Source organism: Somniosus microcephalus, chromosome 4 (assembly GCF_052327205.1).
Source record: "Somniosus microcephalus isolate GS21.2 chromosome 4, FLI_Smic_1.0, whole genome shotgun sequence".
In the NCBI taxonomy this organism is placed as follows: Eukaryota; Metazoa; Chordata; class Chondrichthyes; order Squaliformes; family Somniosidae; genus Somniosus; species Somniosus microcephalus.
Genome location: NC_140990.1, coordinates 118,698,780 through 118,770,868, shown reverse-complemented (window position 1 = coordinate 118,770,868; position 72,089 = coordinate 118,698,780). Strand labels below are relative to the sequence as shown.

Here is a 72,089-nt window from a genome sequence, read left to right as displayed (position 1 = left end):
CATAGACTGGATCTAGTGAAATATAAACAAAGCCAGGTCCCAGTGTAAGATAAACAGAGACAGGGTCTAGTGTAATATAAACAGAGAGAGCGTCCAGTGTAATATGGACAGAGACTGGGTCTAGTTTAATATAAACAGGGACAGGGCCTAGTGTAGTATAAACAGAGACAGGGTCTAGTGTAATATAAACTGAGACAGTGTCTAGTGTAATATAAACAGAGACTGTGTCTAGTGAAATATAAAAAGTGAAATGGTCTAGTGTAATATAAACAGAGACAGAGTCTAGTGTAATATAAACAGAGACGTGGCCTAGTGTAATATAAAAAGAGAAATGGTCCAGTGTAATATAAACAGAGACAGGGTCTAGTGTAATATAAACAGAGATCTGGTTTAGAGTAATATAAACAGAGACTGTGTCTAGTGTAACATAAACAGAGAAATGGTCTAGTGTAATATAAACAGAGGCAGGATCTAGTGTAATATAAACAGTGACATGGTACAGTGTAATATATACTTAGACAGGGTCTACAGTAATATAGACAAAGACAGGGTCTCGTGTAATATGAACAGAGACAGGACCTTGTGTAATATAATGTGAGACAGATTCTTGTGTAATATAAACAGAGAAAGGGTGTAGTGTAATATAAACAGAGAAGGGGTCGAGTGTAATATAATCATAGACAGGGTCTAGTGTAACATGAACAGAGACATGGTCTAGTGTAATATAAAGAGAGACAGAGTCTAGTGTAATATAAAGAGAGAATAGCGCCTTGAGTAATATAAACAGAGACAGGGCATCGTGTAATATAAAGTGAGAAAGAGTCTTGTGTAACATAAATATAGACTGGATCTAGTGTAATATACACAGAGACAGGTTCCTGTGTAAGAGAAACAGGGACAGGGTCTAGCATAATATAAACAGAGAGAGGGTCTAATGTAACATAGACAGAGAGAGGGACTAGTGTAAAATAAACAGAGACAGGGTCTAGTGTAAAATAAGCAGTGACAGTGTCTAGTATAATATAAACAGAGACAGGGTCGTGTGTAATATAAACGGAGACAGGACCTAGTGTAATATAAAGAGAGACAGGACCACGTGTAATATAAAGTGAGACAGAGTCTTGTGTAATATAAACATAGACTGGATCTAGTGAAATATAAACAAAGACAGATCCCAGTGTAAGATAAACAGAGACAGGGTCTAGTGTAATATAAACAGAGAGAGCGTCCAGTGTAACATGGACAGAGAGAGGGTCTAGTTAAATATAAACAGGGACAGGGCCTAGTGTAATATAAACAGAGACAGTGTCTTGTGTAACATATACTGAGACAGTGTCTAATGTAATATAAACTGAAACAGGGTCTAGTGTAATATAAACAGAGACAGGATCTAGTGTAATATAAAAAATGACTGGGTCTAGTGTAATATAAACAGAGACAGGGATTAGTGTAACATAAACAGAGAAAGGGTCTAGTGTAGACTAAACAGATACAGGGTCTAGTGTAGTATATACAGAGACAGGGTCTAGTGTAATATATACTGAAACAGGGTCCAGTGTAACATAAACTGAGACAGGGTCGAGCGTAATATAAACAGAGACAGGATCTAGTGTAATATAAAGAGAGACAGATCTAGTGTAAAATAAACAGAGACTGTGTCTAGAGTAATATAAAAAGAGAAATGGTCTAGTGTAACATAAACAGAGATGGTGTCTAGCCTAATATAAACTGAGACAAGATCCAGTGTAATATACACAGAGACAAGGGTCTAGTGTAATATAAACAGAGATTTTGTCCAGTATAATATTAACAGAGACTGGGGCAAGTGTATTATAAATATTGAAAGGATCTAGTGTAATATAACGAGAGACAGGATCTAGTGTAATATTAAAAGAGACAGGGTCCAATGTAATATAAACAATAACACGGTCTGCTGGAACATAAACAGAGACGGGGTCTAGCGTAATATATACTGAAACAGGGTCTGGTTTAATTTAAACAGAGATAATGTCTAATGTAATAAAACAGAGACAGGGCCCAACTAATATAAACAGAGACAGGGTCAAGTGTAATAGAAACAGAGACAGGGTCCAGTGTAAATTATACAGAGACAGGGTCTAGTGTAATATAAAAAGAGAAAGGGTCTAATGTATTATAAACAGAGACAGGGTCTAGTGTAATACAAACAGAGACAGGGTCTAGTGTAATATAAACAGAAACTGTGTCTAGTGTAATATAAAAAGAGAAAGGGTCTAATGTATTCTAAACAGAGACAGGGTCTAGTGTAATATAAGCAGTGACAGGGTCTCATGTAATATAAACAGAGACAGGGCCTAGTGTAATAAAAACAGTGACTGGGTCTAGTGTAATATAAACAGAGAAAGGGTCTAGTTTAGTATAAACAGAGACAGGGTCTAGTGTATTATAAACTGAGACAGTGTCTAGTGTAACATAAACTGAGTCTGGGTCTAGTGTAATATAAACAGAGACGTGGCCTAGTGTAATATAGGCAGAGGCAGGTTCTAGTGTAATATAAAGAGGGACAGGGTAAGTATAATATAAACATAGACAGGGTACAATGTAATATAAACAGAGACAGGTTCCAGTGTAAGATAAACAGAGACAGCGTGTAGTGTAATATAAACAGAGACATGGTACAGTGTAATATAAACAGAGACAGGTTCTAGAGTAATATAGACAGAGAAAGGGTCTAGTGTAATATAAACAGAGACATGGCCTCGTGCAATATAAAGTGACACAGAGTCTTGAGTAATATAAACAGAGACAGGATCTAGTGTAATATAATCAGTGACAGGGCCTAGTGTTATAAAATGAGTGACAGCGTCTAGTATAATATAAACAGAGATGGGATATGGTGAAATATAAACAGAGACAGTGTCTAGTGTAATATAAACAGAGATGTGATCTAGTGAAATATAATCAGTGACCGGGTCTAGTGTAATATAAACAGAGACTGGGTCTAGTGTAATATAAAAAGAGAAAGGGTGTAGTGTAATATAAACAGAGACAAGGTACAGTAAAATATAAACAGAGACTGGATCTAGTGTAATATTAACAGGCCCCAGTGTAATATAAACAGGGACAGGGTCTAGTTTAATATAAACAGGGTCTAGTATATTATAAACTGGGACTTGGTCTAGTGTAATTTTAGCAGAGACAGGCCTAGAAATTCAGTTGGGCGCGCCAGCCGTTAGCGCCTTAGGAGGAGTAGATCTCGAGCGCTAGGCGCTTAGCGCCCGGGCGCAGCGCGAACTTCGCCTTGCCCCAACTTCAGTACACATTTAGCGCCGGCGCAAAGTCTTAGCGCGCGCCCTGCTGCGCGCGCAGATCATGACGTCATTTACTAGTGCAACGCCCTTTGTGCGCCCCGAACCGGAACTTCACTCGCGCCGGGCCATTGTGCGCCGGGCGGCCCTAACGACTGTGAACTGGAATGGTACACAGCCGAGGCGGGCCGCGGGGAGCACTAATTAAAGGGCACTTACCCTGCACTATAAAGGGCAGCCATTTTGCAGCATTCACTCTTGTGCAACGGTTTTTTGGAGAGAGACCAAGGAGGAGAGCTTACTGGATTGGACCAACACTAGGACAGGTATTTTTGGCTCAGGCCAGAGCTTAGCAATTATCTTTGCCTTCATTGAGAGCTCAGTGTTTGCCAGCATATAATGGGGGCTGCATTGGGTGCCAATGCTGGCTTTCAGCCTTATGCCAGAAGGGCTTACAGACGCCGTGAGAGAGTGGCAGCCCTGGCTAGACGCAGAGGGGGCAACAGGCGTCGCCAACTGAGGCCTTACCCACCCAGGGTGTACCGCCAGCAGTCCTCCTATCTGACCATGTCTGCCGCGATGTGTGTAAGGAGGCTGCGATTCAGAAGGGAGGTGGTTGCAGACATCTGCCAGCTGCTTCAGAGAGATCTGCAGCCACAGCTGATGCGCAGGACGTCTCTGTCAGTGGCAGTGAAGGTGACGGTGGCTCTCAACTTCTATGCCACCGGCTCCTTCCAATCCGCTGCTGGGGACATTGCTAACATCTCCCAGTTCGCCGTGCATTGCTGCATCTGCCAGGTGACCGAAGCCCTTTTCAGAAGGAGACATCAATTCATCTCCTTCCCCATGACCCTGGACAAGCAACAGCAGCGTGCAGTGGGATTTGCAAGAATAGTGGGCTTCCCCATGGTGCAGGGCGCCATTGACTGCACGCATGTGGCTTTGCGGGCACCTCTGGAGCATGCCGAGGATTACCGCAACTGGAAGGGCTACCATTCCCTCAACGTACAGCTGGTGTGTGACCACAGGCAGCGCATCCTAGCTGTCAATGCCCGCTTTCCAGGCAGCAGCCACGATGCCTTTATCCTGCGACAGACAACTGTGGCTGACATGTTCCAGGCACAGCCTCCCCCAAGAGGATGGCTTATCGGGGACAAAGGCCACCCTTTGTGTACGTGGCTCATGACCCCACTCCGCGCGCCCACGACCCCTGCTGAAGAGGCATACAACGAGAGCCATCAAGTGACTAGGAACATCATAGAACAAACAATCGGCGTCCTCAAGCAATGGTTCCGCTGTCTCGATCGCCCCGGGGGAGCCCTCCAGTATTCGCAGGAGCGAGTCTCCCAATTCGTCATCGTTTGCTGCATGCTGCACAACCTGGCTATCCGCAGGACTCAGACACTGCCACCTCACGTTGGACCACCACCTCAGGAGGAGGAGCAGGAGGAGCATGAGGAGCATGAGGACGAGGAGTACCAGCCCAGGAGGGAGGCACAAGGTCCAAGGGCCGCCTGTCGGCGGCTTATTGAACTTCACTTCTAGGCCCCCTGTCAGGGAATGGCTTGTGCCAATGAAAGAACATGATTGCAGCCGCTCCGCAAGCCCTCAGCCGGTTAAGGCAACAAACACTTCAAAGATCAAACATGGACAATGTTAATAAATAAAATGCTTTATTGTACAAACTCAGGGCCCTTCCCACATGAAAACCAAAAACAGACGAAACCCCCAAAAAACACTCAAACACAGTACTCGCTCCCACAACATGGAGAGGATTAACAAAACAGTGCAACTAAAATGGCCGTCATCCTCGGCCTTCGTAAAAAGCAAACATCACATCCTCGGCCTCAAAAAACAAACATCACATCCTCGGCCTCAAAAAACAAACATCCAATTCTCGGCCTCAAAAAACAAACACAACTGACCACACATTCGACTTTTTGGCCGCTAGGGCGATGCCTTGGCCATCTTTGTGTGGCCCCTGCCCGCCCTGCTGCTCCTCCTCAAAGTAAGGCCATTGGCTGCTGCAAGGCTGGGGGCAGGCTCCAGAGGGGCACATGTCGTGAAGGCAGATGCCCTTGGGGGTCGGACTAGTCGAGATCTGGCCGTCGAGCAGGCGGCTGTTGAATGCTGCAGCTGTGGCTGGCCAGCATCAGTCGCTGCAGCAGCTCCTGGCAGCTCCACTGGGGGACTGGCAGTGGCGGCTGGAGAAATGGGGGCAAGCTGGCGGATGGCAGGCGCTCGCTGGTCACCTGAGACACTGGCACTCGCCCGGGCCAGCACTGCAGCATGCGCACCAATCTGCCGAGGGACAGACCGCTGTGCTGCTGCAGTGCGACGGGTGCCCTGGCGATGCCTGGCTGACACAGTGAGTATGGCAGCATTGAGTGCCCGTGTTGACCTGTTCAGTGACCTCATCAGAGCACCCAGTGACTGCACGGCACCACTGATCAGCTGCCCACTCGCTGCCTGAGCTGCCCCGAATGCCGCCCGAATCGCTGCCTGATCTGCCCCAAATGCCGCCCGACTCGCTGCCTGCTCTGCCCCGAATTCCGCCAAACTGATGGCCTGTGAGGCCCCGACATTGGTGACACTCCGAGAGAGGGACTCGATGGCCTCAGGCAACCATGCCACTACCCCCATGAGCTCCGTGTGCTAGCGCTCCGAGTCCGTGGACAAGTCCTCGAGGCATTCCATCTCCTCGGCGAAGACCATCTCCGGACTGGAGGCCGGACTCTCCCTCTGGGGAGAAGGCCGCCGAGCTGGCCGACCCTTCCTGCGTTGCTGGAGGCCGCTGGGCCCAGCAATTGGACTCCCCTCCGACCCTTCACCCCTCTGGGGAGAAGGCCGCCTAGCTGGCACCCCCCTCCCGCGTTTCTGCAGGCCGCAGGTCCCATGAGCTCCCCTCCCCTCTGACACTTCCACCATGCTCCCCTCCAGGGAAGACGTGTCCCCTACATTGGCATGGGTTGCCACGGCTGAGGGTTCCCCTGATGGGCCGCCTTCCTCTTGCTCTTCCTCCTCCTCCTCTTCTGAGGGGCTGTCACTGGCAAGTTCAGGGGCCTCCTCCTCACCATCTGAAAGCAGGAAGGCACAAGAGTAGCTTTAGAGTGAGGAGAGGGCGTCAGTGAGGGATGCATGAGTGGTGACATTCAGCGCATTGGTCGGACAGTGGCAAAGGATGTTGATCTGATGCGCAAGTGGGACGAGAGAGGTCCAAACGTTGATGTCCTTACCATTGGTGCCCGGAACAGGGTCGGCATCTCCACATGCAACGGGGCCAATCACCCGGCCACCCATGATGCGCTCCATGCGATGTTGCAGCTCGGTGAGCGGCTGGATCTGGGGTCGGCCTCCCCCGGTCGCAGTCCGGCTCTTCCTATTATTGGCCAGCTTGGCCTGCAAGAGAAAGGACGGCCTCTAAGTACAGTGTGTAGCCCTGATGTTGTGTGCACTGCCTCCCATGGTGGAATAGCCTGGCCAGTGTGTCGCCCTGATCTTGTGTGCACTGCTTCCCATGGTGGAATAGCCTGGCCAGTGTGTCGCCCTGATCTTGTGTGCACTGCCTCCCATGGTGGAATAGCCTGGCCAGTGTGTCGCCCTGATCTTGTGTGCACTGCCTCCCATGGTGGAATAGCTTGGCCAGTGTGTTAAGTGCAGAATGTGCAATTCATGTTCATGCCTGTCCCATAGCTGCTGGATGAGGGCTGGCCATTAGGGCTTTCAGGTCCCTTTGCCCATAATGTGAGGTGCACATGCAAGGATGAGGAGGTCACTGGAAAGGGTACTCACCCTGACAATCCGCGTGAGGTCATTAAACTTTTTGTGGCATTGGACACTGGTCCTGGGGACCTCACTGTTGGCTGACACCTTGCTGGCGACATGCCTCCAGGCTCTCCGGTAGGCGCGGACCGGCGCCTTCCTGCCATTGTCCGGGTACAAAATATGGCGCCTCTTCTCCACACCACCAACCAGCACACTCAGATCACACTCGGAGAAGCGCTGCGCTTGTTCACGGGCCTTCTGCATGGCTTCAGGCGCTATTGGGTCCAGCAGCAGTGTTCAGGCCTAGCTGGAGGGCTCCACTATCCAGGGCGTGGCAGCAGACAAAGTCGACCCTTCCCCCTTAAGAGCTGGCCGGCGCCAGGGTGTCTGCTGTCAATCACGAGATGGCCACACCTGTGCTGCGCCCGGCCTCGGCGCTCTCGCTCAGCACCTCCGGCTTAGCGCCTAAAGAGAGGCGTCCAGCGCCAGTTTTAGCGCTCGAGCAAACTCTTAGGGCGAAGCTAATGAATATCGGAGAAGTGGCCTCGATTTGGCGGCGGGTGCAAACTTTAGCGGCCGCCCGACTTTACCGCCCCAAAAGTGGCTACAATTAATTTCTAGGCCACAGTGTCTTGTGTAATGTAAACAGAGACAGGGTCTAGTGTAAGATAAACAGAGACACGTCCCAGTGTAAGATAAACAGAGATAGGGTCCAGCGCAATAAAAACAGAGTGAGGGTCAAGTGTCATATAATGATAGACAGGGTCTAGTGTAATATAAACGCAGACAAGTCCCAGTGTAAGATAAACAGTGACAGCGTCTAGGGTAACATAATGAGAGAGAGGGTCTAGTGTAATATAGACAGAGAGAGGGTCTAGTGTAATATAAACAGAGACAGGGTCTAGTGAAGTATAAACAGAGACAGGGCCTAGTGTAATATAAACTGAGACAGTGTCTAGTGAAGCCTAATCTAAGACAGGGTCTAGTGTAATATAAACAGAGACAGGATCTACTGTAATATAAAGAGACTGGCTCATGTGTAAAATAAACTGAGACAGGATCTAGTATAATATAAACAGAGACAGGGGGTAGTGTAATATAAACAGAGAAAGGATCTAGTGTAATATAAACAGAGACGGGGTCTAGAGAACTATGAACAGAGACAGGGTCTAGTGTAATATAAACAGAGACAGAGTTAGTGTAATATATGCAGAGACAGGGTCTAGTTTAAAATAAACAGAGATAATGTCTAGTGTAATATAAACAGAGACAGGGTCTAGTGTAATATAAACAGAGACAGAGTTTAATTTAATATAAACAGAGGCAGGGTCTCGTGTAATATAAACAGAGTCTGGGTCTAGTGTAATATAAACAGAGACAGGGTCTAGTGTAATATAAATGGAGACAGGGTCTAGTGTAATATAAAAAGAGACAGGGCCACATGAAATATAAAGTGCGACAGAGTCTTCTGTATTATAAACAAAAGAAAGCTTATCATTAGCGGACTCTCGTAGGCATATTTACTTTTTCGTCAGAGAAAAATTGTTACGACAGTATACAAAAAAGTTTCAAAAATCCTCAAAAATCCACTCATTAGCGGTTCACCAATCCTACCTGTCATTAGCGTTGACTGACGTGCTGCTTCACCAATCCTACAGTTCACTCACCTGATGGTTGACCAATCAGTGCATCAGGGGCGGGTCCTAATCCTTCAGTCTCCCTAAACTTCACCGCCATTTGTTTCATCCCCACAGGGTCACCACCAACCAAACAGACCCCCACATTGTGGCTCCGGGAGCTGCAGGTCAGTTTCCACACAGCGGGCGGGTCATCGGCAGCGGACAACCGTCAACCGTGCTATCCGCAGGGGAGCTCAGCTCAGGTCCGTCTGGCCCTGAGAGCACGGCCGGACCTCAAGCGCTCAGTGGTCAAATGGCTCTCAGTGTGCAGCTCAGCAACTCTTTGTAGCTCTCGAGGAAGTTTTGCACCAACAATGGCTGCCGCTTTTAAACCACACTAGTCCCCTTTAATTAACGCTCCTCCAGCCCGAGAGAGACTTGGAAAGGTCCAGATAAGGTGTCGCTATTAGTGCCAGGCGCTACGGAGGGGGGCGTCACAGAATTTCTAGTCTGGGGCGCCCAAAATTCGTTGCACACTCAAATGACATCATAATCAGCCTGCGCCCATGAGCGGTCACTAAGATTTAGCGCCGGTGCTAAATGCATGCTCAATATGGGGAGAGGGGCTAGGTGCATTGCGCTCACCTGTAAATTGGCTAATGCCCCACTCTCGGCCTCTTTAGGCATTAATCGGTTGCGCAACCAACCGAATTTCTCCGTGTCTAGTTTAGTATATACAGAGACAGGGCCCAGTATAATATGAACAGTGACTGTGTCTAGTGTAATATAAACAGAGACAGGGCCTAGTGTAATATAAAGAGTGACAGGGCCTAGTGTAATATTAGCAGAGAGAGGGCCTAGTATAACATAAAGTGGGACAGACTCTTGTGTAACATAAACAGAGAATGGGTCTCGTTTAATATAAACAGAGACGTGGCCTAGTGTAATATAGACAGAGATAAGGCTTAGAGTAAAGAATCAGAGACAGGGTCTAGTGTAATAGAGGGTGGAGGTAAGGAATAATAAGGGGAAAAAAACACTAGTGGGTGTAGTCTATAGGCCTCCGAACAGTTGCAACTCTGTTGGACGGAGTATTAATCAGGAAATAGTTGAGGCTTGTAATAAGGGAACAGCTATAATTATGGGGGATTTTAATTATCATATTAACTGGACAAATCAAATTGGGCAGAGCAGCCTTGAGGAAGAGTTCATTGAGTGTATTAGGGATGGGTTTCTTGAGCAGTATGTAACTGAACCGACCAGGGGGCAAGCAACCTTAGATTTGGTCCTGTGTAATGAGACAGGATTAATTAAAAATGTCCTAGTAAAGGATCCCCTTGGAATGAGTGACCATAACATGGTTGAGTTCCATATTCAATTAGAGGGTGAGAAGGTTGGATCTCAAACAAGCGTGCTGAGCTTGAATAAAGGAGACTATGAAGGTATGAGAGCGGAATTAATGAGAGTGGACTGGGAAAATAGATTAAAGGGTAAGACGGTACATGACCAGTGGTGTACATTTAAGGAGTTATTTTACAACTTCCAAAAAAAATATATTCCACTGAGGAAAAAAGGGTGTAAAAGAAAAGATAGCCATCCGTGGCTAAGTAAAGTAATTAAGGATAGTATCCGACTAAAAACAAGGGCATATAAGGTAGCCAAATCTAGTGGGAGGATGGAAGATTGGGAAGTCTTTAAAAGACAGCAAAAAATAACAAAAAGATTGATTAAGAAAGGGAAGATAGATTATGAAAGTAAATTAGCAAAAAATATAAAAACAGACAGTAAAAGTTTCTATAGTTATATAAAAAGAAAAAGGGTGGCTAAAGTAAATGTTGGTCCCTTAGAGGATGAGACCGGGAAATTAATGGTGGGAAACATGGAGATGGCAAAAACACTGAACAATTATTTTGTATCAGTCTTTACAGTAGAGGACACTAAGAATATCCCAACACTGGACAAACAGGGGGCTCTAGGGGGGGAGGAACTAAATACAATTAAAATCACTAAGGAAGTGGTACTTGGTAAAATAATGGGACTCAAGGCGGATAAATCCCCTGGACCTGATGGCTTGCATCCCAGGGTCTTGAGGGAAGTAGCGGTAGGGATTGTGGATGCATTGGTAATAATTTTCCAAAACTCCCTGGACTCGGCAAAGGTCCCGGCAGATTGGAAAACTGCTAATGTAACACCATTATTTAAAAAGGGTAGTAGGCAGAAGGCTGGAAACTATAGACCTGTTAGCCTAACATCTGTGGTTGGTAAAATGTTAGAGTCCATTATTAAGGAGACAGTAACGGGACATTTGGATAAACACAATTTAATAGGGCAAACTCAGCATGGTTTCATGAAGGGGAAGTCATGTTTAACAAATTTGCTTGAGTTTTTTGAGGAAGTAACATACAGGGTGGATAAAGGGGAACCAGTGGACGTAGTGTATTTAGACTTCCAAAAGGCATTTGACAAGGTGCCACACAAAAGATTATTGCTCAAGATAAAAAATCACGGGATTGGGGGTAATATTCTGGCATGGGTGGAGGATTGGCTCTCTAACAGAAAGCAGAGAGTTGGGATAAATGGTTCGTTCTCAGATTGGCAACCAGTAACTAGTGGTGTTCCGCAGGGGTCAGTGCTGGGTCCCCAACTCTTTACAATCTATATTAACGATTTGGAGGAGGGGACCGAGTGTAACATATCAAAGTTTGCAGATGATACAAAGATGGGACGGAAAGTAGTGAGTGAGGAGGACATAAAAAACCTGCAAAGGGACATAGACAGGCTAAGTAAGTGGGCAGAGATTTGGCAGATGGAATACAATACTGGAAAGTGTGAAGTTATGCACTTTGGCAGGAAAAATCATAGAGCAAGTTATTATCTTAATGGCAAGAAACTGGAAAGTACTGTAGTACAAAGGGATCTGGGGGTCCTGGTGCACGAAACTCAAAAAGTTAGTATGCAGGTGCAGCAAGTGATCAAGAAGGCCAATGGAATGTTGGCTTTTATTGCTAGGGGGTTGGAATATAAAAACAGGGAGGTATTGCTGCAGTTGTACAAGGTATTGGTGAGGCCGCACCTGGAATACTGCATACAGTTTTGGTGTCCATACTTAAGAAAAGACATACTTGCTCTCGAGTCAGTACAAAGAAGGTTCACTCGGTTAATCCCGGGGATGAGGGGGTGGTCATTTGAGGAGAGGTTGAGTAGATTGGGACTCTACTCATTGGAGTTCAGAAGAATGAGAGGCGATCTTATTGAAACATATAAGATTGTGAAGGGGCTTGATCGGGTGGATACGGTGAGGATGTTCCCAATGATGGGTGAAACTAGAACTAGGGGGCATAATCTTAAAATAAGGGGCTGCTCATTCAAAACTGAGATGAGGAGAAACTTCTTCACTCAGAGGGTGGTAGGTTTGTGGAATTTGCTGCCCCAGAAAGCTGTGGAAGCTACATCATTAAATAAATTTAAAACAGAAATAGATAGTTTCCTAGAAGTAAAGGGAATAAAGGGTTACGGGGAGCGGGCAGGAAATTGGACATGAGTCTGGGTTCGGAATGGTCATGGCCCTGAGCGTAGTGGAGCGGACCCAGGGGCCGTGTAGCCTTGTTCTGCTCCTACTGTGTTCTAATTCTGTTAGATTTCAGGAGATGGTTTTATTCCTGTTCCTGGCTGGGGTGGAGATCGCCTTTACAGAAGGTAAGTACTGTAGAAAATATAGGGACAGAGTGATCTCCTGGAAGAATTTCGATCGCCTAGATGGGTCGGAGAGGAATTTCCCAGATTTTTTTCTCCCAAATTGGCCATTGGGTCTTTATCTGGTTTTTCGCCTCTCCCGGGAGATCACATGGGTTCGGGTGGATGCAGTGTGATAGAAGATTTGAGGTTAGGATCAGATCAGCCATGATCTTATTGAATGGTGGAGCAGGCTCGAGGGGCCGATTGGCCTACTCCTGCTCCTATTTCTTATGTTCTTATGTTCTTATAAACAGAGGCAGGGTCTAGTGTAAAATAAAGAGGGACAGGGTAAGTATAATATAAATATAGACAGGGTAGAGTGTAATATAAACAGCGACTGGATCTAGTGTAATATAAACAGAGACAGATTCCAGTGCAAGATAAACAGAGACAGGGTCTAGTGTAATATAAACAGAGACATGGTCTAGTTTAAAATAAACAGAGATAATGTCTAGAGTAATATAAACAGAGACAGGGTCTAGTGTAATATAAACAGAGACAGGATTTGATTTAATATAAACAGAGACAGAGTCGAGTGTAATATAAACAGAGACAGGGTCTAGAGTAATATAAACAGAGACATGGTCTAGTGTAATATAAACAGAGACAGGGTGTACTGTAATATAAATAGTGACAGCGTCTAGTGTAATATTAACAGGGAATTGGCCTAGTGTAATATAAACAGAGACAGGGTCCAATGTAAAATATACAGTGACAGGGTCTAGTTTAATATAACAGAGACAGGACCTAGTGTAATATTAAGTGAGACAGGGTCTAGTGTATTATAACAGAGACTGGGTCTAGTGCAATATAAACAGTGATGGGGCGTAGTGTAATATAGACAGAGATAATGTCTAGTGTCTAGAGACAGGATCTAGTGTAATATAAACAGAGATACGTCCCAGTGTAAGATAAACAGAGATAGGGTCCAGCGCAATAAAAACAGAGCGAGGGTCAAGTGTCATATAATGATAGACAGGGTCTAGTGTAATATAAACAGCGACTGGATCTAGTGTATGATACGCTTATCAATTACTTCATAAAAGGTGATGAGTCGAAGAAGAGATGATGAGTCGAAAGAAGAGATGAATAAGGCTTTTATTAGCTAAGAAGAGACCATGCTTCTTCGTGAGTGACTGAACAAGTCTGAACGAAACCCACACAGTGGTGGGTGGAGTCAGCTGAGGCATGCCTCCATACACAGCGCCACCCAGAGGTGGCAATATACAATACAGTGGTTTACCACATTCACCCCTTGTTTAATGTGAAGTCCGGCGGGGTGAAGGGTACTACAAGTTAAGTCTATCAGGAGGCCTTGTCTGATGTCCTGATCATCGTGGTGGCGGCGGTGGTGTTGCAGCATCCGACGTCGGGTCTGGTGTCTGGGTGGTTGGCGAAGATTCCTGGGGCTTTGGCATGCCGTCTGCAGGGGTTGGGTTGGGAGGGGTGGTGGGGGATAACAGTGGTAAGGGGGATAACGGTGGTAAGGGGGATAACGGTGGTAATTCAGGGGTACCCGAGGGTGCGAGATCTCGTATGGAGACCGTGTCCTCCCGCCCGTCTGGGTATGTCACCCAGGCATACTGGGGGTTGGCGTGTAGGAGGTGCACCCGCTCGACCAGGGGGTCCGTTTTATGCGTCCTCACGTGCCTCCGCAGTAGGACGGGCCCAGGAGAAGTCAACCATGCCGGTAGCGAGGTTCCCGATGTAGACTTCCGGGGGAAAACGAACATTTTCTCATGAGGGGTCGCATTAGTGGCAGTACAAAGCAGTGACCGAATGGAGTGAAGCGCTGCAGGGAGGACCTCCTGCCAGCGGGAGGTCGAAAGGCCCTTAGATTTTAGTGCTAAGAGGACTGCCTTCCAAACCGTCGCGTTCCCCCTTTCCACCTGGCCGTTCCCCCGGGGGTTGTAACTGGTGGTCCTGCTCGTGGCGATACCTCTTGTTAGCAGGTACTGCCGAAGTTCGTCGCTCATGAACGATGAGCCCCTGTCGCTATGTATATAGCTGGGGAACCTGAACAGAGCGAAGATGTCATTCAGACACTTGATGACCGTGGTACTGGTCATGTCTGGGCAAGGGATGGCAAAGGGGAAACGGGAGTACTCATCAACTATGTTGAGGAAGTACACATTGCGGTCAGCGGAGGGGAGGGGCCCTTTAAAATCGACGCTCAGGCGTTCGAAGGGGCGGGTGGCCTTGATCAGGCTTGCTCTGTCCGGCCTATAGAAGTGCGGTTTGCACTCGGCGCAGATTTGGCAGCTCTTGGTCATGGTCCTGACCTCCTCGATGGAGTAGGGCAGGTTACGGGATTTGATAAAATGGAAAAACCTGGTGACCCCCGGGTGGCAGAGGTCATTGTGGAGGGACTGCAGCCTATCACTCTGCGCGTTGGCGCATGTACCACGTGATAGGGCATCTGGGGGCTCATTGAGTTTCCCTGGCCGATACAAGATATCATAATTGTAGGTGGAGAGTTCGATTCTCCACCTCAAGATCTTGTCGTTCTTGATTTTACCCCTCTGCTTATTATTAAACATAAAAGCTACTGAACGCTGGTCAGTGAGCAGGGTAAATCGTTTCCCGGCCAGGTAATGCCTCCAGTGACGCACCGCTTCTACAATAGCCTGGGCCTCCTTTTCGACGGAGGAGTGTCTCGTCTCGGGGCCCTGGAGGGTCCTTGAGAAAAAGGCCACGGGTCTGCCCGCCTGGTTAAGGGTCGCGGCTAGGGCGAAGTCGGAGGCATCGCTCTCCACTTGGAAGGGGATGGACTCATCCACCGCGTGCATTGCGGCCTTCGCGATATCGTTCTTGATAAGAGTGAAGGCTGCACACGCCTCTGGTGTCAGGGGGAAGGAGGTGGCTTTGATGAGGGGCCTGGCTTTGTCTGCATAGAGGGGCACCCACTGGGCGTAGTAGGAGAAAAACCCCAGGCATCTCTTCAGTGCTTTTTGGCAGTGGGGAAGGGGTAGCTCCATTAGGGGGCGCATTCTGTCGGGGTCGGGCCCGATGACTCCGTTCTCCACCACGCAGCCGAGGATGGCCAGGCGCTTGGTGTGAAACATACATTTTTCCTTATTGTACGTTAGGTTCAGCCGTTGGGCCGTACGGAGGAAATTTGCTAGATTAACGTCGTGGTCCTGCTGGTCGTGGCCGCAGATGGTGACGTTATCCAAATAGGGGAAGGTTGCCCGCAGCGCGTTCTGGTCAACCATTCGGTCCATCTCCCTTTGGAAGACCGAAACCCCGTTGGTGACGCCGAAGGGGACCCTAAGGAAGTGGTAGAGGCGGCCGTTTGCCTCGAAGGCAGTATACTGGCGGTCCTCATGGCGGATGGGCAGCTGGTGGTACGCTGACTTAAGGTCGATGGTGGAGAATACTTTGTATTGCGCAATCTGATTGACCATATCAGATATGCGAGGGAGGGGGTACGCGTCCAGCTGGGTGTACCGGTTTATGGTTTGGCTGTAGTCGATTACCATGCGGCGTTTTGCAGTGGTTTTAACGACTACAACCTGGGCTCGCCAGGGGCTAGTGCTACCTTCGATAATGCCCTCCTTCAAGAGCCGCTCCACCTCAGAGCTGATAAAAGCTCTGTCCCCGGCACTGTACCGCCTGCTTTTGGTAGCGATGGGTTTACAGTCGCGGGTGAGGTTAGCGAACAGGGGAGGGGGGGGACTTTTAATGTGGAAAGGCTGCAGGTGGTTTGCAGCGGGCGATTTAAAAGTTGTTGGTTGCAGACTGTGAGTGGGGGGAGGGGTCCACCGTATGCTAGTGTGACACTCTTAAGGTGGCACTGAAAATCCAACCCTAGCAGGACGGCAGCGCAAAGACGGGGCAGGACTAGCAGTTTAAATTTTTGATATTCAGTGCCCCCTACTGACAGGGTCACCACACAGTAGCCGCTGATGTCCATTGACTGGGACTTGGACGCCATAGAAATGCGATGGTGCGTTGGCAGAATCGTGAGGGAGTGGCTACGTACCGTGTCGGGGTGGACGAAACTCTCTGTGCTCCCGCTGTCGATCAGGCAACTGGTGGCGCGGCCGTTTACCGCGATATCCATCATGGAGCTGGATAGATGGTGAGGGTGGCCTTGATCCAGCGTCACGGAGGCCAGTATGTGGCTTAGTGAGTCACTATAGTCATCCGCCAAGACGGTGGTCGGTTCCGGTGACGAAATGGCGGTTGAGTGCATTGGATACGATGGCGGCGGATGCCATGCGGCCGGGGGTACACAAAATGGCGGATAAGATGGCTGCTCCCACGGCCCACACGCTGCGCTGCTGGCTGGCTTCCCCTTGCAGGCGTTAGCGTAATGGCCTTTCTTCCCGCAGCCCGAGCAGGTAGCTGTCTTAGCTGGGCAGTGCGCTCTGGGATGTTTTAACTGGCCACAGAAATAGCATTTTTGGGCCTGGTTACTGGGCATCGAAGCAGTTCTTACCGGAGGCTGCTGTCTCGGTTGGGTCGCTGCAGCGGTTGGTGCCGGGGGCGGCGGTCCCGTGTCCCACGGTTTCGATTGCCATGTCTCGGCGCCGTTACGGGGGTATGCCTCGAGGTTTCGGTGGGCCTCCTCTAACGAGAGCGCAAGGGCAATGGCCGTCTTCAGGTCGGGTTCCTTGCTTTCTAGCAGTCTCTGCCGGGTGTGGTCTGACTGGAGGCCCCTGACGAAGGCATCACAGGTGAGTCCCTGCGCGTGCTCCACAGCCGTTACCGCTTTACAATCGCAGTCTCTGCAGAGTGCCAGTAGCGCCCGTGCAAATGCCCCTACCGATTCTCCCGGTTGCTGCCTGCGGGATCCCAAGAGGTGTCGGGCGTAAATTGTGTTCACTGGGCGCGTATATTGCCCTTTTAGTAGCTCGAGGGCCGCCACGTACGTATTAGAGTCCCGGATTAGCATATATACTTGATGGCTCACCTGGGCGGTCAAAATTTTCAGTTTGTGATCCTCCTCTGTAACCTGTGAGATTGCGAGGAAGGATTCAAAGCAGCTCAGCCAGTGTTCAAACTTGGCTGATGCACCCACATCTTGAGGGTCGAGGTCCAGGCGTGGTGGTCTGAGGGCTCTCAGCAATGTCTGCTGTATCCGTTGCTGTTGTTGCTCCTCAGGTGTCACCATTTAACTTTTAGCTAATAAAATTGATACGCTTATCAATTACTTCATAAAAGGTGATGAGTCGAAGAAGAGATGATGAGTCGAAAGAAGAGATGAATAAGGCTTTTATTAGCTAAGAAGAGACCATGCTTCTTCGTGAGTGACTGAACAAGTCTGAACGAAACCCACACAGTGGTGGGTGGAGTCAGCTGAGGCATGCCTCCATACACAGCGCCACCCAGAGGTGGCAATATACAATACAGTGGTTTACCACAGTGTAATATAATTGGAGACAGGTCCCAGTATAAGATAAACAGAGACAGTGCCTAGGGTAACATAAAGAGAGAGAGGGTCTAGTGTAATATAGACAGAGAGAGGGTCTAGTGTAATATAAACAGAGACAGGGTCTAGTGAAGTATAAACAGAGACAGGGCCTAGTGTAATATAAACTGAGACAGTGTCTAGTGAAGCCTAATCTGAGACAGGGTCTAGTGTAATATAAACAGAGACTGGCTCATGTGTAATATAAACTGAGACAGGATCTAGTATAATATACCAGAGACAGGGGCTAGTGTAATATAAACAGAGACAGGGTCTAGTGTAATATAAACAGAGACAGAGTTAGTGTAATATATGCAGAGACATGGTCTAGTTTAAAATAAACAGAGATAATGTCTAGTGTAATATAAACAGAGACAGGGTCTAGTGTAATATAAACAGAGACAGAGTTTAATTTAATATAAACAGAGACAGGGCCTAGTGTAATATAAACAGAGACAGGGCCTAGTGTAATATAAACAGAGACAGGGTCTAGTGTAATATAAACGGAGACAGGGTCTAGTGTAATATAAAAAGAGACAGGGCCACATGAAATATAAAGTGCGACAGAGTCTTGTGTATTATAAACAAAAGAAAGCTTATCATTAGCGGACTCTCGTAGGCATATTTACTTTTTCGTCAGAGAAAAATTGTTAGGACAGAATACAAAAATAGTTTCAAAAATCCTGAAAAATCCACTCATTAGCGGTTCACCAATCCTACCTGTCATTAGCGTTGACTGACGGGCTGCTTCACCAATCCTACAGTTCACTCACCTGATGGTTGATCAATCAGTGCATCACGGGTGGGCCCTAATCCTCCAGTCTCCCTAAACTTCGCTGCCATTTTTTTCATCCCCACAGGGACACCACCAACCAAACAGACCCCCACATTGCGACTCCGGGAGCTGCAGGTCAGTTTCCACACAGCGGGTGGGTCATCTGCAGCGGCCGACCATCAACCGCGCGATCCGCAGGGGAGATCAGCTCGGGTCCGTCTTGCCCTGAGAGCCCGGCCGGGCCTCAAGTGCTCAGTGGTCAAATGGCTCTCAGTGTGCAGCTCAGCAACTCTTTGTAGCTCTCGAGGAAGTTTTGCACCAACAATGGCTGCCGCTTTTAAAACACACCAGTCCCCTTTAATTAACGCTCCTCCAGCCCGAGAGTGACTTGGAAAGGTGCAGATAAGGTGTCACTATTAGTGCCAGGCACTACGGAGGGGGGCGTCACAGAATTTCTAGTCTGGGGCGCCCACAATTCGCTGCACACTCAAATGACATCATAATCAGCCTGCGCCCATGAGCAGTCGCTAAGATTTAGTGCCGGCGGTAAATGCATGCTCAATATGGGGAGAGGCGCTAGGCGCATTGCGCCCACCTGGAAATTGGCTAATGCCCCACTCTCGGCCTCTTTAGGCATTAATCGGTTGCGCAACCAACCGAAATTCTCTGTGTCTAGTTTAGTATATACAGAGACAGGGCCCAGTGTAATATGAACAGTGACAAGTTCTAGTGTAATATAAACAGAGACAGAGCCAAGTGTAATATAAACAGTGACAGGGCCTAGTATAATATTAGCAGAGATAGGGCCTAGTATAATATAAAGTGGGACAGACTCTTGTGTAATATAAACAGAGAATGGGTCTAGTTTAATATAAACAGAGACGTGGCCTAGTGTAATATAGACAGAGATAAGGCTTAGAGTAAAGAATCAGAGACAGGGTCTAGTGTAATATAAACAGAGGCAGGGTTTCGTGTAAAATAAAGAGGGACAGGGTCTAGTGTAATATAAACAGCGACTGGATCTAGTGTAATATAAACACAGACAGAGTCTAGTTTAATGTAAACAGATATTGGGTCGAGTGTAAAATAAACAGAGACAGGATCTACTGTAATATAAACAGAGACAGGGGTTAGTGTAAAATAAATAGAGACAGGGCCTAGTGTAATATAAACAGAGCTGGGTTCTAGTGCAATATAAACAGAGACAGGGTTAGTGTAATATATGCAGAGACATTGTCTAGTCTAAAATAAAGAGAGATAATGTCTAGTGTAATATAAACAGAGACAGGGTCTAGTGTCATATAAACAGAGACAGGGTTTAATTTAATATAAACAGAGGCAGGGCCTAGTGTAATATAAACAGAGAAAGGTTCTAGTGTAATATAAACAGAGACAGGCTCTAGTGTAAAATAAACAGAGACGGGGTCTAGTGTAATATAAATAGAGACAGGCTCTAGTGTAATGTAAACAGAGACAGGGTCTATTGTAATAAAAACAGAGACAGGGTCTAGTGTAATATAAACAGAGACAGGGTCTAGTGCAATATACATAGTGACTGCGTCTAGTATATTAACAGAGACTGGGGCCTAGAAATTCAGTCACGCCACTTTTGGGGCGCTAAAGTCGGGCGGCCGCTAAAGTTAGCGCCCGCCGGAAAGTGTAGGCCACTTCGCCGAAATTCAGTAGATTTGGCCAAGGAGTTTGGGTGAGCGCTGAAACTGGCGTTGCACTCCTATCTTTAGGCGCTAAGCCGGCGGTGCGGACTGATAACGCCGAGGCCGGGCGCAGCGCAGGTGCGGTCATGTTTTGATTGACAGCAGACACCCTGACGCCGGCCAGCTCTTAAAGGGGGAAGGGTCGACTTTGTCTGCTGCCACGCCCTGGATAGTGGAGCCCTGCAGCTAGGCCTCAACACTGCTGGTGGACCCAAATAGCACCTGAAGCCATGCAGAAGGCCCGTGAACGAGCGCAGCACTTCGCAGAGCCTACTTTGTGGGTGCTGCTTAAGGGTTTGGAAAAGAGAAGAGCGATCTTGTGCCCGGACAGTGGCAAGAAGGCTCCCAGGAGGCAGTTCAGGAGAGCCTGGAGGGAAATCGCCCACAGGGTGTCAGCCACCAGCGATGTCCCCAGGACTGGTGACCAATGCCGCAAGAAGTACAATGACCTCACTCGGTTGGTCAAGGTGAGTAGCCTTTCCAGTGTCCTCCTCATCCTTGCATGTGCACCTCACATTACGGGCAAAGGGACCTCAAAGGCCTAATGGCCATCCCTCCTCCCGCAGCTATGGCACTGGCATGATCATCAATAGCACTTTCTGCACTTTACACACTGGCCAAGCTATTCGACCATGGGAGGCAGTGCACACAACAACAGGGCACCACACTGTACTTAGAGGCCGTCCTTTCGCTTGCAGGCCAAGCTGGCCCAGAATATGAAGAGCCGGAATGTCACCGGGGGAGGCCGTGCCCAGTTCCAGGAGCTCAGTGAGCTGGAGGAGCGCGTGGCTCGACTCATGCATGGCTGGGTGGTTGGCCCCATTGCTATTGGTGATGCGGACCCTGTGCTGGGCCCCAATGGTAAGGACATGATCGTTTGGACCTCTCTCATTCCCCTTGCGCTTCAGATCTACATCCTTTGCCACTGTCCGACCAATGCGCATAATGCCACCACTCATGCCTCCCTCGCTGATGCCCTGTCCTCACTCTAAAGCTACTCTTGTGCCTTCCTGCTTTCAGCTGGTGAGGAGGAGGTCCATGAAGCTGAGAGTGCCAGTCCCTCGGAAGAGGAGGACGACGAGGACCATGAGGAAGGCGGCACATCGGGGGAACCCTCATCCGCGCCAGGGGATAGCAATGGAGGGGAGACGTCTTGCCTGGAGGAGAGCCAGGGGGAAGTGTTGCAGGGGGGTGTAGCTCCTGGGCCCAGTGGCATCCAGGCACGCGGGAAGGGTCGGGCAGCACGGCTGCCTTCTCCCCAGAGGGGGGAAGTGTTGCAGGGGAGGGCAGTTGCTGGGCCCAGTGGCGTCCAGGCACGCAGGAAGGGTCGGGCAGCTCGGCGGCCTTCTCCCCAGAGGGAGAGTCCGCCCTCCAGTCCGGAGACGGTCCTCGCCCAGGAGGTGCGCCTCCTTGATGAAATGTCCGTGGCCTCGGAGCGGCGCCACAACGAGTTCATGGGGGTTGTGGGACAGATGCCTCAGGCCATTTAGTCCCTGGCTCATAGTGTGGCCGCTTTCGGGGACTCACAGGCCAGGGGTGTCGACCAACTCGCGGCAGCACAGGCCAGGGGTGTTGACCAACTCGCGGCAGCACAGGACGCGAGTCGCGAGTTCATGAGTGGTGCCGTCCAGACACTGGCTGATCTGATGCGGGCACAGACCAGGGCAGTTTGGGCACTCACTTCTGCCACACTCGCGGTGTCACGGAAGCATCGCCAGGGCACCCGCCACCCTGCTGCAGCACAGCGGTCTGGCCTCCACCAGATTGCTGCGCTTGCTGCAGTGCCAGCCCGGCCGAGTGCCAGTGCCTCTGGCGACCAGCGAGCGCCTGGCATCAGCCAGCTTGCCCCCATTGCTGCAGCTGCCACTGCCACTCCCCCAGCCAAGGTGCGACGAGCTGATGCAGAGACTGATGCTGCCCAGCCACAGCTGCAGCAGTCAGCAGCCGGCCCCTCCAGGGCCGGACCTCGTCTAGGCCGACCCCCAAGGGCATCTGCCGTCACGCAGTGTGCCCCTCAGGAGCCTTCCCCCAGCCTTGCCACACCCACAGGGCCCAGGTTGAGGCGGAGCAACAGGTCGGGCAGGGGCCGGAGAAGCCTGCACAAGGACTCGCCCTCTCGGCACACCAAGTAGAGTGTGTTGCCAACTGTTTTTTTTATATGGGGGTGTTTGTTTTCTGGCGGGGGGGCTTATTTTGGGAAGGCCGAAGATGAAGGCAAATGTTTTTTTTATATGGGGGTGTTTGTGTTCTGGTGGGGGGGGGCTTATTTTGGGAAGGCCGAAGAAGAAGGCAAATGTTTTTTTATATGGGGGTGGTTGTGTTCTGGAGGGGGGGGGCTTATTTTGGGAAGGCCGAGGATGAAGGCAAATGTTATTGACAAGTTTTGTTATTCCTCCCCAGGTTGTGGGAGTGAGAGATGTTTTTGACTGTTTTTTGGGGGTCTTGTCTGTTTCTCTGTTTCATGTGGGAAGGGCCCAGAGTTTGTTAAATAAAGCTTTTTATTTATTCAGCTTGTCCAGGTGTCATGTTTCAAGTGGTTGTTGCGTTAACCGGCTGAGGGCTTGCGGAGCGGCTGCATTCAGGTGCATTCATTGCCACAAGCCATTCCCTGACAGGGGGCCTAGAAGTGCCGTTCAATAAGCCACCGGCGGACGGCCCTTGGACCTTGTGGCTCCCTCCTGGGCTGGTACTCCTCCTCCTCCTCCTCATGGTCCTCCTGAGGTGGTGGTCCAACGTGAGGTGGCAGTGCCTGAGTCCTGCGGATAGCCAGGTTGTGCAGCATGCAGCAAACGACGACGAACTGGGAGACTCTATCCAGCGAATACTGTAGAGATCCGCCGGAACGATCCAGGCAGCGGAACCGTTGCTTGAGGACGCCAATCGTTTGCTCTATGATGTTCCTTGTGGCTTGATGGCTTTCGTTGTATGCCTCCTGCGCAGGGGTCCTGGGCGCGCGGAGCGGGGTCATGAGCCATGTACACAAAGGGTAGCCCTTGTCCCCAATAAGCCATCCCCTTGGTGGAGACTGTGCCTCGAACATGTCAGCCACAGTAGTCTGGCGCAGGATAAATGCATCGTGGCTGCTTCCTGGAAAGCGGGCATTGACAGCTAGGATGCGCTGCCTGTGGTCATATACCAGCTGTACATTGAGGGAATGGTAGCCCTTCCGGTTGCGGTAATCCTCGGCATTGTCGATAAGTGCCCGCATAGCCACATGCGTGCAGTCAATGGCGCCCTGCACCATGGGGAAGTCGGCGATCCTGGCAAATCTGACTGCATGCTGCTCCTGCCTCTCTAGGGTCATGGGGAAGGAGATGAATTGGTGTCTCCTTGCAAAAAGGGCATCGGTGACCTGCCGGATGCAGCGATGCACGGCGAACTGGGAGATGTTCGCTATGTCCCCAGCAGCGGCTTGGAAGGAGCCGCTTGCATAGAAGTTCAGAGCCACCGTGACCTTCACTTCCACCGACAGAGAGGTCCTGCACATCAGCTGTGGACGCAGATCTCTGTGAAGCAGCTGGCAGATCTCTGCAACCACCTCCCTTCTGAAGCGCAGCCTCTTAACACAATGTGCGGCAGTCATGGTGAGATAGGACGCCTGCTGCCGGTATTCCCTGAGTGGGTAAGGCCTACATTGCCGATGCCTGATGGCCCCTCTGCGTCTAGGCATGGCTGCCCCTCTCACACAGCGTCTGCGAGCCCTTCGCACATAATGCTGGAACTGAGGGTTGGAACCCCATGCAGCCCCCATAATAAACTTGCAAACAGTGAAATCACAAGAGTCAAATTTCCAAGCTCTGGCCAGAAGGCAAAAATACCTCTCCTATGTTGTCCCAAATCAGGAAGGTCTGTTCCTTGGTCTCTGTACAGAAATCCAAAGCACTGAAGTCATTGCAGCAAAATGGCTGGCCTTTATAGTTCAGTGTAAGTGCCCTTTAATTAGCGCTCTGCGAGGCCCACAGGGCCTCTGCTGCGTTCCACTTCACAGTTCTTAACAGCACCACGCCCACATTGGGCGGGCGCCACTGAATTTCCAGTTTGGGGCGCACAAACAGCGTTGCACGACAAAATGACGTCATAAGCTGCGCGCGCAGCTGAGCGGGTGCAAACACTTTGCGCCGGCGCTAAATGTCAACTGAAGTTGGGCGTAGGCGCAGATCGGCCTGCACCCGGGCGCTAAGTGCCTAGCGCTGGAAATCTACCCCTCTTATGGCGTGAACGGCTGGCGAACGCAACTGAATTTCTAGGCCTGGGTCTAGTGTAATATAAACAGAGACAGTGTCCAGTGTAAAATATACAGTGAAAGGGTCTAGTATAATATAACAGAGACAGGACCCAGTTTAATATTAAGTGAGTCAGGGTCTAGTGTATTATAAACAGAGACTGGGTCCAGTGCAATATAAACAGTGATGGGGCCTAGTGTAATATAGACAGAGATAATGTCTAGTGTCGAGAGAGAGGATCTAGTGTAATATATAGAGATGCAGGATCTAGTGTAATATAAACAGAGACAGGGTCTAGTGTAACATAAACAGAGACCGGGTCTAGTGTAATATAAACAGAGACAGGGTCTAGTGTAATATAAACAGAGACAGGGTCTAGTGTAATATAAACAGAGACAAGGTCTAGTGTAACATAAACAGAGACCGGGTCTAGTGTAATATAAACAGAGACAGGGTCTAGTGTAATATAAACAGAGACAGGGTCTAGTGTAATATAAACAGAGACAGGGTCTAGTGTAATATAAACAGAGACAGCATCTAGTGTAATATAAACAGAGACAGGGTCTAGTGTAATATAAACAGAGACAGGGTCTAGTGTAATATAAGCAGAGACAGCATCTAGAGTAATATAAACAGAGACAGGGTCTAGTGTAATATAAACAGAGACAGGGTCTAGTGTAATATAAACAGAGACAGCATCTAGAGTAATATAAACAGAGACAGGGTCTAGTGTAATATAAACAGAGACAGGGTCTAGTGTAATATAAACAGAGACAGCATCTAGTGTAATATAAACAGAGACAGGGTCTAGTGTAATATAAACAGAGACAGGGTCTAATGTAATATAAACAGAGACAGGGTCTAGTGTAATATAAACAGAGACAGGGTCTAATGTAATATAAACAGAGACAGAATCTAGTGCAATATAAACAGAGACAGGGTCTAGTGTAATATAAACAGAGACAGAATCTAGTGCAATATAAACAGAGACAGTGTTGTTGTAAAATATGCAGAGACAGGGTCTAGTTTAAAATAAACAGAGATAATGTCTAGTGTAATATAAAAAGAGACTGTGTCTAGTGCAATAAAAAGGAGAAATGATCTATTGTAATATAAACAGTGACAGGGCCTAGTGAAAAATTACCAGAGACAGGGTCCAGTGTAATATAAAGAGTGATAGGGTCTAGTGTAATATAAACAGTGGCAGGGTCTAGAGTAATATAAACAGAGAAAGGATCTAGTGTAATATAAATGGAGTCATTGTCTAGTGTGAGGAATGGAACTAGGTGAACCCAACTGCAGGAAGGCAAACTGAGGCAGAGGTTAGGTTGCAAAAACAAAAATAGACTTTACTTGAAATAAACAAAATAACAACAGCCCAGATACTGGCTAGCAGGCCGGCAAGAGGAATCACAAGGCAGTGAAACTCAAGACTGAGCAATGAACATAAACTAAGCACCACTTTAAAAGTAGGCATATAACCATGCTCAGGTGAGTACAATTAGTGTAAATAAGGAAGGAATCAATTAAGAGTTCATGGTGCCCTCTGGTGGCGAGGCGAGGCAGAACCTGTGTCATTCCTGACAGGACCCCCCCCCCCCCGGGAACGGCCGCTGACGTTCCCCGAGAAGGTCCATGGCAACGATGAAGAAAGTTCTGCACTTAATCGCGACCGAGGATGTTCCGGTCCGGGACCCAGGAGCGTTCCTCCGGGCCATATCCCTCCCAGTCCACCAGGAACTGGAGACCCCCTCGAACCCAGCGAGAGTCCATCAGGCGACGGACCGTGTCGGCAGGCTGGCCTTCGATGATGCGGGGAGCAGGACTCATGGCGGGCGCCAGGGAACTGATGGCCACAAGCCGGAGCCGAGAGGCATGGAAGGTAGGATAAATCCGCATGGAGTGGGGCAGCTGGAGACGGTAGGACACTGGGTTGACCTTCCTCAACACCGTGAAGGGACTGATGAAACGGGGAGCCAGCTTTCAGGATTCCACTCTCAGTGGGAGATCCTGCATAGAAAGCCAGACCCTCTGACCAGGATGGAATGAAGGAGACATTCTGCGCCGCTTGTTGGCCTGGATCTGTCGTTGCCAAGAAGCTCGTTGTAAGGCCAGCCGCGCTCTCCTCCAGGTCCATCGACAGCGCTGGACAAACTTCTCAATGGAGGGAACCCCCACCTCGAGCTCCTGCTCCTGTAGCAGTGGAGGCTGAAAACCGAACTGGCACTCGAATGGTGACATTCCTGTGGGGGAGCAGCACAAGGTGTTGTGTGCGTGCTCAGCCCAGACGATGTGATGACTCCAGGCCGCAGGGTTAGCAGACACGAGACACCTCAGGGTCATCTCCAGGTCTTGGTTGATCCGCTCTGTTTGACCGTTAGCCTTTCCTCGGGATTCCACCCTCAGTCTGACAGTAGCACCAATGAGCTTAGAGAAAGCTCTCCAAAACCAGGAGGCGAATTGTGGACCACGGTCAGAGGCGATGTGATGAGGCAAACTGAACAACCTGAAAACATGCTGGACCATGAGCTTGGCTGTCTCTTGGGCTGAGGGAAGCTTGGGCAATGGTAGAAAGCGACAGGCTTTGGAGAAGCGATCCACGATGACCAGAATGACAGTGTTGCCTTGAGATGGTGGAAGGCCTGTGATTAAATCCACAGCGAGGTATTACCAGGGGTGGGTGGGAATGGGGAGAGGATGCAGCAAACCCTGGGGGCGAGATTGAGGGTTCTTGTTTCATGCACAAATAGCACAAGCTGCCACGAACGCCTTTACGTCCTTCTCCATTGTAGGCCACCAGAACCTTCTGCGAAGGAACTCCAGCGTCCTGGATGTGCCTGGATGACCGGTGAGTCGTGACGAATGCCCCCACTGCAGGACTTGTGAGTGTGCCGTGTTGTGAACAAAAAGGCGACCTGGTGGGCCGTTGCCAGGGTCTGGTTCCCTCTGTTGTGCCTTTCTGACCAGCGTCTCAATCCCCCAGCAAACCGGTGCTACAATTTGAAAAGTTGGAAGAATAGGTTCTGGTTGTCTCTCCCGCTTGGGTGGATCAAATTGCCTGGAGAGAGCATCAGGTTTGAGATTCTTGGATCCTGGACGATATGACAGGACAAAGTCGAAACAATTGAAAAACAGTGCCCAGCGAGCTTGAAGAGAGTTAAGCCGTTTGGCCTCCTGGATATAGGCCAGATTCTTATGGTCTGTCCAGACAATGAACGGGTGTTTAGACCCCTCCAACCAATGTCTCCACTCCTCCAGTGCCAACTTGACAGCTAGTAGTTCCCTGTTTCCAATATCGTAGTTTCGTTCTGAAGGAGTGAGTCAGTGAGAAAAGAAGGCGCAAGGTTGCAGTTTGTTGTCGTTAGACCGCTGGGACAAAACCGCACCCACTCCTATATCAGAGGCATCCGCCTCGACAATGAAGGGGAGTGAGGGATCCGGAATCACGAGGATAGGAGCAGACATAAAGCGCCGCTAGAGATCCTCGAAAGCCTGCGCAGCCTCAGCGGACCAACTGAACCGGGTGGAAGCGGTTTTGGTGAGGGTGTTGAGAGGGGCAGCAATGGTGCCGAAGTTCCTGATGAATCTCCGATAGAAATTAGGAAACCCCAAGAAACGTTGCACCTGTTTGAGAGAGGTGGGTGGTGGACAATCTCAGACAGCTTGGGTCTTGCCAAGGTCCATTTGGATGTTGCCGCTGGAGGTGAAGAAGCCCAGGAATGAAACCGTGGAAACGTGAAACTCACACTTCTCAGCCTTTACAAACAAGAGGTTGTTAAGCAGACGTTGCAGGACTTGCCTTACATGCTGGACATGATCGTGAAGAGTTTGAGAAAATGAGAATGTCGTCCAGGTAGACGAAGACAAAGCAATTCAGCATGTCTCGGAGGACGGCATTGATGAGTGCCTGGAACACAGCAGGGGCATGGGCCAAACAAAAAGGCATGACCAGGTTCTCATAGTGCCCGGTAGGTGTGTTGAATGTAGTCTTCCACTCGTCCCCTTCGCGGACGCGGATGAGGCTGTAGGCATTGCGGTGATCCAATTTTGTGAAGACTGTGGCTCCCTGTAGTAGCTCGAAGGCCGTCGACATGAGCGGAAGAGGATAACGGTTTTTTAAAGTAATCTTGTTAAGGCCACGGTAGTTGATGCAGGAGCGGAGACCTCCATCTTTCTTACTCACGAAGAAAAAACCGGCACCAGCAGGAGAGGTGGATGGACGGATGAAGCCAGTGGCGAGGGCATCACGGATGTAATGCTCCATTGCGGCGGTCTCTGGAGCAGAAAGGGAGAAGATACTACCCCTAGGTGGGCATGTCCCAGGCAGTAGGTCAATGGCACAGTCGTATGGCCTATGAGGGGGAAGTGATGTGGCTCGAACCTTACTGAAGATCTCTTTTAAATCCTCATACTCGGGAGGCACTCGGGACAATTCAGAGTGCGATGGGCGCTCCTGGGGCTGGGAAGGAGACTTGGAGCAAAGACAGGTGGTATGGCAGGCGGAGCCCCATTCCGTAAGCCGGCCGGCGGCCCAATCCATGCGTGGATTATGGCAGGCCAACCAAGGATAACCCAGAACTAATGGAAACTCGGGAGAGTGGATAAGGGAGAATTCGATGGTCTCGAAATGTTGTCCTTCCACGCCCTAACACAGGGGGGCAGTAAGATGGTGAATAGTTCCAGAGCCCAGAGGTCTTCCATCCAGGGCGACAACAGTGAGGGGGTGATCTAGATGGGTCAGGGGAATCTGGGTTCTTTCAGAGGGGGAGGCGAAACCGGAGGAGTGGGCAATGGTGCTGGAGTAGCTTGGATCACATGACTCTGGCTCTGATGGAAAGCAATGACGAGGGCCTCCAGCTCTTTCTGGCTTCCGGAGAATGACGTGGCGAGTTACCGCAGTTCATCCAAGATCAGTTGTACCTGTTCAAATATTTGTCGTCGCCATTGGTCCTTCTCTGCTGGGTCCATGTTTGGCTCAGTCTTGCTGTGAGGAATGGAACTAGGTGAACCCAACTGCAGGAAGGCAAACTGAGGCAGAGGTTAGGTTGCAAAAACAAAGATAGGCTTTACTTGATATAAACAAAATAACAACAGCACAGATACAGGCTAGCAGGCCGGCAAGAGGAATCACAAGGCAGTGAAACTCAAGACACAGCAATGAACACAAACTAAGCAACACTTAAATAGTAGGCATATAACCATGCACAGGTGAGTACAATTAGTGTAAATAAGGAAGGAAGCAATTAAGATTTCATGGTGCCCTCTGCTGGCGAGGCGAGGCAGAACCTGGGTAATTCCTGACAGTCTAGTGTAATATAAACAGAGCCAGAGTCCAGTGTATTATAACCAGAGACTGGGTCTAGTGTAATATTAGCAGAGACAGGGTCTAATGTAATATAAACAGAGACTGGATCCACTTTAATAAAAACAGAGACCGTGCCTAGTGTAATATAAACAGAGACAGGGTCATTTGTATTATAACCAGAATCAGGGTCTAGTGTGATATAAACAGAGACAGGGGCTAGTGTAATATAAACTGAGACAGAGTCTAGTGTAACATAAACAGAGACAGTGTCTAGTTTAATATAAACAGAGACACGGTCAAGAGTAATATAAACAGAGACAGGGTCTAGTGTAATATAAACAGAGACAGGGTATAGTGTAATATAAGCAGAGACAGAGTCTAGTGTAATATAAACAGAGACAGGGTCTAGTGTAATATAAACAGAGACAGGGTCTAGTGTAATATAAACAGAGGCAGTGTCTAGTGTCATATAAACAGAGACAGGGTCTTGTGTAATATAAACAGAGACAGGGTCTAGTGTAATATAAACAGAGACAGGGTCTAGTGTAATATAAACAGAGACAGAGTCTAGTGTAATATAAACAGAGACAGGGTCTAGTGTAATATAAACAGAGACAGGGTCTAGTGTAATATAAACAGAGACAGGTTCTTGTGTAATATAAACAGAGACAGGGTCTAGTGTAATATAAACAGAGACAGGGTCTAGTGTAATATAAACAGAGACAGGTTCTTGTGTAATATAAACAGATACAGGGTCTTGTGCAATATAAACAGAGACAGGGTCTAGTGTAATATAAACAGAGACAGGTTCTTGTGTAATATAAACAGAGACAGGGTCTTGTGTAATATAAACAGAGACTGGGTCTAGTGTAATATAAATAGAGACAGGGTCCAGTGTAATATAAACAGATCCAGGGGCTAGTGTATTATAACCCGAGACAGGTTCTTGTGTAATATATACAGAGACAGGGTCTAGTGTAATATAAACAGAGACAGGGTCTAGTGTAATATAAACAGAGACAGGTTCTTGTGTAATATAAACAGAGACAGGGTCTAGTGTAATATAAACAGAGGCAGTGTCTAGTGTCATATAAACAGAGACAGGGTCTTGTGTAATATAAACAGAGACAGGGTCTAGTGTAATATAAACAGAGACAGGGTCTAGTGTAATATAAACAGAGACAGAGTCTAGTGTAATATAAACAGAGACAGGGTCTAGTGTAATATAAACAGAGACAGGGTCTAGTGTAATATAAACAGAGACAGGTTCTTGTGTAATATAAACAGAGACAGGGTCTAGTGTAATATAAACAGAGACAGGGTCTAGTGTAATATAAACAGAGACAGAGTCTAGTGTAATGTAAACAGAGACAGGGTCTAGTGTAATATAAACAGAGACAGGTTCTTGTGTAATATAAACAGATACAGGGTCTTGTGCAATATAAACAGAGACAGGGTCTAGTGTAATATAAACAGAGACAGGTTCTTGTGTAATATAAACAGAGACAGGGTCTTGTGTAATATAAACAGAGACTGGGTCTAGTGTAATATAAATAGAGACAGGGTCCAGTGTAATATAAACAGATCCAGGGGCTAGTGTATTATAACCCGAGACAGGTTCTTGTGTAATATATACAGAGACAGGGTCTAGTGTAATATAAACAGAGACAGGGTCTAGTGTAATATAAACAGAGACAGGTTCTTGTGTAATATAAACAGAGACAGGGTCTAGTGTAATATAAACAGAGACAGGGTCTAGTGTAATATAAACAGAGACAGAGTCTAGTGTAATGTAAACAGAGACAGGGTCTAGTGTAATATAAACAAAGACAGGTTCTTGTGTAATATAAACAGATACAGGGTCTTGTGCAATATAAACAGAGACAGGGTCTAGTGTAATATAAACAGAGACAGGTTCTTGTGTAATATAAACAGAGACAGGGTCTTGTGTAATATAAACAGAGACTGGGTCTAGTGTAATATAAATAGAGACAGGGTCCAGTGTAATATAAACAGATCCAGGGGCTAGTGTATTATAACCCGAGACAGGTTCTTGTGTAATATATACAGAGACAGAGTCTAGTGTAATACATAGAGAGACAGGGTCTAGAGAAATATAAGCAGAGACGGGGTCCAGCATGATATAAACAGAGATAAGGGCTGGAGTAATATAAACAGAGAGCCTGTCTACTGTAAAATAAACGGAGCGTCGGTCCACTATAATATATACAGAGACTGGGTCTAGTGTAATACAAATAGAGAGAGGGTCTAGTGTAACATTACCAGAGACATGGTGTAGTGTAAAAAAATTGCGACAGGGTCTAGCTTAATATAAACAAAGACAGGGACTCGAGTAATATAAACAGAGACAAGGTCTAATGTAATATAAACAGAGACAGGGTCTCGTTAAATATAAAGTGAGACATGGTCCAGTGTAATATAAACAGAGACAGGGTCAAATGTAATATAAACAGAGACAGAGTGCATTGCAATTATAACTGAGAAAAGGCCGAGTGTAATATAAAAAGAGACATTGTCTAGTGTAATATAAACAGAGACAGGGTTTAATGTAATATAAACAGAGACCCTCTCTACTGTAATATAAACAGAATGTCCAGTGTAATATAAACAGAGAGAGGGTCTAGCGTAATATAAACTGAGACAGGGTCTAGAGTAAACTAACCAGAGACAGGGTCTAGTTTAATGTAAACTGAGACAAGGTCTAGTGTAATATATACAGTGGCAGGGTCTAGTGTAATAAAAACAGAGACAGTGGCTAGTGTAATATTAATAGAGACAGGGTCTAGTGTAATATAAGCAGAGACAGTGTCTCGTGTAATATTAACAGAGACAGGGTCTAGTGTAATATAAAGAGAGACAGGGCCAAGTGTAATATAAACAAAGACAGCGTGTAGTGTAATATAAACACAGACACGATCTAACGTAATATTACCGGAGACAGGGTCTCGTGTAATATAAACAGAGAAAGGGTCTAGTGAAATATAAACAGAAACAAGTTCTAATGTAATATATAAAGAGACACTCTCTTGTATAATATAAACTGAAACAGGTTCTAATATATTATAAGCAGAGACAGGGTCTCGTGTGATATAAACAGAGACACGATCTAGTGTAAAATAAAATGAGACAGGCTGTAGTGTTACATAAACAGAGACAGTGTCTAGAGTAATGTAATCAGAGGCATGGTCTGGTGTATTATAAACAGAGATAGGTCTAGTGTAATATAAACAGGGAAAGTGTCTAGTGTAATATAAGGAGAGACAGGGTCTAGTCTAATATAAGAGTCAGGGTCCAGTGTAATATAAACCGAGACAGGGCCTAGTGTAATATAAACAGAGACAGGGCCAAGTTTAATATAAACAGAGACAGGTTGTAGTGTAATATAAACAGAAACAGTCTAGTGTAACATAAACAGAGACCCTGTCTACTGTAATATTCACAGAGAGTGTCAAGTGTAATATAAATTGAGACAGGGTCCAGGGTAATATAAACAGAGAGGGGGTCTAGTGTAATATAAACAGAGACAGGTCAAATGAAAAATAAACCGAGACAGGATCTAGTGTAAAATAAACAAATACAGGGGCTAGTGCAACATTTACAGAGACAGGTCTAGTGTAATATAAACATTGACAGGGTCTAACGTAATATAAACAGAGACCCTGTCTACAGTAATATAAACAGAGAGTGTCTAGGGTTATATAAACAGAGAAAGGGTCTAGGGTAATATAAACAGAGAGGGGGTCTGGTGTAATATAAACAGAGACAGGGTCTAATGTAAAATAAACAGAGACGGGGTCTAGTGTAATATAACAGAGACAGGGGTTAGTGTAATATGAACAGTGACAGGGTCTTGTGTAATATAAACAGAGACAGGGTCTAATGTAATCTAAACAGAGACCCTGTCTACTGTAATATAAACAGAGAGTGTCTAGGGTTATATAAACAGAGACAGGGTCTAGGGTAATATAAACAGAGAAAGGGCTAAGTGTATTATAAACAGAGACAGACTCTAGTGTAATACAAACAGAGACAGTGTCTAGTTTAAAACAAGCAGAGACAGGGTCGAGTGTAACATAAACAGAGACAGGGTCTAGATTAATTTAAACAGATACATGGTCTAGTTTCATATAACCAGAGACAGGTTGTAGTGTAATATAAACAGAGACAGGGTCTAATGTAATATATGCAGAGACAGCGTGCATTGCAATCATAACTGAGACAAGGCAAACTGTAATATAAATAGAGACTGGGTCAAGTGTAATATAAACAGTGACAGTGTATAGTTGTTTTTTATTCATTGATGGGATGTGGGCGACGCTGGCTGGCTAGGCCTGCATTTAGTGCCCATCCCTAATTGCCCTTGAGAAGATGGTGGTGAGCCACCTTCTTGAACCGCTGCAGTCCATATGGTGTAGGTACACCCACAATGCTGTTAGGAAGGGAGTGCCAGGGTTTTGGCCCAGCAACAGTGAAGGATCGGCGATACAGGTCCAAGTCAGTATGGTGTGTGGCTTGGAGGGGAACTTGTAGGTGGTGATGTTCCCATGCCTCTGCTGCCCTTGTCCTTCTAATTGGTAGAGGTCGCGGGTTTGGAAGGTGCTGTTGAAGGAGCTTTGGCGAGTTGCTGCAGTGCATCTTGTAGGTGGTACACACTGCAGCCACAGTGCGCCGGTGGTGGAGGGAGTGAAAGTCGAATGTGGATGGAGTGCCAATCAAGCAGGCTGTTTTATCATGAATGGTGTCGAGCTTCTTGAGTGTTGTTGGAGCTGCACTCATCCAGGCAAGTGGAGAGTATTCCATCACACTCCTGACTTGTGCCTTGTAGATGGTGGAAAGGCTTTTGGGAGTCAGGAGGTGAGACACTCGCCGCAGAATTTCCAGCCTCTGGCCTGCTCTTGTAGCCACAGTATTTATATGGCTGGTTTAGTTCAGTTTTTGATCAATGGCAACCCCCAGGATGTTGATAGTGGGGGATTCAGCGATGGTAATGCCATTGAATGTCAAGGGGAGATGGTTAGAGTCTCGCTTGTTGGAGATGGTCATTGCCTGGCACTTGTGTGGTGCGAATGTTACTTGCCACTTGTCAGCCCAGGTCTGAATGTTGTCCAGGTCTTGCTGCATATGGACACGTACTGCATCAGTATCTGACGAGTCTGGAATGGTGCTGAACAGCGTGCAATCATGAGCGAACAACCCCACTTCTGACCTTATGATGGAGGGAAGGTCATTGATGAAACAGCTGAAGGTGGTTGGGCCTAGGACACTGCCCTGAGGAACTCCTGCAGTGATGTCATGCGATTGGGATGAATGACCTCAAACAACCACAGCCAACTTCTTTTGTGCTAGGTATGATTCCAACCAATGGAGAGTTTTCCCCTTGATTCCCATTGACTTCAGTTTTGTTAGGGCTCCTTGATGCCACACTCGATCAAATGGTGCCTTGATGTCAAGGGCAGTCACTCTCACCTCTCCTCTTGAGTTCAGCTCTTTTATCCATGTTTGGACCAAGGCTGTAATGAGGTCAGGAGCTGAGTGGCCCTGGTGGAACTCAAACTGGGCGTAAGTTAGCAGGTTATTGCTGAGTAAGTGCCGCTTGATAGCACTGTCGATGACACCTTCCATCACTTTGCTGATGATTGAGAGTAGACTGATGTGACGGTAATTGGCCGGGTTGGATTTGTCCAGCTTTTTGTAGACAGGACATACTTGGGCAATTTTCCACATTGCCGGTTAGATGCCAGTGTTGTAGCTGTACTGGAACAGCATGGCTAGGGGCGCAGCTGGTTCTGGAGCACAAGTCTTCAGTAATATTGCCGGAATGTTGTCAGGGCCCATAGCCTTTGCAGTATCTAGTGTCTTCAGCGGTTTCTTGACATCACGTGGAGTGAATTGAATGGGCTGAAGACTGGCATCTGTGACGCTGGCGACCTCAGGAGGAGGCCGAGATGGACCATCCACTCGGCACTTCTGGCTGAAGATAGTTGCAAATACTTCAGCCTTGTCTTTTGCACTCACGTCCTGGGCTCCACCATCATTGAGGATGGGGATATTTATGGAGCCTCCTCCTCCTGTTATCTGTTTAATTGTCCACCACCACTCATGACTGGGTGTGACAGGACTGCAGAGCTTTGATTTGATCCAATGGTTGTGAGTTCGCTTAGCTCTGTCTATCGCATGTTGCTTCCGCTGTTTGGCATGCAAGTAGTCCTGTGTTGTAGTCTCACCAGGTTGACACCTCATTTTTCGGTATGCCTGGTGCTGTTCCCGGCATGCTCTCGTGCACTCTTCGTTAAACCAGGTTTGATTGCCCGGCTTGATGGTAATGGTAGAGTGAGGGATATGCTGGGCCATGAGGTTACAGATTGTGGTTGAATACAATTCTGCTGCTGCTGATGGCCCACAGCGCCTCATGGCTGCCCAGTTTTGAGTTGCCAGATCTGTACGAAATCTGTCCCATTTTGCACGGTGTTAGTACCACAGAACACAGTGGAGGGTATCCTCAGCATGAAGACAGTACTTCGTCTCCACAAGGACTGTGCGGTGGTCACTTCCACCAATGCTGTCATGGAAAGATGCATCTGCAACAGGTAGATTGGTGAGGACGAGATTAAGTACGTTTTTCCCTCTTGTTGGTTCCCTCACCACCTGTCGCAGACCCAGTCTGGCAGCTATGTCCTTTAGGACTCGGCCAGCTCAGTCAGTTGTAGAGCTACCGAGCCACTCTTGGCGATGGACATTGAAGTCACCCACCCAGAGGACTTTTTGTGCCCTTGTTACTCTCAGTGTTTTTTCCAGTTGGTGTTCAACATGAAGGATATAGTGTAATATAAACACAGACAGTTTCTAGTCTAATATGAAAGGAGACAGCGTCTAGAGAAATATAAACAGAGACGGGGTCCAGTGTAATATAAATAGAGATAAGGGCTAGAGTAATATAAACAGACAGCCTGTCTACTGTAACATAAACAGAGAGTCGGTCTAGTGTAATATATACAGAGACAGGGTCTAGGGAAATATAAATAGAGAGAGGGTCTAGTGTAACATAACCAGAGACAGGGTGTAGTGTAAAAAAATTGCGATAGGGACAAGTGTAATATAAAGAAAGACAGGGACTCGAGTAATATAATCAGAGACAAGGTCTAGTGTAATATAAAAAGAGACAGGTCTAGTGTAATATAAACAGAGAGAGTGTCCAGTGCAATATAAACATAGACATTGTCTAGTGTAAGATAAACAGAGACAGGGTCTAATGTAATATAAACAGAGCCCCTCTCTACTGTAATATAAACAGAGAGAGTGTCTAGTGTAATATAAACTGAGAGAGGGTCTAGTGTAATATAAATTGAGACAGCGTCTAGAGTAAACTAACCAGAGACAGGCTCAAGTTTAATATAAACTGAGACAGGGTCTAGTGCAATATATACAGTGGCAGGGTCTAGTGTAATATAAACAGAGACAGTGTCTACTGCAATATAAATAGAGACAGGGTCTAGTGTAATTTAAGCAGAGACAGTGTCTCATGTAATATAAACAGAGACAGGGTCTAGTGTAATATAAAGAGGGACAGGGCCTAGTGTAATATAAACAAAGACAGGGTGTAGTGTAATATAAACACAGACACGATCTAATGTAATATTATCAGAGACAAGTTGCAGTTCAAAGATAACTGAGACAAGGCCAAGTGTAATATAAATGGAGACGTGGTCGAGTGGAACAAAAACAGAGACTGGTCTGGTGTAATATAAACAAAGTCATGGTTTAGCGTAATATAAACAGAGATAGGTCTAGTGTAATATAAACAGGTATAGGGTCTAGTGTATTATAACCAGAGACATGGTCTAGTGTAATGTAAACAGTGACATTGTCTAGTGTAATATAAACAGTGACAGGGTCTAATGTAATATAAACAGAGGCAGGTTCTAGTGTAATATGAAAAGAGACAGAGTCTAGAGAAATATAAACAGAGACGGGGTCCAGTGTAATATAAAGAGAGGCTGATCATCCAAATTCAGTACCCGGTCCCTGCTTTCTCAGATAAGGCGACCAAAACTGCACACAATACTCAAGATGTGGTCTCACCAAGGCCCTGTACAACTGCAGCAAGACATAATATAAACAGAGACCCTGTCTATTGTAAAATAAACTGAGAGCCAGTCTAGTGTAATATATACAGAGATACGGTCTAGGGTAATATAAATCGATAGTGGATCTAGTGCAAAATAAAAATAGAAACATAGAAACATAGAAGGTGGAGCAGGAGTAGGCCATTCGGCCCCTCGAGTCTGCTCTGCCATTCAATGAGATCATGGCTGATCATCCAAATTCAGGACCCAGTCCCTGATTTCTCCCCATACCCCTTGATCCCTTTAGCCTTGAGAAATATATCCAAATTCTTCTTGAATATATTCAATGAATTGGCCTCTACTGCCTTCTGTGGTAGAGAATTCCACAGGTTCACCACTCTCTGGGTGAAGAAATTCCTCCTTATTTTTGTGCTAAATGGCCTACCCCTTATCCTTAGACTGTGACCCCTGGTTCTGGACTCCCCGACCATCGGGAACATTCTTCCTGCATCTAGTCTGACCAATCCTGTCAGAATTTTATAAGTTTCAATGAGATCCCCACTCATTCTTCTAAACTCCAGGGAGTACAAGCCCTATCCTCCCAATCTCTCCTCATACGTCATTCCTGCCATCCCAGGTATCAGCCTGGTGAATCTTCGCTGAACTCCTTCCATGGCAAGAACCAGATAAGAGAGATTGGGTCTAGTGTAACATAAACATAGAAGCATAGAAACATAGAAGATAGGAGCAGGAGTAGGCCATTCGGCCCCTCGAGCCTGCTCTGCCATTCAATGCGAGGCTGATCATCCAAATTTAGTACCCGGTCCCTGCTTTCTCAGATAAGGCGACCAAAACTGCACACAATACTCAAGATGTGGTCTCACCAAGGCCCTGTACAACTGCAGCAAGACATCCTTGTTCTTGTACTCAAACCCTCTTGTTACGAAGACCAACATACCATTTGCCTTCTTAACCGCCTGCTGCACCTGCATGCTTACCTTCAGCGACTGGTGCACAAGGACACCCAGGTCTCGTTGCACTTCACCTTCTCCCAATCTATTGCCATTCAGATAATAATCTGCCTTCCTGTTTTTGCTACCAAAGTGGAAAACCTCACATTTATCCACGTTATATTGCATCTGCCATGCTTCAGCCCAATCACCCAACCTGTCCAAATCATCATGGAGTTTCTCAGCATCCTCCTCACAGCACACACGCCCACGCAGCTTTGTATCGTCTGCAAATTTGCAGATATTACATCTAGTTCCCTTGTCTAGATCATTAATATATATTGTGAATAGTTGGGGTCCAAGGCCCGATCCCTGAGGTACCCCACTAGTCACTGCCTGCCACTCGGAAAAAGACCCGTTTATTCAAACTCTTTGCTTTCTATCTGCCAACCAGTTATCTATCCAAGTCAGTACCTTGCCCCTAATCCCATGTGTCTTAACTTTACACGCTAATCTCTTATGCAGGACCTTTCGAAAGCCTTCTGAAATTCCAAATACACCACATCCACTGGTTCTCCCTTATCTATTTTACTAGTTACATCCTCAAAAAATTCCAGTAAATTAGTCAAGCACGATTTACCCTTTGCAAATCCATGTTGACTTTGTCCGATCCTGTCACTGTTTTCCAAGTGCTCTGCTATTACAGCTTTTATCATGGACTGTAGCATTTTCCCCAATACCGATGTCAGGCTTACCGGTCGGTAATTCCCCATTTTCTCTCTAAAACCTTTTTTGAATAATGGGGAAACATGAGCTACCCTCCAATCCATGGGAACTGTTCCAGATTCCATCGACTGTTGGAAGACGATCAGCAATGCATCTACTATTTCTAGGGCCACTTCCTTAAGTACCCTAGGATGTAGATTATCAGGCCCTGGGGATTTATCGGCCTTCAATCCCATCAATTTCCTTAACACCATTTCCCTACAAGTTCTGATTTCTTTCAGTTCCTCCCTTTCATCAGAACTTATGTTCCCTGACATCTCTGGGAGGTTATTTGTGTCCTAATTTTTGAAGAGAGAACCAAAATATGTATTTACTTGGTCAGCCATTTCTTTGTTCCCCATTATAAATTCCCCTGATTCTGACTGCAAGGCACCTACGCTTGACTTGACCAATCTTTTTCTCTTCACATATCTATAAAAGCTTTATACTCAACCCTGTCTCCTTTATATTACACTGGACAATGTCTCCGTTAAATATTACACAAAACAGACACAGGGTCTAGTGTAACATAAACTGAGACAGGGTATGATGTATTATATACAGAGACAGGGCCGAGTTTAATAAAAAGGAGTCAGGGTTGAGTGAAATATAAACAGAGACAGGGTCTCGTGTAAAATAAACAGAGACACGGCCTAGTGTCATACAAACAGTGACGGGGTCTAGTGTAATATAAACAGAGACAGGGTCTCGTGCAATATAAACAGAGACAGGTTGTAGTTTAATATAAAAAGAGACACTCTGGTATAATATAAACTGAAACAGGGTCTAGTATATTATAAGCAGAGACAGGGTCTTGTGTGATATAAACAGAGACACGGTCTAGTGTAAATTAAACAGAGACAGATTGTAGTGTAACATAAACAGAGACAGAGTCTAGTGTAATATTATCAGAGATATGGTCGAGTGTAATATAAACAGGGAAAGTGACCAGTGTATTATAACCAGAGACAGGGTCTAGTTTATAATAAACAGAGACAGGGTCCATTGTAATATAAACAGAGACAGGGTCTAGTGTAAAATAAACAGAGACAGGGCCTTGTGTAATTTAAACAGAGACAGGCTCCAGTGTAATATAAGCAGAGTCAGGGTATAGTGTAATAAAAACAGAGACAGGTTCTAGTGTAATATAAACAGAGACAGGGCGCAGTGTAGTATAAACAGAGACAGGTTCTAGTATAATATAAACAGAGACAGGGTCTAGTGTAATATGAACAGAGACATGGTCTAACCTAAAATAAACAAAGACGGGGCCTAGAGTAATATAAACAGGGACATGTTCTAGTGTAATAAATGCAGAGATAGGGTCTAGTGTAATAAAAACAGAGAATGGGTCCAGTGTAATATTAACAGAGACAAGGTCCAGTGTAATATAAACAGAGACGGGGCCTAGTGTAATATAAACAGAGACAGGGTCCAGTGTAATGTTAACAGAGACAGGATCTAGTGTAATATAAACAGAGACAGGGTCTCGTGTAATATAAACAGAAACAGGGTCTAGTGTAATATAAACAGAGACAGGGTCTAGTGTAATATAAACAGAGACAGGGTCTCGTGTAATATAAACAGAGACAGGGTCTAGTGTGATATAAACAGAGACAGGTTCCAGTGTAATAAAAGCAGAGACAGGGTCGAGTGCAATATAAACAGAGAATGGGTCTAGTGTACTATAAAGGGAGACAGGGTCTAGTGTAAAATAAACAGAGACACTGTCTAGTGTAACATAAACAGAGACAGGTCTACTGTAATATAACAGGGGCAGTGTCTAGTGTATTATAACCAGGGACAGGGTCTAATGTCATATAAACATAGACGGGGCCTAGTGAAAAATAAACAGAGACAGGGTCCAGTGTAATATAACAGAGACAGTGTATAGTGTAATATAAACAGAGACAGGGCCTAGTGTAATATAAACAGAGACAGTCTAGTGTAATACAAGCAGAGACAGGGTCCAGTGTAATATTAACAGAGACAGTGTATAGTGTAATATAAACAGAGACAGGGTCTAGTGTAATATAAACAGAGACAGTCTAGTGTAATATAAGCAGAGACAGGGCCTAGTGTAATATAAACAGAAACAGGGTCTAATGTAATATAAACAGAGATACACTCTTGTGTAATATAAACTGAAACAGGGTCTAGTATATTATAAGCAGAGACAGGGTCTCATGTGATATAAACAGAGACAGGGTCTAGTGTATAATAAACAGAGACGGGGCCTAGAGTAATATAAACAGAGGCAGGGTCTAGTGTAATATAAACAGAGACAGGGTCTACTGTAATATAAACAGAAACAGGTTCTAGTGTAATATATAAAGAGACACTCTCTTGTATAATATAAACTGAAACAGGGTCTAGTATATAATAAGCAGAGTCAGGGTCTCGTGTGATATAAACAGAGACACGGTCTAGTGTAATATAAACAGAGACAGGGTCTAGTGTAATATAAACAGAGATAGGTCTAGTGTAATATAAACAGGGAAAGTGACAAGAGTATTATAACCAGATACAGTGTCTAGTATAAAATAAACAGAGACAGGGTCCATTGTAATATGAACAGAGACAGGGTCTAATGTAAAATAACCAGAGACAGGGTCTAGTGTAAAATAAACAGAGACAGGCTCTAGTGTAATATAAACAGAGACAGGGTCTAGCGTAATATAAAGAGAGACAGGGCCTAGTGTAATATAAACAGAGACAGGTTCTGGGATAAAAAAAAGCAGAGACAGGGTCTAGTGTAATATAAACAGAGAATGACTCTAGTGTAATATAAAGGAGACAGGGTCTAGTGTACAATTTGATGGAGCGAGAGCTGGTGAGACAGTTTGAAGGAGCAGCTGGAGAGACAGTTTGAAGGACGAGTGCTGGAGAGACAATTTGAAGGACGAGTGCTGGAGCGGACAGTTTGAATGACGAGAGCTGGAGAGACAGTTTGAAGGAGCGAGAGCTGGAGAGACAGTTTGAAGGAGCGAGAGCTGGAGAGAGGACAGTTTGAAGGAGCGAGAGCTGGAGAGAGGACAGTTTGAAGGACTAGGGCTGGAGAGACAGTTTGAAGGAGCGAGAGCTGGAGAGACAGTTTAAAGGACATGAGCTGGAGAGACAGTTTGAAGGACGAGAGCTGGAGAGACAGTTTTAAGGACGAGCTGGAGAGACAGTTTGAAGGACGGGAGCTGGAGAGACAGTTTGAAGGACGAGTGCTGGAGTGGACAGTTATAAGGACGAGAGCTGGAGAAACAGTTTGAAGGAGCGAGAGCTGGAGAGACAGTTTGAAGGAGCGAGAGCTGGAGAGAGGACAGTTTAAAGAGGCGAGAGCTGGAGAGACAGTTTGAAGGTGCGAGGGCTGGAAAGACAGTTTGAAGGATGAGAGCTGGAGAGAAAGTTTGAAGGACGAGAGCTGGAGTGAGGACAGTTTGAAGGACGAGTGCTGGAGAGACAGTTTGAAAGACGAGAGCTGGAGAGACTGTTTGAAGGACGAGAGCTGGAGAGACAGTTTGAAGGAGCGAGAGCTGGAGTGGACAGTTTGAAGGAGTGAGAGCTGGAGCGGACAGTTTGAACGAGCGAGAGCTGGAGAGGACAGATTGAAGGACGGGAGCTGGAGAGACAGTTTGAAGGATGAGAGCTGGAGAGACAGTTTGAAGGAGCGAGAGCTGGAGTGGACAGTTTGAAGGAGGGAGAGCTGGAGAGAACAGTTTGAAGGACGAGAGCTGGAGAGACAGTTTGAAGGAGCGAGAGCTGGAGAGACAGTTTGAAGGATGAGGGCTGGAGAGACAGTTTGAAGGACGAGAGCTGGAGAGACAGTTTGAAGGAGCGAGAGTTGGAGAGACAGTTTGAAGGACGAGAGCTGGAGAGAGTACAATTTGATGGAGCAAGAGCTGGAGAGACAGTTTGAAGGACGAGAGCTGGAGAGAGGACAGATTGATGGACGAGAGCTGGAGAGAGGACAGTTTGAAGGAACGGGAGCTGGAGAGAGGTCAGTTGAAGGACGAGAGCTGGAGAGACTTTTTGAAGTAGTGAGAGCTGGAGAGACAGTTTGAAGGAGTGAGAGCTGGAGAGAAAGTTTGAAGGACGAGAGCTGGAGAGAGGACAGTTTGAAGGAGCGAGAGCTGGAGAGAGGACAGTTTGAAGGAGCGAGAGCTGGAGAGACAGTTTGAAGAACGTGAGCTGGAGAGACAGTTTGAAGAACGTGAGCTGGAGAGACAGTTTGAAGGACGAGAGCTGGAGAGGCAGTTTGAAGCAGCGAGAGCTGGAGAGACAGTTTGAAGGACGTGAGCTGGAGAGACAGTTTGAAGAACGAGAGCTGGAAAGACAGTTTGAAGCAGCGAGAGCTAGAGAGAAGACAGTTTGAAGAACGAGAGTTGTAGAGACAGTTTGAAGGAGCGAGAGTTGGAGAGACAGTTTGAAGTACGACAGCTGGAGAGAGGACAGTTTGAAGGAGCGAGAGCTTGAGAGACAGTTTGAAAGACGGGAGCAGGAGAGACAGTTTGAAGGGCGAGAGCTGGAGAGAGGACAGTTTGAAGGACGAGAGCTGGAGAGAGGACAGTTTGAAGAAGCGAGAGCAGGAGAGAGGACAATTTGAAGAACGAGAGCTGGAGAGACAGTTTGATGGAGCGAGAGCTGGAGAGACAGCTTGAAGGAGAGCTGGAGAGACAGTTTGAAGGATGAAAGCTGGAGAGACAGTTTGAAGGAGCGAGAGCTGGGGAGACAGTTTGAAGGAGCGAGAGCTGAAGAGAGGACAGTTTGAAGGAGCGAGAGCTGGAGAGAGGACAGTTTGAAGGAGCGAGAGCTGGAGAGACGCCATGAAGGATGAGAGCTGGAGAGACCGATTGAAGGGCGAGAGCTGGAGACAGGACAGTTTGAAGGACGAGAGCTGGAGAGAGGACAGTTTGAAGGAGCGAGAGCTGGAGAGAGGACAGTTTGAAGGACGAGAGCTGGAGAGACATTTTGAAGGAGCGAGAGCTGGAGAGACAGTTTGAAGGAGCGAGAGCTGGAGAGACAGTTTGAAGGAGCGAGAGATGGGTAGAGGACAATTTGAAGGATGATAGCTGGAGATACAGATTTAAGGACGAGAGCTGGAGAGAGGACAGTTTGAAGGACGAGTGCTGGAGAGACAGTTTGAAGGACGAGTGCTGGAGTGGACAGTTTGAATGACGAGAGCTGGAGAGACAGTTTGAAGGAGCGAGAGCTGGAGAGACAGTTTGAAGGAGCGTGAGCTGGAGAGAGGACAGTTTGAAGGAGCGAGAGCTGGAGAGACAGTTTTAAGGACGAGCTGGAGAGACAGTTTGAAGGACGAGTACTGGAGCAGACAGTTTGAGTGCCGAGAGCTGGAGAGACAGTTTGAAGGGGCGAGAGCTGGAGAGACAATTATGAAGGAGCGAGAGCTGGAGAGAGGACAGTTTGAAGGAGCGAGAGCTGGAGAGAGGACAGTTTAAAGAGGCGAGAGCTGGAGAGAGGACAGTTTAAAGAGGCGAGAGCTGGAGAGACAGTTTGAAGGTGCGAGGGCTGGAGAGACAGTTTGAAGGACGAGAGCTGGAGAGACAGTTTGAAGAACGAGAGCTGGAGTGTGGACAGTTTGAAGGACGAGAGCTGGAGAGACAGTTTGAAAGATGAGAGCTGGAGAGATTGTTTGAAGGATGAGAGCTGGAGAGACAGTTTGAAGGAGCGAGAGCTGGAGTGGACAGTTTGAAGGAGCGAGAGCTGGAGCGGACAGTTTGAAGGGGCGAGAGCTGGAGAGACAGTTTGAAGGACGAGAGCTGGAGAGACATTTTGAAGGACGAGAGCAGCAGAGACAGTTTGAAGGAGCGAGAGCTGGAGAGAGGACAGTTTGAAGGACGAGAGCTGGAGAGACAGTTTGAAGGAGTGAGAGCTGGAGCGGTCAGTTTGAAGGACGAGATCTGGAGTGGAACCCGGTACCAGGACGCCATGTTGGACAGCCAGGGGTAATATGCAGGCCAGGTGTGTGCAGGAAACCGAGGGGAAACATCGAGTAAAATTGAGAGGAACCATCGGGAAAGACAGAGGAAACATCGAGAGAGAGAGAGAGAGAGGGGAAATGTCGAAAGAGAGCAAGATGGAAACATTGAGAAAGACTGAGTGGGCACTTTATTTATGTAATTTTATTAATTTATTAATTAGTTAATTCAAATTATTTAATTATAAGTTGTGAGTTCCTCACAATGCTCTCCCAGTGCGGCCAACCTGTAGCCAGAGATTATTCTAGAAGCCTGGTTAGAAATATCAATGTAATTACTGTAGAAATTACTTTTTTTACATCATTGCTTGTTCATTTTATGTGCTGTATTTTTTATGTCTTTTGTTTATTTTATGTCTGCTTTATTTATGTTTAAATTATGTATGCGTGTATATGACGGTATGTTTTTTTTTGTGATGGCTCCTATGAAGATGGCTGCCATCCTTGCGAGCTCCGTGCATACCAGGCAGCTAAGTGTTCTTGCTGCTTGGTGCTCTCGGCTCATCACGAAAAAAGCATTTCACTGACTAGATTACACTTCTTGAATTTAGTTATGTGACCAATAAAATTGAAATTGAAATTGAAATTGACAATGTCTGATGTAATATAAACAGTGACAGGGTCTTGTGTAATATTAACGGAGATAGGGTCTAGTGTAAAATAAACAGAGACAGGGTCTAATGTAATACAAAATTAGACAGGGCCAAGTATAATCTAAACAGAGACAGGGACTAGGGTAATATAAACAGAGACAGTGTCTAGTGTAATGTAAACAGAGACAGGGTCTTGTGTAATATAAACAGAAACATGGCCTAGTTTAATATAAACAGAGACAGGGTGTAGTGTAAAATGAACAGAGACAGGTTCTAATATAATATAAACAGAGACAGGGAGCACTGAAATGATAAGTGAGACAAAGACGAGTGTAATATAAATGGAGAGTGGGTCTAGTGTAATATAAAAAGAGACAGGGATAAGTGAAATATGAACTGAGACAGGGTCTAGTGTAATATAAAAACAGGCAGGGTATAGTTTATTATAACAAGAGACAGGTTCTAGTGTAATATTAAGGTAGACATGACCTGGTGTAATATAAACAGAGACAGGGCCTTGAGTAAAATAAACTGAGACAGTGTCTATTGTAATATAAACAGAGACAGGGCCAAGTTTAATATAAATAGAGACAGGTTGTAGTGTAATGTAAACAGAGACAGGGTCTAATGTAACATATGCAGAGACAGCATGCATTGCAATGATAATTAAGACAAGGCCGACTGCAATATAAATAGAGACAGTGTCTAGTGTAATATAAACAGAGACAGGGTCTAGCGTAATATAAACTGAGACAGGGTCTAGTGTAAAATAAACAGAGACAGTGTCTACTGTAAAATTAACAGAGACAGGTCTACTGCAATGTAAACAGAGACAGGGTCTAGGTTAACATAAATAGAGAGAGGATCTAGTGTAATATGAACAGAGACAGGGTCTAGTGTAAAATAATCTGAGACAGGTTCTAGTTTAATATAAAAAGAGACAGGGCCTAGAGTAAGATAAACAGAGACAGGGTCTAGATTAATATAAAGTGAGAGAGGGTCTAGTGTAATATAAACAGAGACAGGGTCTAATGAAATATAGACAGAGACAGGATCTAGGTTAATATAAACAGAGAGAGGGCCTAGCGTAATATAAACAGTGGCATGGTGTAGTGTAATATAAACAGAGACAGGTTGTAGTGTAATATAAACAGAGAGAGGGCCTAGTGTAATTTAAACAGAGACATGGCCAATGTAATATAAACAGAGACAGGGTGTAGTCTAATAGAAACAGAGACAGGGTCTGATGCAATATAAAAAGAGACAGGGTCTAGTGTAATATAAACAGAGACAGGGTCTGGAAAAATACAAAATGAGACAGGGTCAAGTATAATCTAAACAGAGACAGGGACTAGGGTAATATAAACAGAGACAGTGTTTAGTGTTATAAAAACAGAGACAGGGTCTTGTGTAATATAAACAGAGACAGGTTCTAGAGTAACATAAACAGAGACAGTGTCTAGTGCAATATAAACCAAGAAAGGGTCTAGTGTAATATAAACTGAGGAAGGATCTAGTGTAGTATAAATAGAGACAGCGTCTAGCGTAATAAAAACAGAGAAAGGTTTTAATGTAATATAAACAGAGACAAGGTGCACTGCAATGATAAGTGAGACAAGGCCGAGTGTAATATAAATGGAGCGAGGGTCTAGTGTAATATGAAAAGAGATAGGGATAAGTGTAATATAAACTGAGACAGGGTCTAGTGTAATATAAAAAGAGACAGGGTCTTGAGTAAAATAAACTGAGACAGGGCCCAGTGTAATATAAACAGACACAGGGCCAATTTTAATATAAATAGTGACTGGTTGTAGTGTAATATAAACAGAGACAGGGTATAATGTAATATATGCAGAGACAGCGTGCATTGCAATGATAACTGAGACAAGGCCAACTGTAATATAAATAGAGACAGGGTCTAGTGTAATATAAACAGAGACAGGGTCTAGTGTAAAATAAACAGAGACAGTGTCTAATGTAAAATTAAAAGAGACAGGTCTAGTGTAAAATAAAAAGAGACAGGTCTAGTGTAAAATAAACAGAGACAGGGTCTAATGAAATAAAAAATTAGACAGAGTCAAGTATAATCTAAACAGAGACATGGACTAGGGTAATATAAACAGAGACAGTGTCTAGTGTAATATAAACAGAGACAGGGTCTTGTGTAATGTAAACAGAAACATGGCCTAGTTTAATATAAACAGAGACAGGGTGTAGTGTAAAATGAACAGAGACAGGTTCTAATATAATATAAACATAGACAGAATGCACTGAAATGATAAGTGAGACAAGGACGAGTGTAACATAAATGGAGAGAGAGTCTAGTGTAATATGAAAAGAGATAGGGATAAGTGTAATATAAACTGAGACAGGGTCTAGTGTAATATAAAAAGAGACAGGGTCTTGAGTAATATAAACTGAGACAGGGTCTAGTGTAATATAAAAAGAGACAGGGTCTTGAGTAAAATAAACTGAGACAGGGCCGAGTGTAATATAAACAGAAACGGGGCCAATTTTAATATAAATAGAGACAGGTTGTAGTGTAATATAAACAGATACAGGGTCTAATGTGATATATGCAGAGACAGCGTGCATTGCAATGATAACTGAGACAAGGCCGACTGTAATATAAATAGAGACATAGTCTATTGTAATATAAAAGAGACAGGGTCTAGTGTAATATAAACAGAGACAGGGTCTAGTGTAAAATAAACAGAGACAGTGTCTACTGTAAAATTAACAGAGACAGTCCTTGTGTAATATAAATAGAGACAGGTTCTAATGTTATGTAAACAGAGACCCTGCCTACTGTAATATACACAGAGACAGGGTCTACTGCAATGTAAACAGAAACAGGGTCTAGGATAACATAAATAGAACGAGGGTCTAGTGTAATATAAACAGAGACAGGGCCTAGTGTAAAATAATCTGAGACAGGGTCCAGTGTAATATAAAAAGAGACAGGGCCTATAGTAATATAAATAGAGACAGGGTCGAGTTTAATATAAAGTGAGACAGGGTCTAGGGTAATATAAACAGAGAGAGGGCCTAATGTAATATAAAGAGAGACAAGGTCTAGTTTAATGTAAACCGAGACACAGCCTAGTGTAATATAAACAGAGACAGGGGCTCTGCAATTATAACTGAGACAACGCCTAATTTATTATAAACGGAGACAGTGCATAGTGTAATATAAACAGAGATAGGTTCTACTGTAACATAAACAGTGACAGGGTCTAGTTTAATATTCACTGAGACATGGTCTAGTGTAATATAAATAGAGACAGCGTGCATTGCAATGATAACTGAGGCAAGGCCGAGTGTAATATAAACAGAGACAGGGTCTAGTGTAATATAAGCAGAGACAGTGTCTAGAGTAATATAAACGGAGACATTGTGTACTGTAACATAAACAGAGACAGGGTCTAATGTAATATATACAGAGAGGGGCTGAAGTGCAATGATAACTGAGTCAAGGCCGAGTGTAATATAAACGTAGGCAGGGTCTAGTGTAATATAAACTGAAAAAGGGTCTAGTGTAACATAAAAAGAGACAGGGTCTAATGTAACATAATCAGAGACAGTGTCTAGTGTAACTTAAAGAGAGACAGGGTCTAGTATAATATAAATAGAGACAGAGCCTTATGTAATATAATCAGACAGAGGGTCTAGTGTAATATAAACAGAGACAGGGTCCATTGTAACATAAACTGTCACAGGGTCTATTTTAATATAAACAGATACAAGGTCTAGTGTAATATAAACAGAGACAGGTGCTACTATAATATAAACGGAGACATGGTGTAGTGTAATATAAACAGAGACAGGGTCAAAAGTAATATATACAGAGAATTGCAGGGAACATAAAAACTGACTGTAAAAGCTTTTATAGATATGTGAAGAGAAAATGATTGGTGAACTCAAGCGTAGGTCCCTTACAGTCAGAATCAGGGGATTTTATAATGGGGAACAAAGAAATGACAGACGAAATGAATACATATTTCGGTTCTGTCTTCAAAAAGGAGGACACAAATAACCACTCAGAGATGTCGGGGAACATAGGGATTAATCGGAGGGAGGAACTGAAAGAAATCAGTATTTGCAGGGAAATGGTGTTGGGGAAGTTGACGCGATTGAAGGTCGATAATTCCCCAGGGCCTGATCATCTACATCCTAGGTACTTAAGGAAGTGGCCCTGGAGATAGTAAATGCATTACTGGTCATCTTCCAGAACTCGATAGACTCTGGAACAGTACCCATGGATTGGAGGGTAGCTAAAGTTACCCCACTATTCAAAAAGGATGATAGAGAAAAAGTGGGGAATTATAGACCGGTAAGCCTGACATCGGTAGTGGGGAAAATGCTAGAGTGCATTATGAAAGAGGTAATAGCAGAGCACTTGGAAAGCAGTGACAGGACCGGTCAAAGTCAACATGGATTTGCAAAAGGTAAATCGTGCTTGACTAATCTACTGGAATTTTTTGAGGATGTAACTGCTAAAATAGATAAGGGAGAACCAGTGAATGTGGTGTATTTGGACTTTCAGAAGGCATTCGATAAGGTCCTGCATAAGAGATTAGCGTGCAAACTAAGGCAGATGGGATCGAGGGCAAAGTATTGATTTGGATAGAGAACTGGTTGGCAGATAGAAAGCAAAGAGTTGGAATAAACGGGTCATTTTCCGAGTGGCAGGCAGTGACGAGTCGGGTACCGTAAGGATCGGTCCTAGGACCTCAGCTGTTCACAATATATATTAATGATCTGGACGATGCAATTGTATGTCATATCTCCAAACTTGCAGATGACACAAAGTTGGGTGGGAGGGTATGCTGTGAGGAAGGTGTCTTGAACCGCCAGTAAGATTTGGACAGGTTGGTTGATAGGGCAGAAACTTGGCAAATGCACTATAATGTGGATAAATGTGAGGTTATCCACTTTGGTGGCAAAAACAGGAAGACAGATTAGTATTTGAATGGCAATAGAATGTGAGAAGGGAAAGTGCAAAAAGACCTGGGTGTTCTTGTGTAACAGTCGCTGAAGGTAAGCATGCAGGTGCAGCAGGCGGTTGAGAAGGCAAATGGTATGTTGGCCTTCGTAGGAAGAGGGTTCGAGTACAGGAACGAAGATGTCTTGTTGCAGTTGTTCAGGGCCTTGGTGCAACCGCACCTTGAGTATTGTGTGCAGTTTTGGTCGATTATCTGACGAAGAAAGTGCTTGCCATGGAAGGAGTGCAGCGAAGATTCACCAGGCTGATACCTGGGATGGCAGGAATGACGTATGAGGAGAGATTGTGTCGATTGGGCTTATACTCACTGGACTTTAGAAGATGGAGAGGGGATCTCATCGAAACCTATAAAATTCTGTCAGGCCTGGACAGACTAGGTGCAGGAAGGATGTTTCCGATGGACAGGGAGTCCGGAACCAGGGGTCACAGTCTAAGGATTAGGGGTGAGCCATTTAGGACTGAGATGAGGAGGAATTTCTTCACCCAGAGAGTGGTGTACATGTGGAATTCTCTGCCACAGAGGGCGGTGGAGGCCAGTTCATTAAATATATTCAAGAAGGATTTGGATATATTTCTTAAGGCTAAGGGGATCAAGGGATGTGGGGAGAAGGCAGGGACTGGCTATAGAATTTGGATGATCAACCATGATCTCACTGAATGGTGGAGCATGCTCGACGGGCCGAATGGCCTACACCTGCTCCTGTCTTCTATGTTTTTATGAGAAAGGGTCTAATGTAACATAAACAGAGGCAGGTTCTAGTGTAATATAAACAGAGACAGGGTCCAGTGTAATATAAACAGAGGCAAGGTCCAGTGTAATATAAGCAGAAACAGGGTCTCGTGTAATAGAAACAGAGACAGTGTGTAGTGTAATATAAACAGAGACAGGGTCTAGTGTAAAATAAACAGAGACAGGATCTAGTGTAATATAAACAGAGACATGGTCTAGGATATTATAAATAGAGAGAGGGACTAGTGTAATATAAACAGAGACAGGGTCTTGTGTAAAATAATCTGAGACAGGGTCTAGTGTAATATAAACAGAGACAGGGTCTAGTGTAATATGCAAAGAGACAGGGTCTAGTGTAATATAAACAGAGACAGGGTCTAATGTAACATAAACAGAGACAGAGTCTAGTGTAATATAAATAGAGAGAGGGTCTAGTGTAATATAAACAGAGACAGGGTCAAGGGTAAAATAATAGAGAGAGGGTCTAGTGTAATATAAACAGAGACCCTGTCTAATGTAATATATACAGAGAGAGGGTCCAGTGTAATATAAAAAGAGACAGGACCTAGAGTAATATAAACAGAGACAGGGTCTAGTTTAATATAAACGGAGACAGGGTCTAGTTTAATATAAAATGAGACAGGGTATAGTGTAATATAAACAGAGATGGGGTCTAATGTAATTTAAACAGAGACAGCGTGCCTTGCAATGATATCTGAGACAAGGCCGAGTGTATTATAAATGGAAAGCGGTCTAGTGTAATATCAAAAGTGCAGGGTCCAGTGTAACATAAAGAGAGACAGCGTCTTGTGTAATATAAAAAGAGACAGTGTGTAGTGTAATAAAAACAGAGACAGGGTATAATATAATATAAACAGAGACAGGCTGCAGTGCAATGATAACTGAGTCAAGGCCGAGTGTAATATAAACGTAGACAGGGGCTAATGTAACATATACAGAGACAGGGTCAAATGTAATATAATCAGCGACTGGGTCTAGTGTAATTTAAAGAGAGACAGTGTCTAGTGTAATATAAATAGAGACAGGGCCTTGTGTAATATAATCAGAGATAGGGTCTAGTGCAACATAAACAGAGATTGGGTCTAGTGTAATATAATCTAAGACAGGGTCTGGCGAATATAAAAATAGACAGGGCCTAGAGTAATATAAACAGAGACAGGGCCTAGTGTAATATAAAGAGAGACAGAGTCTAATGTCATATAAACAGAGACAGCGTGCATTGTAATGATGGCCCAGAAATTCGGCTCTCCACGCGTGAGTACGCATGGGGTACTCACCCGTAGTCTGAATGAAATGCGGCTTTCCTGCATGCACTGCGCATGCGCGGAAAACAGGCACTTCCGATCCTCTGAACGAAGGGGTTCAGAGGTCGAACGCGTGTGCAGATGAGGCTGCGCATGCGCTTTGAACTTAGGTTTTTTTTGCAGGTTTTCACGCGAGGTTAAGGCTGTACGATTTACACATTTAAAAAGCAGGCGTAAGGCCTGCTTTTTACAAGGTAAGTGGTCAATTAATTAAAATTAAAACATTTTTTCCACAGTTTTATTATTTTTCAATACTTTAAAGCAAGGTAAGTTTATTTTTAGCCCCGTTGTTTTATAAAATTGTTCTTTTCAAAAATTTAAGTTATTGTTTAAAATAGTTATTTAATGTAATTTGTAGTTTATTGAAAAAGTTTGATGTTTTTTAAAAATTTATTTGAATGTTTAATGTTATTTTGAGGCCCGGAGTATTCATAACTTTAGACAGGTCATCCTGTCAATCTTATGAATGGGCTTTTCCCTCCTCTGATTGACTGCCCATGGCTCACGTGATCCCAGGGGATGCATCGCACTAACTACGCCCCTGGAACACGCAAGCACAGCGTGCCGGCAGCTGGGCCAGGCCCCAGATCGGAATTCCACGGGGCCGTATAGCTCAACTACCATCACGCAAGGTAAGTGCAGGTCGGGGGCTTGCACCCACGGGAAGCTCCCGACCTGAATTTCTGGGCCCATATCTGAGGCAAGGCCGAGTGTAATATAAATGGAGAGCAGTCTAGTGTGGTATAAACAGAGACAGTTTGAAGTGTAATATAAACAGAGACAGGGTCTAGTGTAATATAAACAGAGACAGGGTCTAGGGTAATATAAATAGAGAGAGGGACTAGTGTAATATTAAAAGTGACAGGGTGTAGTGTAATATACAAAGAGACAGGGTCTAATGTAATATAAACAGAGACAGGGCCTAGTGTAAAATAACCTGAGACAAGGCCTAGATTAATATAAAAAGAGACAGGGTCTAGTGTAATATACAAAGAGACTGGGTCTAGTGTAATATAAACAGAGACACTGTCTACTGTAATATATACAGAGAGAGGGCCTCGTGTAATATAAACAGAGACAGGGTCAAGGGTAATATAAATAGAGAGAGGGTCTAGTTTAATATAATCAGAGACAGGGTCTAGTGTAAAATAATCCGAGACAGGGTCTAGTGTAATATAAAATGAGACAGGACTTAGAGTAATATAAGCAGAGACAAGGTCTAGATTAATATAAATTGAGACAGGGTATAGTGTAATATAAACAGAGACTGCATACATTGCAATGATATTTGAGACAAGGCCGAGAGTAATATAAACAGAGAGCGGTCTAGTGTAATGTAAACAGAGACAGGGTCTAGTGTAATATAAACAGAGACAGCGCCTTGTGTATTATAAACAGAGACAGTGTGTAGTGTAATATAAACAGAGACGGTATAATATAATATAAACAGAGACACGCTGCAGTGCAATGATAACTGAGTCAAGGCCGAGTGTAAGATAAACAGAGACAGGGTGTAGTGTAATATAAATAGAGGCAGGGCCTTGTGTAACATAATCAGAGATAGGGTCTAGTGTAATATAAACAGAGACAGGGTCTAGGGTAATATAAATATAGCGAGGGTCTAGCGTAATATACACAGAGACAGGGTCTAGTGTAAAATAATCTGAGACAGGGTCTAGTGTAATATAAAAAGAGACAGGGCCTAGAGTAATATAAACAGAGACTGGGTCTAGTTTAATATAAAATGAGACAGGGTCTAGTGTAATATAAACAGAGACAGCGTCTAATCTATATATATAAAAAACAGTATGTCTCTCTGTCTGTCTGTCTGTCTCTCTGTCTGTCCAGCTATAGAATCAAAGGTTATAGAGCGTACCTACAAATATGTTATATCAAAAGAAAGCTCATCATTAGGGGACTCTTCTAGGCGTATTTACGTTTTAGTCACACAAAAATTGTTTGGACAGTGTACAAAAAACCTTCAAAATTACTCAAAAATCCACTCATTAGTGCTTGACCAATCCTACATCTCATTAGCGTTGAGTGACGTGTTGCTTGACGAGCCCTGCAGTTCACTCACCTGATGCTTGACCAATCGGTGCGTCACAGGCGGGAGCTAATGCTCCAGTCTTCCTAAACTTCGCCGCCATTTTTTTCATCCCCACAGGGACACGACCCGCCAAACAAACCCACACATTCCGACTCCGGCAGTGGCAGGTCAGTTTCCACGCAGCGGGCGGGTCATCGGCAGCGGCTGACAGTGAACCGCGCCACCCTCGGGGGAGCTCCATCCCCGCAGGAACCCCCACATTGCGGCTCCCGAGCCTGCTCCCGCCCCGCCGCTCCGGCAGGTAAGTTGGGCTCACTCAGGCCGTGCCTCACAACCGCTCGGCCCGACGCACACAGCGGTCGGGGGAGTGGCAGCGACTGCCTGTCAGCCGTGCGATCTGCGAGGGAGCTCAGCTCGGGTCCGTCTCGGCCCGACAGCCCGGCTGTGCCTCAAGCGCTACTCCCCACACGGCCGCTATCAGAACGGCACTGGGCCTCAGTCGCTAGGCAGGGAGAGGGGAGGGAGGTGGCGGTGGGAGGGGGAGGGAGGGGGGAGGTGGGAGGGGGAGGTCAGGGGGCGAGGTGAAGGGGAGGGAGGGAGGCAGGGAGAGGACAGCACAGGGAGAGGGGAAGAATGATAGAGAGGGGGGACACACAGCGGCACGCAGACCGCGCGGCCCAAATTTGCCCTGGCAACGCCGGGCTTCCTTGCTAGTGTAATATAAATAGAGAAAGCGTTCATTGCAATGATAACTGGGACAAGGCCGAATGTACCATAAACAGAGACAGGTTCTACTGTAATATAAACAGAGACATGGTATAGTGTAAATAAACTGAGACAGGGTCTAGTGTAATATAAACAGAGACAGGGTTGAGTATAATATAATAAAGTGCAGGGTCTAATGTAATATATATAGGGAGACCGGGCATTGCAAAAATAACCGAGACAGGTTCTATCTACATATATAAAGGAGTCGATCTGTCTGTCTGTCCTTCTGTCTGTCCTCGGGTGTGCATCTGTCCGGCTATGCACTCGAAAGTTATACGGCGTACCTACGCGTGCGTTACGGCGGAAGAAAGCTCACCGTTCCAAAACGATGGTAAGCGTATTTACGTTTCGGCCGGACAAAAATTGCACCCGCGGTATCCGAAAAACCTGCAACATTCCGCTCATTAGCATCTCATTATCCGCTCATTAGCGACAGAGTGACCTCGAGGTCGACCAATCGTACGCCGGGTTGCTGGCACGTGCGGCCGGGCCCTCCTATGTTTGAGTGACGGGACGATTGACCAATCCTACGCTTTGGTGACCTGACGGTCGACCAATCGGTGCGTGTGTGGGCGGGCCTTATCGTTCTGAACCGAGGTGCGTAGCCGCCATCTTGCTTCCATTCTCTTTCCTGCTTTCTGTGTCTTTCTTTTCAAATATACATTTCCAACAAAATAAAATTGCTTTTATTAAATTGTCTTAAAAAAAACTTCATTCATTTGTAAATATTTTCTCTAACCTGAAGATTCTTTTTTTCTACCTTTCCCCGTTTTTTTTAGGCCTCAAAGCCTGGGCCTTTCTTGCCAAGCCAGGACCGAGCTAGGTAATTGTCCCACGGCTTCTGCTAAGCTCCTCACCACCCCCCCTCCGTGTCACGTTACCCAGGGCAACAGCGTCAGCCACGAGGGTCAGGGTGCGCACGCAGCAGGAGCAGCTGAGACGTGGCGTCTTTCTCTGTTCCCCGCTCGGCTCGGGCGGGGGGAGCGGGGCTTGGTGAGCGGGAAGGGTTACCCCGGCAACCGGGCCCGCCGGCCGTCTCTCACAGCCACAATCGGCGGACTTCAAGCCGGCTCAGCCGGGGGGGCGGGGCTCGGAGAGCAGGGCTCTCGGGAGTGTGGGGCGGGGTGGCCAGAGCTCGGAGAGCGGGGCTCTCGGGAGTGCGGGGCGAGGCTCTCGGGAGTGCGGGGTGGGGCGGACGGGGCTCGGAGAGCGGGGCTCGAGGGAGTGTGGGGCGGGCAGGGCTCAGAGAGCAGGGCTCTCGGGAGTGCAGGGCGTGGCAGCTGGGGCTCGGAGAGCAGGGCTCTCGGGAGTGCGGGGCGGACGGGGCACAGAGAGCGGGGCTCTCGGGAGTGCGGGGCGGGGCGGCGCGGCCGGTGCTCGGGAGGACGGGGGCTCGGAAGGGGGGGAAGGTTTACCCCGGCAACCGGGCATGGCCGTCTCTCAGCCTCAAGCCAGCTCACGCCTATTCTCAGGGCTTGGCTCCATTTGCGGCCGCAGGTCACTCGCCCTCTCTCTCTCCTTCCCTCTGTTTCTCTCCCCCCCCTCCCCCCTTCTCTCTCCCCTCCCCCCCTCCCCCCTTCTCTCCCCCCTCCCCCCCTCCCCCCTTCTCTCCCCCTCCCCCACTTCTCTCCCCCCTTCTCTCCCCCCCTCCCCCCTTCTCTCCCTCTTCTCTCCCCGCTCCCCCGTTCTGTCACCTTCTCAACCCACTTCTCTCCCCCGCTCCCCCTTCTCTCCCCCACTCCCTCCCCCCTCCTCGACCCCCTTTTCTCCCCCCCTCATCCCGTCCCCCCTCCTCCCCCCCTGCCCTGCCCTCCCTCCCCCTGCGCTGCCCTCCCCCCCTCCCTGCCCTCCCCCTCCCTCCCCTCCCTCCCCCTCCCTCCCCTCCCCGCCCTCTCTTCCCCCTCCCTCCCCTCCCCACCCTCTCTTCCCCCGTCGCCCTCTCTCTTCCCCCCAGTCGCTCTCTCTCTTCCCCCCAGTCGCTCTCTCTCTTCCCCCCCAGTCGCTCTCTCTCTTCCCCCCAGTCGCTCGCTCTCTTCCCCCCAGTCACTCTCTCTCTTCCCCCCAGTCGCTCTTTCTCTTCCCCCCAGTCGCTCTCTCTCTTCCCCCCAGTCGGTCTCTCTCTTCCCCCCAGTCGCTCTCTCTCTCTCCTCCCTCCAGCTGCTCTCTCTCTCTCTTCCAACAACAACATGCCCTCGAAAAAGCCTCAGCACCGCCGGGCACTTCAGCTAGTTGTAATATAAACAGAGACAGTTTCTAGTGTAATATAAATAGAGACAGGGTCTAATGTAATATAAACAGAGACAGGGCCAAGTGTAATATAAACAGAGACAGGGTCTGGGGTAATATAAACAGAGACAGGGTCTGGGGTAATATAAACAGAGACTGGGTCCAGTATAATGTAAACAGAGACAGGGTCTAGTGTAATATAAACAGAGGCAGGGTCTAGTATAATATAAACAGAGACAGGGTCTAGTAAAATATAAAAAGAGACAGGGTCCTGTGTAATCTAAACAGAGACAGGGTTGAGTATCTTATATATATAAAGGAGTCGATCTGTCTGTCCCTCTGTCTGTCCTCGGGTGTGCATCTGTCCGGCTATGCGCTCGAAAGTTATACGTCATAACTACACGCGCGTTACCTCCGAAGAAAGCTTACGCTTCCGGGACGCTCGTAAGCGTATTTACTTTTCGGTCGGACGAAAATTGTTCGTGCCTTATGCAAAAAACCTTCAAAATTAAACTCATTATCTGCTAGCATTGATTGACTGACGTCAAGGTTCGACCAATCCTGTGCCGTCATGATTGACCAATCCTACAGTACGGTCCCCTGATGGTTGGCCAATCGGTGTGTGTGTGTGTGGGCGGGACTAATCGTTTTCATCTCGGGGATCTGGCAGCCATTGTTTCACTGCCATTACTTCAGCTTCCAGCTCAAACTACTTTGATCATCCAGCTTTGAAAAAGTTAGTATCTCTTTTAAAAATAACATAAGATTTACCAAAAACGTTTTATAAGTACTTTCACTTTCATCTTTCAAGGTATTAAAAGGTAGAGATGTTGCCCGGCAGCAGATTCACAAAGGGACACAGACAGGGCCCCAAAGCCTGGGACTCCATTTAAACCGCCCGGCAGCAGGTTCACAGAGGGACAGAGACAGGGCCCAAAGCCTGGCACTCGATTTAAACCGCCCGGCCCAAAACAGCCCTGGCAAAGCCGGGCTCCCCCAGCTAGTAATGTAATAAAGTGCAGGGTCTAATGTAATATAAAAAGGGAGACCGGGCATTGCAAAGATAACTGAGACAGGTTCTATTGTAATATAAACAGAGACAGTGTCTAATGTAATATAAATAGAGACAGGGTCTAGTGTAATATAAATAGATACAGGGTGTAATGTAATATAAACAGAGACAGGGCCTAGTGTAATATAAACAGAGACAGGGTCTATTGTAATATAAACAGAGACAGGGTCCAGTATAATATAAAAAGAGACAGGTTCCAATGTAATATAAACAGAGACAGGGTCTAGTGTAATATAAACAGAGGCAGGGTCTAGTATAATATAAACAGAGACAGGGTCTAGTGTAATATAAACAGAGACAGGGTCTAGTATAATATAAACAGAGACAGGGTCTAGTGTAATATAAACAGAGATAGAGTCGAGTGTATTTCAAGAGATACACAATCTGCACTCTGTAATTAATCAGCTCACACTTCATATCCCTGCTCGCAGACTGCACTGATAAGTTCATCATTTCCCGCCAAAAGTGGAATCATGTATTGGGATTTCCCACTAACGCTTCGGGTGCTGTGGGCAGTCTGGGACGTACAAGATATTTACTACCGCATCATCGCTGCCTCTGGTGTTCCCAGTAAGTTCAAATATTAACATTGTCAAGCAAGTTTAACTGTATTACAGTTGTTCTGTGTTTCCCATTATCTTGCACAGTCTCGGATGATTGATGTTCCTGGGAAGTCCAACTATTAACTCTGTGCACCATTTTTAACTGTGTTACTGTTCCTCTGTGACTCCCATTTCCTGCCACAGTCTCAGGTCGCTGATGTTCATAGAATCATAGAAAAATAGTTGGATATATTTCTTAAAGCTAAAGAGATCAAGGGATATGGGATGAAAGCAAGGACGGGGTACTGAGTTTGGATGATCAGCCATGATCGCATTGAATGGCCGAGCAGACTCTTGGGGCCGACTGGCCTACTCCTGCTCCTATCTTCTATGTTTCTATGTTTCTTACAGTACAGCAGGAGGGCATTCAGCCCCTCGCACCTGTACCTGGCTCTGTGAAGGAGCAGTCATGCTCAGTCCCACTCTCCCGCTTTCTTTCCATAATCCTGTATGTTCCTCATCCTCAAGTTCCTGTCGAATTCTCTTTTAAAAATATTGTTGGAATAGCTTTCTCCTTCTATTCAGGTGGAGCATTCCCGATCCCGACATCTTCCTGGGAAGTAACTGTTGGTTCAGTATTGTTGTTTATGATGAAGGGACATGAAAGCTTAGTGCGCCTGAAAGATCTGCCACTGTTACATATTTTATTCCAGGTTCCCACCCACTGATCTGAAATCAGTTAATGCCTCTGTTTAAACAGTGAACCAAGAGAGGTTACATGGTAGCATTAAGGGTTTTCCACTTCATCGTCAACAGTAATGTCGACTCTGCTCTGCAGGTAGTAATTCTCTAGACCGTGTCTGTTTGATTGTTACTGTGGTTGTGATTTAGATAATTTCTCCGCTGTTGGTTGTGCTCCATGTATCTCTCTTGGTGTGCGGTATTGGAAGGTGTCTGTCTTGATGTCTTTGTTACACAGTCACCCAGTCGCTGGTCTGAGTTTAATGGGCAATGCGGCCTCACTCCTGCCATATGTTTAACAATGTTTGAGAGTTTACTGTACTTTGATTCTTTAACAGCAGCAATGTCACTCTTTGTGCCAAGCTGATGTCGGAACTGTGCATTTCCGTTAGATCAGAAATGTGTTTTCAGGAAGATTTTATATCCGTATTCTGCATACATTTCAATAGGTAGAGCAGTCGCGATCTGACAGAGAGTCCAGAAATACACAGAAACGTTTGAGAAAACCCGCCAGCTCTACTTCACTGTCTGACTTCCCACCATCGCCCACTCCGCACTCCGCCCATTGGTTCATGATGTTTAAGACAGGATTGCAAGTGTAATATTTGTTCCAGCAATATAGCCAATTAATCGTATTTCCACAAACTTAATATTAATCATTACTCTGACACATCAGTGTTAAGCCATGCGAGCCTTGCACAGTTCTGGGAGTCTCTCAGTGAGGCGCAACCTGACTTTGGATAATCGCCTATGTCCTCTCTAACATCAGTTGGAAACATGGACAATTGACATTAATAATCGATTAACTGTTTGGTTGAAATTCACTCTAAGAAAATATATTGGTAAAGTTTTGGGAAATCTGCTGTAGAATTAATTGCAATATATATATAATAATGGAACTGAAAATACTCATTTTAAATTACAATAACGCATTAGATTTAAATAGCGTTTTACCTTATCTGTGCAAAAAGTAACACGTGTTTCACTTTTACACATATGAGGTAGAGAGAACTTGGAGCAAAATCAGCCGCAATTTTTCACACAGCAGCTGCTAATTAGTTTGGTTGATGTTGTCTGGTGCGGGAATGTTGGCATTTACACCGAGAGCTCCATGTTCTTCTTGAAATAGTCCCATCTTTAACACCCCATGAATGAGAAGAGCGGGTCGAGGCACTCTCTGATCACACTCTCCCCGGTGGAAGGAGGGCGCTTCTGATCAGTATTTAACTGAAGTGTTAACCTGCTCAAGGCCAATAGTGGGGCTTGAACCCATGAGCTTCTCACTCAACACGAGCCGAACTGACTCTGAATGAATCCAATGAATGAGTTTTTAATACAATTATTTGTAAACTGATTTATATTTAATATATTTTCTTTCTTCTCCCTCCACTTCCTCTGTTCCAAGCCAACGTCTAACATTGTCACCTGAGACCTACACATCCTCCGCTCTGCTTCATTCTGCTGCTGGTCACCCGCAGTCCCCCGCTGGAGGAGACCGCCTCATTCATCCTCCTTGTTCATCTCGACGTTCTTGTGTCCGTGGAACTCTCTGTTAGTTTAATGTGTTGCCATCTACGGCGTGTGTTTTTATTTTACCTCCCTCTTTTCTCTCCCCTTTTCTGAAATCCCTGAACATTTAGACCCAGGGCTACAAGGGTACAAACGTCTTCACCGAGACAACCTAGGCAGTGTGCATATTAGGTATTGGCACCCCGTGAAACCTGTTCTCATCTCACTGCCACACCTGTGCACCTTGCAGTAAGAGTCGGTGGCCAGTGATAGGATGGATATTCCCTGCCCCTCCTGATCCTACAGCACTGGGACACCTGTAGTAGCGAATGGTCAAATCCGTACAGGCTTCCGTCCGATCCTGGGAACTGTGGGTGATTTTTGCCTCCAGCTACAACAAGGTGTTGCTTTCTATAAGATCCACCAGTAATCTCCCATCACAGGAATATTTTTTTTTGACAGTGTGCTGCAGATCCTGTTATTTATTGTGCTTAGCTAATCCTGGTCAGTTATTTTTTTGACAACTTGTTGCTGCTTTTACTGTAAACACTGTCTCCAGGAGAAAGATAGTCTCCATCGAAAATCAGTCTCCATAAATGGATGTAGTAAAAAGCTTTTAATTTCAGACCGAACTCCCCCGGGTTGCTGCTTCTGTTGGAGCCTGATGTATAATTTCTGTTGTACAACCTTCCTTACAGTTAACTTGGTGACGATTGTGATCCTGCCTCGAGGAAGGTGCGGTCTCTCCAAATGTGTCACCCGTTACCTGGTGTCCATGGCAGCGGCGGATCTACTGGTCATTATCATTGACGTGATACTAAGACAGATTCCCATTGCTCACGCTGCACAATTCCTTTTTGTACGGATCATTAAGGTGTGTAATATCCACGCCATCCTGCTCTACGCAGTCACAGACTGTTCTGTTTGGTTCACAGTCAGTTTTACCTTTGATCAATTTGTGGCCATTTGTTGTCAGATGCTGAAAATAAAATATTGTACCGAGAAAACGGCGACTGTAGTTCTAGGAACAGTGAGTATGCTGTTCTGTGTAAACAACACTTTCTGGTACTTTATGTAGACAAGTGAATATTTACTTGTTAACATTCACTGGTTTTGTTATGTAACACACAGCTTTTTGCTTTCACGCGTATGGGGAGCATTAGAAAACCTTAATTACATTTTAACCCCATTTATTCCATTTGTTTTGATTCTGCTGTTCAATGCTTTAACCGTCAGGTACATTTTAGTGGCGAGCAGAGTCCGCAGGAGACTCCAGGCTCACAGCAATGGGGAGAGTCACAGTGACCCAGAGATGGAGAAGCGAAGGAAATCCATCATTTTACTTTTTGCTATATCGGGGAATTTTATCCTGTTATGGGTGATGTTTTTGGTGAATTCCATATGCTTGCGCATAATGGCAATGTATAATAATGCGACCATTAGCGCTTTGCATATCCTACAAGAAATTGGATTTATGCTTCAATTGTTGAGTTCATGCATAAACACTTGTATTTATGCCGTGAACCAGACTAAATTCAGAGAGGAGTTGAACGATGTGGTGAAATGTCCCATCACTCTAATTGCTAAATTAATTTAGAACAACGAGAAGAAATGAAATCTCTCCACCTGGCAACTGAAATAGTAAACAGAATTTATAAAGTATCCCTGAAACAATTACTCGATGTTATTTTAAAGGTATTTGCAATATTTTATGCTTTGTGCAGCAACTTGATATAAAATGTTAATAAAACAAGACAAACATAAAACCTTCCCATTGATAGATAAGACAATCTGCTTGTGCTTTTTTCGTTCTTATGTTGATGGCGCTCCAATTACACGAACTGTGCCCATAAAATGCCGCAGAGAAAGATCCTGAGATCTAGTTTACAGGAAGCACCCAGCTGACCATTTACCTTCTGCTGAGATCTGTGATCGTTGCCCTGTTTGAATGCCATTAGTTCAATAGGTGGAGCAATGTGGGCCACAAACAACAGGAGCAAACAATGCAATGGATTCATTTGTGATTCAATGTTGGCTTCATGTCACTGGATATGGATACTCTTACATCTTATCAATAAAACCTTACTCTGGGTTGCTAGGTTTTTTGCCAGAATTTTCTGGCTACTTTTAAGGGGCATAAATGCCAAGATCCAGATTTTAATTTATTAGAATTGATTACCAGGTTTAATATAAGCAAAATTTGGTCATTGAGTAAATAAGGAGACTAAAGCGAGACAAATCTTCAACTCCTGATGTTTTCAACCACAGGATATAAACAAAAGTATTTGAGGAAATTGTTGATATTTTAACCATCTTCTTCCAAAACTCTCTTGACTCAGGAAGTGCCCCATGGATTGGAACATTGCCCACATCACTCCATTAGCTAGGAGGGGTAGCAGAGACAAAATCGGAAATTATAGGCCTATTAATCTAAGGTCTGTTGTGGAGAAGTTACTAGAATCTGTTATTAGGGACAGTGTGATTGGGCACTTAGACAAATATGAACTGGTCAGAGAGCGCCGCCATGGATTTGTTCCGAGCAATGCATTTCGAACGAACCAAGTTGATATTTATTAAGATGGAACTAACATGATAGATAATGGAGAGTCTAAGGAGGTTATTTATATGGACTTCCAGAAGGCATTGGATCAGGTTCTACATAAGGGACTGTTAGGGAAAAGGAGAGTGCATGGAATTGGAGGCAACCTATTGACATGGGCAGGGAATTGTTTCAGAGGTAGGAGACAGAGAGTAGCGATAATGTACATGTTGACAGATTGGCAGGATGTGGCTAGTGGTGCCCCAAGAGATCAGTACAGGGGCTTTTCACTCAACTCATAAATGACTTAGATGAAAGAATAGAGAGCCGTATATCCAAGGTTGTTGAAGACACCAAGTTAGGTGGCACAGTAACTACTGTAGTTGGGAGCAGAAAGTTGCAAAGGGACATTGAGAGCTAAGGTGAATGAGCAAAACTGTGTCAGCTGGAGTTCAAGGTGTGGAATTGTGAGTCCTTTCACTTTGGTGCTCATAAAGATAGATCAGCGTATTGTATAAAATGAGAAGCTAGAAACTGTAGATGAACAGAGTGATTTAGGTGTCCAAGTACAGAAAGCACTAAAAGCACGTAGACAGGTAAAAAAAAATAATTAAAATGTTGGATGGGTCTAGCAATTCATCCCGGGCAGTGACGCAACACGAGTGGAATTGGATCAGCCACCCGTTATATGCAGTGGCTGATATTCAGCTCCATTGACTGAAATTTCAGCAAATATCAGGCGCTGCATATAACACGCAGCTGATTCGATCCGATCCCGTTCCTTTCTCCTGGTGACTCATGTAAGATGTCCAATAAGATAGAGTAGCACAGCACGCACTCTTTTTAAGAAAAGTCCTCAGAGAATTTCCAGAACAAATGTTGATGGAGTGTTGGTGAAGTCTTGACGAAGTTTCCTAGAAAGTTCCCGATGTGTTTCAAAATTCCTCTTCAAAGCTCCTGCAGCAAGTGGACAGTAAAAGGCGGTGTCCTTTAAACAGCGATCCAAATCTTCAGAATATACTTGTTTACTGCCAATCAGCTGCTCGCTGTTAGGAGAAGGAGTCAGGTCCAGCGCCAGCCACGCAAATGCGGTGCAGCCTCGCTATTCTGTCCTCCTCATGACTATGATTCGACAGACAGCTAAACCCTCATCACCAAATAGGAAGCGTTGATACATTTTTATCCAGTTTAATGACACAGGGTGAAACTGCAGAGGGAACAAGAAATTACAACATCAAATAAGGCCGATTGGTATCACAATCACGATCTGAATACACAAAATAAACCTAGGATAGTAGAATGAAATGTTACTACTATAACTCAACGGTTCTATTACAATTTGAGGTAAGTATGATACAACAATCAAAAGTCTAACACAAGAATGCCCGGGGAAGGACTAGTAGCTAGCTACCATGGAGCTCCACAAAGTGCAATATATTAACTCATCTGGCCACAAATATCAAAAAATGGTGATATAGATCAAACGTAAAGACCATCTGATAAGAGGCTACTTACAGACAATGCCAACCAAGGGGGAAACTGAGAAGGATGGCGATAGATACTGTAGACAACACCAGCCATGAATTCAAGAACTCCCTTGTGGTTCTGCTTTACTTTCACTTTCTAATAATGTCACATGACATAAATCAACAATAAGGAGGTAAGTAGTAGAACACTAGGGGGAGACAAAAACACAATACCATAGTCTCATAGGAGACATAACACTCCCCGTCTGGTATCTCTAAGATGCCACATAATGAAGAAAATGCAATTTATCAGGGAGCAACCGTCTGGTCTTCCTTGGAGAGAAGAAGCAGAATCTCTGTGGATGGCCTGTAGAAGAGCTTTGTCCCATTACCGCTTGGGATCTTGACCTCTACCTTCCGAACTCTTCCATCTTCTCTGGGGAAAACCTTTGAGATGATCCCCATCGGCCATTCACTTCTTTTGTTCCGACTGTCCTTCATTAGAACCATGTTCCCCGTCTGGACGTTGGTCTTTGATGACTGCCATTTGCTACGTGCTTGGAGAGTTGACAGGTACTTGCTTCGCGAACGGCTCCAGAAGGTGTTGGCCAGACTCTGTACCTGCTTCCACTGACGTCTGTAGAGGTCCTTGCTGCTGAAATCTCCTGGAGGTGTAGGAATGGCTTCTCCTTTCTGAGTGAGGAGGGTGGGAGGCGTCAGGATGAATGGGAACTCTGCATCTGATGATGGAGGGACGAGTGGTCTTGCATTGATGATGGCTACCACTTCAGCCATGAATGTGGTGAGGACTTCATGAGTGCATCTGGAAGATCCATGTTCCAGAAGCATTGCTTCCAATATGCGGCGTGTGATGCCAATCATTCGTTCCCATGAACCTCCCATATGTGAGGAAAGTGGTGGATTGAAGGTCCAGGTGCAACCTTGGTCTGCGAGGTATCTCTTAACTGTGTTGTAACCGTTAGAGGAAGGAATGTCGAGCTCCTTGCAGGCTCTGATGAAGTTAGTACCACAGTCAGATCGAAGCTGCTTGGCCGGTCCATGTATGGAGAAGAACATTCTCAGGGCGTTCATGAAGCTTGAGGTATCCATAGATTCAATCACCTCGATGTGTACTGCTCTGAGGTCTCTAAGCGGAGCTTTTCCTTGGATGATGACTGGAGCCACAAAGCCCAGGGTGTCGAACAGGCCATTCACCGTAGAAAACAAACCACGATGAGTGAAGGGCTTTTCGCTGTCTTCAACTTGGAATGTAAAGGCATCCGTATTCAGGTCATAACTGAGCCAAAGGCTGCGCTGTAGAGGAGGTAAGTCAACTCCAAGGTCCAGGTCTTTTAGATCATTGGCGTGGTCTTCTGAGGCAAAGGCTTTCATCACTGAATTGCTGTTTAATGCTATTTTATGTTGCTTCAGGTTGGAACAGGCAAGCATCTTTTGAGTCGCTTTGAGCAGGCTGCTGGCGGCTTCTGCAGTGGGTAATGACTTCAATCCGTCGTCAACGTAGAATTCTCTTTCCACAAATCGTCTTACATCAGTGCCGTAGTCCTGTTCTCCTTCTTGAGCTGCATGTCGGAGGCCGTAGGTAGCAACTGCTGGAGACGGACTTTTCCCGAAGACGTGTACTTTCACCCTGTACTCCACAATCTCTTTGTCAAGTTCATTATCGTTGTACCAGAGGAACCTGAGGAAGTTCCTGTCACTCTCTCTGACAACAAAACAGTGAAACATTTGCTGGATGTCGGCTGTGATGACAACGGATTCTCTCCTGAAACGCATGAGGACCCCAAGCAGACTGTTGTTAAGGTCTGTCCTGACAGAAGGACATCATTGAGAGAGACATCATCATGTTTCGCACTTGAGTCAAAGACGACTCTGATCTGACCGGGCTTCTTAGGATGGTAAACTCCAAACGTAGGTAAGGACCAGCATTCTTCACCTTTTAAGGGCAGAGCTACTTCTGCGTGCCCATTGTCAAACACTTTCTGCATGAATGAAATGAAATGGTCCTTTGTATCCAGCTTTTTTTCCAGCGTGCGGCAGAGAGAGTAGAGTCGATTGAGTGCTTGTCCTCGGTTGTTAGGAAGCCATCGTGTTGGAGTTCTGAACGGTGGAGGAGAGACCCAGTTATTTCTACTGTCCATGAAGTCCTCCTCATCCATGTTCTTTATAAAGAGTTTGTCCTCAATGGAAGGAGCTAACTTGTCATCGTCACTCGTCCTTTTGGAGACTGCCTGACCAAGACCATCCTCTTGCTTTCCGTGTTCTGGTTGCACAGTAGGATCATCAGAGAGAGAGCTTGGAACCTATATGCCGTGACTTTCTTTCACTTGAAAGCTGTTGGGGCATGTATCAAAGTGTGAGGGGCGACCATTCTCCAGCACATTTGTATGGAATGTGTTCACTTTGGCAGGTCTGTGGGCGTTTCCCAGACAAACATCACCAATGATGACCCACCCTAGGTCAAGTCACTGAGCATAAGGAGAGTCGTGTGGATCATTTATCTGTTCACGTACCTTGTGGATTCTCAATGGCCCAGAAATTAGGTTCGGGGGCTTGCCGCGCGTGCAAGCCCCCGATGTGCACTTACGTGGCATGCTGACATTTCAATCCTGGCCCGCATTGCATTGCCTGTCACTGGCCTGCTTCAGGTGTGCGTACATGTCGCAGCAGCGTACTTAGTGTGATGAGCTGGCTGGGATCAGGTGAGCACTGGGCAACCAATGGGAGGTTGCAAAATTTCATTCATGAGATTGATAGTAAGAACTTTCAAACTCATGAAAACTCCGTGCCCCAAAACACTACGTAAACCTGATAGAAAATGTAAAAAAACATCGCACTACTTAAATGAACTATAAATAACTGTAAAAAACTATTATAATCCATAACTTTAAATTTTGAAAAAAATTATTATATAAAAAATCGGGGCTAAAATACACTTACCTTACTGTAATGTCTTCAAAAATAATGAACCTGCGGAAAAATTTTCTAAATGTACTTAATAGACCACTTACCTGTTAAAAGTAAGTACTTACGACTGCTTTTTTCACACATAAAAAGCAGAGAATTTTCTCCACGGGCAACTCTTCAAAAGAAAAGGAAGTTCAGCGCACACGCACTACCTGAAACCTCGAACGCATTCCGCCTCTTAACCCCTTGGGTCAGAGGAGAGGAAATGCCAGTTTTCCCCGCATGCGTTGTGCATGCTGAAAACCGGCAATTCTTCCGGGCCCACGTGTGAGTACCCAGTCTGTACTCACGCATTGGGACAGGAATTACTGGCCCAATATGTCTCTGCCTAGTAGAAGCAGGATGGGAGCTTGATGGTTCAATGGTGGAACCTGGTAAGTCACTGGTTTGAGATGAGCATGATGAAGCACTGCTTCAGGTGTAGGGATCTCTGACCTGTTATTAGGCACCTGGTTACAATCTATTAGTGTGGGCAGAGGCAGACTCGTCTTTCCATCAAGGGTCTCCACTACGAAACCACTGGCCCTCCTTCCTATTGGCTCCACTAGGCCGGCACAAGTTTTCAGTGAATATGGGGAGCTGTTTCCTTCTATGTTGAAGTGGTCAAAGAACTGAGACTTGGTGAGTGATCTGTTACTCTGATCATCCAGCATGGCGTATATCTTTATGGCTTTCTCTTGCTGTCCTTCAGGGTAGACCGTCACATGACAGATTTTGGAACAGGATTTGCCGCTAATTTGTGCTTCGCAGACCTTGGTGCAATGTGAGGCTACTTCAGGTGTCAGAATGTCTTCCTCTTCCTCCCTGCCGTGCTCTGCTGCAGCGGTAGAGGCCGTTGAGACCCAGGGGGCTGGACCTGGGTGGAGTGCTCTGTTGTGGCCTTCGCTCTTGCATTCTGCACATTTGACGGCCGTGTTACAGTCCCGTGCCAGGTGAGTTGAAGAGAAACAGCATTTATAACAGTTGCCACGTTCCTTTAAGAACGATTTGCGATCCTCCAAAGTCCGCTCTCTGAAGCTCCGACACCTCCCGATCGGGTGCGGCTTGTTGTGAACGGGGCATTGCTTGACGGGGTCGTCCATTTTCCCATCTGCGTCATCGCTGGAGGAGGTGGTGGACAGTGACATTTCAGTTTTATGAACTGACACTGGAGTTCTCTGGCTGTACCTTGTAGCAGACTGTGCTGTCTTCGGTGGCCCAGGGCTTTGAGTGGAGAAGAAGAAGCTTGGGTCGTTTCTTGTTTTTGTCTGCTGGCCGATAAACTTGGCAAAAAAGGAGAAAGGTGGGAAGGGAACGTTGTGATCTTCCTTATACTTTGATCCCTGAGTTATCCATTTTTCCTGCAAGTTGAATGGTAACTTTTCAACAATGGGATTTATCCCAAATGCCGTGTCAAGGTACAGAAGACCTGGAAGACTTCCCTCAGTTTTCACTGAGTCAATTTCCATTAGGACGTCACCTAACTCTCTGAGCTTCAGTTGGTCTTGATTGAGGATCTTGGGAAAGTTCTCCAGCTTCTTAAACAGTGCATTCTCAACCACCTCCGGGGAGCCATAGCTCTCGTCCAGACGATCCCATATCATCTTCAACCCCCTTTCAGTGAGGTTAATGTGCACAGCTCGAATTCTCTTGGCGTGCTCAGAGGAGTCCTTACCCAGCCATTTAACAAGTAGGTCGATTTCTTCGCTTGCTGACAGGTCTAACCCTCTTATGATGTTCCAAAAAGTAGACCTCCATGCTCTGTAGTCTTCAGGTTAGTCATTGAACTGTAGCAGCCCGGTGGTGACGAGTTCATGACGTGCGAAGAACCCCACGAAATCTGACATGCCTTGGGTCTGTTCGTGGTGTGGTAGAGCAGCTGGACTGTGATAGGTCTGCAGATGTTGTGAACGATAAAGATGGGTTAGCCTTTGGTCTTCTGGTTGGAACTTTTGTTCGTCCTCTTCCACATTGTTTTTGTTGAGCTCACAATGGTGCTGTGATGCATGGCCAGGCTCTTCCTGTTCGTGTATTAACTCTGGAACAGGCTCCATGTCGGACATTGAAGAGTTAACAGCTTGTGACCTGGAGTGGCTTTGTATGTATTCTGTGGTGCGTTGCACTGGGCATTGATGGGGGACATAAAGGTTAAGGTTGCTGCCGGTTGCTTCACCTTCAACAGCTGCTTCAAGGACTTCTGCCTCCGCTAGAGCTGCTGCTGCCTCTTTTTCCATATCCAATATGGCTAATGTTGCTTCAATACGTGCCTTTTCCACTTTTATGTCCATTTCCTTTTGAGCAAAGGACATCTTTGCTTTGGCTGCGTCGGCCTTGGCTCTGGCCATCGCTGCTGCTGCACCAGTAACAGACCTACTTGAATGCCTGGAGGAGCTAGAACAGTGAGATCTGGTCACCTCTGCTTGTTTCAATGGTGACTGTTCCTCCATTTTAGCTTGTGGTACTGGTGTCTGGAATGTGTGGCTTCGGAGCTGCATTGACTAGTGTTGGTGTTGAGTATGTACCCAGGATAATAACGTAGAGTATCTGTACCTTTAGTAGATTCGCCCATGGGAAAGGTGTCTTTTCACTATTCTGTCCTCCTCATGAATATGATTCGACAGACAGCTAAACCCTCATCAATAAACAGCAGGCGTTGATACTTTGTTATCCAGTTTAATGACACAGGGTGAAACTACAGAGGGAACAAGTAATTACAACATCAAATAAGGCTGATTGGTATCACAATCACGATCTGAATACAGAAAATAAACCTAGGATAGTAGAATGAAACGTTACTACTATAACTCAACGGTTCTATTACAATTTGGGATTAGTAAGATACAACAATCAAAAGTCTAACACAAGAATGCCCGGGGAAAGACTAGTAGCTAGCTACCATGGAGTTCCACAAAGTGCAATATATTCACTCATCTG

At 46.0% G+C, this 72,089-nt stretch overlaps 1 long non-coding RNA gene across 1 annotated transcript; it reads left to right on the top strand.

Moving 5' to 3' along the window:
• Positions 1 to 53,789: 53,789 nt before the first annotated feature.
• LOC147119705 (uncharacterized) lies at positions 53,790 to 63,976 on the top strand. The gene is made up of 3 exons (XR_015077835.1): positions 53,790 to 53,910; positions 59,826 to 59,964; positions 62,885 to 63,976. It is a non-coding gene; the product is annotated as an uncharacterized LOC147119705 (long non-coding RNA).
• The last annotated feature ends 8,113 nt before the right edge of the window (positions 63,977 to 72,089 follow it).